At 35.0% G+C, this 72,089-nt stretch overlaps 2 pseudogenes; both read left to right on the forward strand.

The window, feature by feature from the left end:
* Nucleotides 1-16,139: 16,139 nt before the first annotated feature.
* LOC141580898 (cytochrome c oxidase subunit 3-like) lies at nt 16,140-16,889 on the forward strand (annotated as a pseudogene).
* A 23,289-nt stretch (nt 16,890-40,178) lies between these two features.
* On the forward strand, nt 40,179-44,057 carry LOC120361678 (dynein light chain roadblock-type 1-like; annotated as a pseudogene).
* Nucleotides 44,058-72,089: the final 28,032 nt, after the last annotated feature.

A 72,089-nucleotide genomic window follows, 5' to 3' on the forward strand; every position in this document is an offset into this window, starting at 1 on the left:
GGCTGAGCTGCTACTTGGCATTTACCAATAAAAAATTAGTTACTAATTAATTATTACACGCTATTTGCTATTGTAGTTGCTACGGATATTGTGACTTTTAAAAATCTTTTAGTATGAGTATATTGGTTATTTAATCACTAATAAATAGTACTTGGTAAATAGTGATAACTGCTATTTATAATTGCAAATTTATTTTTCTATAATGCCCATATAGTCATCCTAAAAACAATAAATATTCTAGCAGATATAAAATGTAAAATGGTGGTCTTCATAAGTTCCTAGCTACAGATTTAGTGAGGGGTAAGAATATGTAGAGAGACAGATAAATATTATTTTAGACAATATCATTTTAATGATAATTGGTTTCCCAGTCTTTTAAGAGTATCTTAGGACATCAAAGTTATTTTCAATCAATTCATTTAATTTGGAAACTAATTTCTCAGAGCTGGAGGACAAAAACAAGCAAACAAAAAAAAACCCTTCCTTAAATATGTACTAAACTTATTGAAAGGTAACATATGCTTTCTTAATTAATTCTTAATAATCCCAGAAGCATGTGATATTTTTCACTTTTTTGATGTTAAAAAAGTTTTACATATTTATTTTTAATTAGAAAAGATTTCAAGTGCAGTGAAAGTACAGAGAACAATAAGGCAATTAGGTACTTACCCAGATTTTAAAATCATCCTGCATGTTTGCTTCAGGATTTTATATCTACACAACACAATATATAATGTTTATAGAGAAAGTATTTTAATTACATAAAATACGTATTACAATTTTAAATTTTAAAAATTTTCTTTTTAAATTTTAGCCTTTAAATCATCTTTATGTTGTGAGTTTTAAGTTTCTAATCACATAAATAGCTGGGTAATGAGCAGTAATTTTTAAAGAACAATCCATCCTTTCCCTATTTTATTTTTTATAGTACCATCTCTATCATATACATATACATATATTTTTTCATAGATAATTTTTCTTTTATTCCTGCTGATGTGAAGTCAGCTGTCATTCTAGTTGTCATTAGTTTTAGATGTACCGTAATTTCTTTCTGTGTTGTTTTTAAGGTCCATCCCTTCCTCCACACCCTCCATCCTTCCCTCTCCTTAACTCTATCTCTTCCTCTGCCTCTGCTTCTCCTTTCCCTTTGCTCCCTCTAAAACCCACTTTAGTGCTTTTTATAATATTCACAGTGTTATGCAATCATCACTAGTATACAACAGAGGACATTTTTATTACCCCCAACACCAAAAAACCTTGTATACGCTAGCAATCACTCCTCATTCTCCCTACCCTAACTCCCAGTCCTTGGCAACCACTAGTCTTTCTGTCTTTATGGATTTGCCTATTCTGAATATTTTATATAAATGAGGTCATGCAATATGTAGCCTTTCATAACTAGCTTCATTTATTTAGTATAATGTTTTCCAAGTTCACCTATGTTATAGCAAATATCAATACTTCATTTTGTTTTACTGTCATATAATTTCTCATGTATGGATATACCACATTTTGATTTGTTTATACATTCTTGACTAATACGAATGCTGCTGCTATGAACATTCTTGTATGAGCTTTTATGTAGACATATGTTTTCCTCTCTGTTGGGCACATATATTTGAATTGGAATTGCTGGGTTATAAAGATAACTACATGGTTAACAGTTTGAGGAATTGTTAAACTGTTCTCCAAGGTTGTGGCACTGTTTTACAATCCCATCAGCAATGTGCTGATCCAGTTCCTCCACATCGTTGCCAATACTTATTATTGTCTTTTCATTTTAGGCATCCCAGCAGGAAGGAAATGCTATCTGTTAGTGGCATAAATTTGCATTTACCTAACGACTATTTGACTTGAGCATCTTTTCAGTACTTACTGTTGAATTGTATCTCTCCTTGGAGAAATAATCATTCAAATCTTTTGCTCATTTAAAAAATTCAGTTGTCTTTTTTATAATTGAGTGGTGATAGGTCTTTATGCATTATTTCAGTCCCTTATTAGATATGTCATTTGCACATATTTTCTGACATTCTGTGAGTTGTCCTTTGATTTTATTGCTGGTGTCCTTTGAAGCATAAAAGTTTTAAGTTTTAATAGTCTAAGCATTCTTATTGAAGTACAATATATATAGCCTAATTTAAGTGCATATCTAACAAAACTAACTTAAAGTCACAAACATTACTTCAAAGTTCTATTTCAAGAGTTTTAGTTCTTTCACAGGGATTTATTATGATTATTATTCATTTGCAGTTGATTTTAGCAACAGTGAGAGATAAGGGTCCAATCTGATTATTTTGCATAAATATTCAGTTGTCTTGGCATTGTTTGATGAAGAAAAAACTATTTTACTTCATTTAATAGTCTAAGCATTCTTACTAAAAATCAATTAATTATACATGTAAGAGTTTATTTCTGGGCTGTCAGTTTTATTTCATTTATCTACATGTCTCTTCTTATGCCAGTAGCAGGCTGCCTTGATTACTGTAGCTTTGCAGTGAAGTTTGAAAGCAAGAGGTTTAAGACTTCCAGTTTTGTTCTTCTTTATCAGTATTTTTGTTTGTTCTTCGGGATCCTTTGTTTTTCCATGTAAATTTTAGAATCTTAGCCAATTTCTGAAAAAAAATTCCAGTATAAATTTTTATAATTTCGATAACCAATTATATGTCTCTATATGCTATAGGTCTATTTAAATTTAATATCTGGGGGGAGATTAGTTTTGGTAGCTTACGCCCTTCTAGGTATTTGTTCATTTTGCCTATTTTATTACATTTGTTAGCATACAATGTTTGTGGTATTTCTTTCAATCTTTTTTGTTGTTGTTGTTGAATTTGAAACAGTCTCACTCACCCAGGCTGGAGTGCAGTGGCATGATTATAGCTCACTGCACCCTCCACCTCCCAGAGTCAAGTAATCCTACCACCTCGGCCTCCAAAGTAGCTGGAACTACAGGAATATGCCACCACACTCAGCTAATTTATTTTTTTTAATCTGTAAGTTCTATTGTGATATTCATTTTATTCCTGATTTTAGTAATTTGAGGATTTTTTTTCTTAGGCTACCTAAGATCTGTGAATGTTGCTGAGTTGTTGGTTTATTTACTTTCCCTATTGTATCTTAATCTTCATTTCACTTATTTCTCTGCTAGTCAATTTCACTTTTTTCTTTTAGCTTCAGTTTTAATTTGCTCTTATTCTTCTAGCTAATGGCGAAATATTTTGTTATTGATTTTAAGCCTTTCTTCTTTTTAATGTAGATGTTTACAGCTATAAATTTACCAATAAGCACTAATTTAGCTTCACATTCTTTATGTTTTTGGTGTTCCTTTAACTTCCAATAACCTTCACTTTTAAGTTTCTATGCTGAAAGATAGTCATTTTACTGATTTATTGAGCTATGTCAAATTTACTCCTCTCTTTTGGGTCACTCAAATCAGACATTTAATATGGTCATTACACTAGTCTTTTTAATTGTATTCTATTATCTTCTCATATTTGATGTTCTGCCTTCTATTACATTTAAAAACATAAACTGTCTTTTATAATTTGTAAGAACTTACATTATCTAAAGTTCTTAAGAGTTCAAATGGGTATCTCTAGTTTCTGCTCACTCATGCATGATAGATTATTTTCTAATTTTGAATAATGAGTCTATGTTTAGCAAAACTTTCTCTGTCACGATCTAAGAATACTGAGGGAATACTAAGGTGCTTTCTTTAGTGGATCTATATTTTATTTTATGGCATTTTTAGGTTATTAATATTCTTAAGATTCTGAATTACAGTTGATTTAAGATTTTATTATCTAGTACATTAAATGAAATGCAAATTCACATTTGTGCATCTTCTATACACTCTCATGGTGATTCATTTTGTCATATTCTTACGATTTTTTCATATTGACCTCATCTGTTGTACAATTTTTTTTCCAGATGAGAATCTCACATCCTGAATTTGAGTAGCATGCCTTACAGTACAGTTTTCTATTTGTTTCTGCCACCATATCTCATAGTTTTCAGAAGGGGTCACTTTTTACATTTATTCTTTCAGTTTGTTTTTCTATACCACAAATGGTATGATTTTAGTGTTCCTTTTACTTCCAATATGCTTCACTTTTATTTTAAGTTTCTATGCTGAAAGCTAGTCACTTTTTTGATTTATTGAACTATATCACTTTTGGTATACAAATGGTGTAGGAAATTCTTGTCACTCTCATTCTTGTCACTGCTGCAAGGAACATATATTTCACATACATTATACATTTCACATTTTTGACGTTTTCTATTTTAAAAGGCACCATTGTCCTCAATGTGAGCCTGTACCTCAGGCAAAATGCAAGCTCTCTTTCAGCTTCTCCAGGTTAGTTAGAAGATGTTTTTCTAGTTTTATTTTCACAGAGTAGGCACCACCTCAAGGTCTTAGCTACGTAACTTTATTTAGAGTTCCTGGATTCAATTCCTACACTTAATAGATCAAAGATCCCTATTAATAGATCAAAGACCCCAAATGGGTCAGAACCTTTGCTCCAAACTTTCAGGGTTTGCTTCTATTTCTGTTTCTTCTTTTCATTTTTTGAGATTATGGCATCATTAGCTCTAGCCTCCTGCTCTAGATCAAGGTCTTACACATTTCCAGCACTCAACGATTTTTCTTTTTTCTTTTCTTTTTACTCCGCTGTATATTTTAAGTAAGTGTTTTTACATTTTATTCAATGTTTTATTATTTGTAATGGGAGAGGATTCCCTTCAGCTCACTCCTAAGTATCTCGGGAGCCATCAACATTAATTCTTTAACCTTTAAATAAGCACATATAAAAATAATAAAAAACTAAATCATGGTTTTTAAAAAGTAATAACAGTAAAAGTCATATAATGAAGAGGGTTTTACTTTTTATTTTAGAATTATCTTTTTTCATTAGAAACAAGGAGACACGTTTCAGAGTGAAAAAAAATGCACATCTTTATACCTTCCTATGCCTAACTGAAAAAAATGGATAATGATTTAGATTTATTCTCATTCCAAATTAAACCATTCTACTTTAATTGACACAGCAAATTACTCATTGTATTTGAATATATGCCTATTATATAAATGTGATAGCCAAGGGCAAGAAGATGAGTGGAAAAGGAAGTTCCCTAAATATTAGGAGGCAGAAGTGTCACTGGGGTGCACCCTAACTTTACCTGTGGCTATCACCAGCCCAGACACTGTCAGGCATGTCTGCACCACAACTCTGTCTTCTCTATTTACAGAGCTCTCAAGAAGAGGGGAGAAAATAGCTTGAAATCTTGTTACCTTTCATGAGTTTCAAGTCCTGGGCATCTACCATGTGAAGGTAAGCTGGAGGACATAAAGAAGTGAAAATTATGGCTGGCCCCTAAATCTGCAGATTCTATATCCATGGTACAACCAACTGCAAATTGAAAATATTTGAAAAACAATAAAGAGCAATAACAAAGTATTAAAAATGCAAATAAAAATATAGTGTAACAACTATTTACATAGCATTTACATTTTAGTAGATGCCATAAATAATTTAGAGATTATTTAAAGTATGGGAGAAAATGTGCATAGGTCATGTGCAAAAAGTAGACCATTTTATGTAAGAGACTTGAGCATCCACAGATCTTGGTATCTGTGGGAAGCCCTAGAATCAATCCCTTGAGAATATGAGAGATGACTGTAGGTCTTCTACACAAGTAGCTTAGATTCAGCTGACAGTAAATTATATCAGCTATCAACAATGCTGCTGTACAGCAAAGTCATGGAAGTTCATTCCTAGTGTACACTTAATAGAAAAGGGCTTGAACAATATGTGGCACACATTAGGAACTGAATATACTATCTTTATTCTTCCTAATAATATTACAGTAATTATTATAATATGCTAATTACCTTTTTATTAGCCAGTGTAGAACAGGGAAGATGTCTTGTGGTGACAGGCTAAGTTTTGGCTGCTACAGGGATCAGATGGAGACATTGTCCTGATGCCGGTAGGCTTAGCCTAGTTTCTCATCACTGCTGTGAGGAACAGATATTTTACATGCTACAAGATTTCATTTAACTTTCAAAACAACTCTGCAAGAGTGGTACCATTTTCTTCACTGTAAAGATGAGGTTGAAAGAAGATGAGACTCACATGGGTAGAAAATGGGAGAGCTAGGATTAAAATCCCAGTATCATAGTTCCAATGCCCTTGTCCAGCAGTGGTGTCATGGGAAATAAATGGTTATATGCATAAAAATGTGTGGTCAGAGTTTCTGACTCATATGAAGTCAGAAACATTTATTCTGTCTATGAATCAAGCCAGTATGAATGCCTAAATTACTTAAAGCAGGAGCACCCTAAAAAGTTAACAAAACTGATGACTCTGTGAAGTCACTACTAACTAAAAAGCCTTGCCTCTATAGACTCTACAATTATTTTTATACAGGAAACTTTTTGATGTTTGCAGGAACCTAAAAATCTATAAAGTGAGTAAATGGGACTACTATAAGAATCGAACCACTTATCTATGGTAAATCGCTGATAGAAGTGGATATGGCCATAAATGGAGCAAATCACCCTATGGTAATATACTTGGATAAAGCAGTAGGATGAGAAGTAACAGAAGCCATTTTATCACTGTAATGTGGTGAGACTGATAGCTCTCAGATTGAATTTCAGGAAAGACCATGCGAGAACTCCTCACAAAACCACATTCACAAGACAACAAACAGATAACATTTACACAATTTCAGGAAATAGTGTGTATGAGTTAATAGCGCAGAGCATTAAAAGTGATCAGCTATTTCAAAAACATGCCCACTACTGGCTGCCTGCTGACATTGCCATCTGCTACTAAGAACCTGGATTTATGAAACAATATATATGACAGATTACATTACTTGAAATGCACACCTTATTTCTGGGTGCATGATTTATTGATAGCTTTATGTTAGTAGCAAAGTGGTTGTTAGCTCACCTCAACTGAAGTATGTAAGTGAAAACCTCACAAATTGAACGTTTGCTTTTTTTTTTGACTGACATTAATCTTCAGTTTCATCAAATGGCAATATCAGAACATGAGCAGAAATGAAATGGATGTTTTCCTTTGCTAGAGAGGTATGTGTCATTGATGAGTGTCTTGCTATGAGTCAGCCTTCTGGCCTTCATAATTTGATCTGATATAAAAATAGATAATTGTTATACTTGTTAATGCAATGAATTATTTTCTATTTTCCTGCTTTCAACAAAGAAATTTCTGAATTAATTGTGGCAAATCATCAATGACTTTCCTAAGAACCAGTTTTTTTCTAATAGACAATAGAAATACATCTATAGCTTATCTAAGAAAAGAGTTTTTCCTTCTCTTAGATGCCTGAGTTCTATTTGCTAAGGACTTGGTGTTTATGGGTTATTGAAGAATAAAGGAAGGACATAGTTGTATACGTCAGGGCTTGCTGTGTTCTTGTAAGAGAGTTAATAATCTTATACTGGAAAAAAATGTTTTTTCAGAAAATTTATAAAGATTAAATCTTAGAAAATATCAATGTCTTGTAACTAAAAATGGCAGTAACAGAAGATTTTGTTCATCTGGGCAGTTGTTTTATTTTCATTAACTTACTCTTCATTAGGCTCTGTGGTATATCTCCAATTACTTATTTAAGGTTTACTTGAACAAATTTAAACCTCATTTTCTTTCCTCCTGCTTATTCAAAAATCATGTATTTCTCTACAGGGACAGTGTATGGATAATAAGATGTGCTTATATTTAACATTCTAAAATGTCAAATAGGTTATGAAAATACTGAAATGCCACTCTACTAGAAAATAGTCAGAGCCCTACTCTCACAAGAGCCCTCACTGGACAGCTCAGTATCTCCCCCAGGAATCCCGGACACAATATGTGGTGTTAGAAATATTAGGAGATTGATATTGAGATTCCTGACAGCTGGGAAAGGTATGGAATTAGAGCTGACTGAAAAATTCAGAAGATAGAAGAAAATAAACTTCAAGAGTTAATCTAAAAATAACTTGGAACAACTTATGGTCTTTGTGGTCACTTTTGTAGATAACATTGAAAGCCGGTGGTTAACATGAAGCAGCCCAGTGGTTATCACAGAGTTTATCGAATTTTATATTAACAACAAGGTATCCACAAGTATCAGTCTGGGTTTTATCAGTGTACCAAAACCACACAGTGATTTAAACGAGGAGCATTAAATGTAAAGAATTATTAAACTATAATAAAATAGTAAAATCGTAATTATGAAATAAAGTAGAATTCTACATAGTATGCAAGGGCTGAGGGAGCATACCCAAGGAAGAAACATCTTGAAAAGAATCCCTCTTCCTATTGATAGAGATCAGACTTTCTCATGAAGGTACAGTTCCAATTCACTGGAAGGTATCAAGGGTCACTGCTTTGCCCAAGTCTGAGCTTGTCTGCAATAGCTGGTGAGGCAGACAGTAAGCTTCCAGGGTTTGTGTGAGCCTCAGCTCATGCCTGAGTACACACATGTGCAGAGAAGGTGAGGGTGCCAGGTACAGCATTTCTGTCAAAGGCCGCAGGAAGGTGCTCACCAGGCTGGATCAAGACTTCAAGGTCACTAAGGAATCACAACCTGGGGCACAGCCACACCAGATCCCTTCCCACCCACACTGCAGATCAAGTGTGCTGTTGTAGGTACCAGCAGGAGAAGCTTCTTCCTCCTACAAATTTCCTCCAGCACCTTCTCCTAAGAAAGCTTAATACCGTTCTCACTGTAAAGGAGAAACACTAAAGGTGTGTCTATCTTTTATTACAGAGTAAGTGTAGGAAGGTATTTCTGGAGCTGAAAGGCAACAAATTGATAACTGGCACACACACCTCAAAATATTTCTGTGCTAGATACATCTTCTTACAGACACTTTTTAAAGGTAATTTTTTTTGGTTACTATTTCTTTAAAAACTTGTGAGCCCTTCGGTATTAAAAAACAAAACAAAACAAAACCCTCTAATAACTTTGTGGGTAACTGTGGACAACAATTCTGCACTTTCAGCTTCTTCATCTTTGAAATGGGTTGTTGTGAAGATTAAACCAATGATATTTGTAAAGTATGTAGTGCAGAGTCTAAACCAAACAAGTATTGAGTGCCAAGTGTTAAACCAGATTGCCGTATAGCCTCATTACTTTACCGCACTTTTCATCTGAGCATGTGTGGAGTCGGGAATCAGATATGGTAAGACCTCTCTGCAGAAAAAAAAGGGGAGAAGTGAAAGAGGAGCAAATAACATATTTTTTTCCTTTTTACTGTCTCTGATCTATTCCTGACCCAAGGTGCACGCATCTGTCAAACACTGAATTGTTTTGTAATTATAAATAAAATGTTTTAGAGAAGTCTCTCATTTTATGACTTACGTTATTTCTCTCAGCATTACTTTGTTTACTCTCAGTTCATATACATACACGAGCACATGCTGTCCTATGTGAGTTCTATACAATCCTTGTTGCTTGCTTCTAGGTATTTTATATTTTTGTTAACTCATATATTTTAACACTAACAAGCTATGTGCTTAGACTAACAAGCTGTGAACTTCCTATTAGACTCTCTGAGTTCTATACCAAATTGTGCTCTATGAACACCACTACATCATTATATGAGGAACAGAAGGTTGTTTCAGCATCTAGGTATTTTGCTCTCAGGTTTCTGGAAAGTCCATTTCCCTGCAATATATACCTAATTCAAAATAAATAAAGTAAAAAGGGAGTCTTTGCCTTCCCTGTCATTAAAATGAATTTTAAAAGCAAAACAGATGATTACTGTGCTGAAAAAATGAAATTGAAATGTCTCATGGAAAGCCCTGCACCTTGATTTTCAAAACATTTTATTTCCTTTGAATTTCCTATAATACGAAAGCATGCTTAGCTTTAAATGTTCACATTCTGCTCGTGCTTTCCTATTATGTATTCGGCTTGTCTCTCAAATAGAAGAAAGCTCTTTTAGTTCTTCAGGCAAGTCTTCCTTAAGTAAATAAATAACAAACAAATTATATTATGTAAAGCATATATAGAAAATTTTCCGACTGGGTGCTGGGCTCCCCCCAACACTTGGGGACTCCGAGGGGAAAATTGCTTGAGGCCAGGAGTTAGAGACCAGTCTGAGCATCAAAATGAGACCCTGTCTCTACAAAAATAATGTTTTAAATAGCCAGGTTTGCTGGCACCATCGTGTAGTTTTAAGTACTCAGGAGGCTAAAGTGGGAAGGTCACCTGAGGATAGGAGTTCAAGGATGCAATGAGCTATGATCATACCATTGCAGTCTAGCCTGTGACTACAGACTCTAATAAAAAGAAAAAATTCTCTTTTACAAAAGCAAAAATATTTGAACATTTTATATTTAATCCAGCTAAGCAATACAGTTTATGTTGACAAGTTTAGTTAACTGTTAGGAGGCACATTACTTATGCAAAATAATTCAATAGATAGCAGATATCTTAACCCTTTATTAAGAGCAAAATTTCTGATTTATTTTTATGTGTTTTTTTTGAAAAAGATACTTCATTTATAAATTCAAGTTTGGTTGGCCCTTTCTTGTCTCTTTGTTCAATATTTGAAACACTTGCATTTTCTTCTATCTTTAGGAATCTTTGAGCTCTTCTCCTCCATTTTATCCATGCATTTCTAGCAGCATGCTTAGCTTTTACCTATTCACATTCTGCTTGTGCTTTGTGATTTGATGTTTCTTTCATTTTTTGTTTTTTGAATGGTAATGGAGTTTGCCCATTTTGCTACATTGCTCTTCTGGCTGAAGCTGGTCAATGGTAAGGTGTTCTTCAGACAAAGCTTAATGCAACATTGTTCTTCTGGCAAAGGCTGGCCAACTTTCCTAAGTTGCTTCCTGAGTCTTTCCTCTTCAGCTACTGTCTCAGATGTTCTGAGTATTATCAATCTGTAATTTGGGATTCCAGTGAGATGTAGGCCCTCTTTTTCCCTCCATAGTAATTTCTTGTACTTTTGCTAAATTTTCAGAGTTCTCTGAATGCCAAGCCTTGCAGGTGGACATCTATAAGGAGTCCGGGTGGGAACAACTGCTGGAGTCCTCCCAGACCCCATCCCTGAAAGACAGTGGCACTGAGGATGCTGGCAACACACTAAGAGACTTAGCCCTTCTCAGCTTTGGGGAATCAAGCAGACATTTTGTCCTGATCTATTGCTGTGAAAAATTACATGAATATATTTACTAATATTAAATTTCTATTTTTGTAAGCACAATACTTGTATATGTTATCCTTTTAATGCACTGATAGATTTATCATTTTTCTTTTATTTTTACAATTATATTGATGCATAAAACTGGTTCAAAATTTTCGTCTTAATGATTTTCGTATTAGTTTCCTGGCACACCATAACCAAGTACCACTAACTGAGTGTTTTAAAACAACAGAAGTTCATTGTCGCACAGTTCTGGAGGCTGGAAGTTTGACACTGAGGTGTTGCAGGACCACAGTCTCTCAAAGCTGTGGGGGAAATGCCTTTCTCTTAGCCTCCAGCATCACCAGCAATCTTTGGCTTTCCTTGTTTTGCAGCTGCATAACTCCAATCTCGCCAGCATCTTCACAAAACATTTCCCCTAATTATCTGTCTTCACATCATTTTCCTTTTATTCTTTATTTTATTTAATTACTTTTTTGAGCCAGAGTCTTCCTGTGTCACTCAAACTGGAGTAGAGTGGCACAATCATGGCTCACTGCAACCTCCACCTCCAGGGTTTCAGCAATCCTCCTGCTTCAGCCTCCCAAGTAGCTGCTATTACAGGCACCTGCCATCACGCCTGGCTAATTTTTTGTATTTTTACTAGAGACAGGGTCTCACCATGTTGGCCAAGCCAGTCTCGAACTCCTGACCTCAAGTGATCCACCCACCATGGCCTCCCAACATTTTTGTTCCAAAGACACCTGTCACATTGGACTAAGGCCCTAACCTACTGCAGGACGACCTTATCTTAAATTAACTAATTCTATCTGCAATTACTTGATTTCCAAATAATTGCATTCCGAGGTACTGGGGATTAGAACTTCAACATCTCTTTTTGGAGAAACAATTTAATACACAACAATGTCTTTTTCATCTTGGAGATTAGTGTTATGTAACTTTAATGGCAAAAAAAATGGCAAGTATTTCTCTTTTACAATCTAAAATGCCTACCATGTAGTATAGAGCAGATGAAGCCTTACAAGTCTGTGTAAAGCCACATATTAAACTTTCTAAGACCAGCTTTATACAGGCAGCCTGCTCAAATTTGAAACAGTTATTCTACTCAAATAATCTTTTATTTTCATTCTATTTTGGTAATTTAAGCTATCTTTAAAAGTTAGCACTTCTTTTACCAAGATATTCTCATTAGTATTCATTAATCATGAGAGATGCTCCATATTCTGGGAATATTCTTTGTTTAATGCTTGAATTTCTATTCCTTTTCTGTCTTAATTGTCCTCACCAAAGGCTTATGTATTGCAATGACATTTTCGAGAACAAGGATTTTCATTTACTTATTGCTCAGCATTTTTCTTAGTATTATTATTTCAATGTGATTTCATCAAATTTATTTTACTCTCTTTGAATTTTTTATTGAATATTAAGTTACTTTATATTTATTCCAACTTAATGACAGTATTTAAAGCTATGCATTACATACGTGATATTTAAATAGCTGAGTGTGCTGCTATTGATATAAGTCTGATCTTTAGGACTAACTTGAAGGATTTTATAAACGTTTTGTATATGTGACTTAAGATGTCATCAAATGTAATCAATGTCTTTTAGGACTTGAAAGAAAGCTTCCAGTAAAATGTGTATTAAATTGGCCATCTGAAATATGTTATGCAGCTCCTCTGCACATCTGTTTATTATTTGCCTGCTTGCACTACAAGGAAACACAAAGCAAAATCAGAAAACTAGTAGTGATTCCCAATTGTAGATAATCTTCCAATCATTGTAAAAAATAAATCTGATGCAATATGCAATGTTATATGGAACTAAAGTACTTGCCTATTTTACTTAAGGTAAAATGTTTACCAAGCAACATTCCTCAAATAAAATGCAACAGAAAGAAAACATAAAATGTATCTTAGTAATGTGGTAATGTAAGATGTTATTAGAAGAAGAAACTGGGTTTGGGGTATATGGGAACTCTTTGTACTATCCTTGCAACATGCACTGTGCTACATAATGTTGCACATGGCAAGGCCTAAGTACTTTAGTCTTTCATAAAATGGCACATTGCATCAAATACAATGAAAAAGACTGACATCTCTTTCTTTGCAACCAGTCTGTGTTTAGGTGTGCCTATGTGTGTGCGTGTCTCTGTTTTCTTTCTGGAAGTTCCAGTTTTACCCTCAAAATTAAAACTTTTCCTCTGAAATACATTAATAAAATCATTTTTAAATAATTATAATAAAGCTCATAAATAATAAGAGCTTCAGACTTCTCCCCCACTCTTTCCTACACCTACTTGCATCCTCAGTAGTAAAAGCTGGCTCTGGGATTGGCTGAACAGTTCATCCCCCTTTAGCAGGAAACCTTACACAAGCAGGAGCCTCTGCAGATCTAACCATCCTCTCGCTCCACTTGGCAGGAGTTTCTATGTTAGGGTCCATTAACTTTATTACCACAATTATAAACATAAGACCCCCAGCCATATCCCAACATCAAACATCCCTTTTCGACTGATCAGTCCTCATTACAGCAATCCTTTTACTCCTTTCTCTCCCAGTCCTAGCCGCCAGTATTACTTAGGATTTATCATATGGGTTCACCATATATTTACAGTGGGAATAGATGTAGACACACAAGCATACTTCACCTCTGCTACCATAATTATTGCTATCCCTACTGGCATCAAGGTCTTTAGCTGATTAGCTACACTGCACGGCAGTAACATCAAATGATCTCCCGCAATACTCTGAGCCCTAGGATTCATTTCTCTTTTCACAACAGGAGGTCTAACCAGCATCGTATGAGCTAATTCATCACGAGATATTGTCTTACATAACACATATTGTGTTGTAGCCCATTTCCACTAGGTCCTATCAATAGGAGCGGTATTTGCTATCATAGGAGGCTTTGCCCACTGCTTCCCCCTATTTTCAGGTTATACATTTAATCAGATCTATGCTAAAATCCACTTCACCATTATATTTATAGATGCTAGTTTAACCTTTTTCCCACAGCACTTCCTTAGCCTATCCGGTATGCCTTGATGTTACTTGGATCATCCTGATGCATGCATCACATGACATATTATCTCACTCATAGGCTCATTATCTTATTAACAGCAGTTATACCAATAATCTTTATAATCTGAGAAGACTTTGCTTTAAAACAAAAAGTTCTAACAACTGAACAATCATCTAGTAGTTTAGAGTGACTTCACAGCTGTCCATCACCTTACCACACATTCAAAGATCCAACCTACGTGAAAACCTAAATGAAAAAGGAAAAAAATCCAACCTCCAGAAGACTGGTTTCAAGCCAATCCCATAACATCTGTGACTTTCTCGATAAGATATTAGTAAAAGCATTATGTAACTTTGTCAAAGTTATAGGTTTGATCCTGTATGTATCAATGGCTTATCTAGTTCCATTAGGCCTTCGAGACACTCTATTCGCTATTATTGAAGAACTGCTCACTTTCCAAGATCACGCTCTCATAATTATTTTCCTAATTAGTTCCCTGGTCCTATATATTATCTCCCTAACACTCACCACAAAATTAACTCATACTGGCACCACAGATGCTCAAAAAATCGAGACTGACTGAACTACCTTTCTTGCCATTATCTTGATTTTAATTGCCCTCCTACCCCTATGTATTCTGTACATAACAGATGAGGTTAACAACGCTTCTCTTACCATCAAAGCAATTGGTCACCAATGATATTGAAGCTATGAATATACAGACTATGAAGAGTTAGGCTTTTATTCTTATATAATCCCAACAGCACACTTAAAGCCAGGAGAAGTTTGACTCCTTGAAGTTGATAACTGAACAATTCTACCAATAGAGAGTCCCATCTATGCATTAATCTCATCTGAAGATGAGACATCCTGTACTCATGAACTATCCCCTCATTGGGCCTCAAAACAAATGCAATCCCTGATGCTGAAACCAAACTATGTTGACCACTTTAGGACCTGGCCTTTACTACAGACAGTGCTCACAAATTTGTGGGTTTAAGTACATTTTTATAGCTATTGTGCTAGAATTAATCCCCTTAAAACACTTCTAAACCTGATCCACACCCACACTATAATATCACCATAAAGCTACCCAGCATTAACCTTTAATGTTAAAGACTGAGGGTATCTGCACCTCTCTGCAGTGAATGCCTCAACTAGATACTTTCACGTGATCCACTGTTAGCCTGTCAATAATTACAGCTTTATTCTCCATTATTCAGTTAAAATCATCAGATTTCACTTACACCAAAAATAATAAAAACATAAAAACATAAAACCCCTTGAGAACTAAAATGAATGAAAATCTATTTGCCTCTTTTACTACTCCGACAATTCTAGGTTTACCCGCAGCAGTATTAATCCTCTTATTTCCCAACCTTCAGTCATCTAATTACCAACCAATTGATTTCTTTTCAACAATGATTAGTTCAACTTGTACTAAAACAAATAATAATTACCCATAACATTAAAGGACGAACTTGATCCCTTATACAGACATCCCTAATTCTCTTCATTGCTTTGACTAATCTCCTCCAGTTCCTATACCATTTACTTATACCTACTACCCAATTATCAATAAATCTAGGTATAGCAATGCCCTTATGAGCAGGCACAGTAATTACAAGCTTCTCCTTAGCTCACTTCTTACATAAGGCACACCTATACCAGTTATCCCTATACTAGTGATCACTGAAACCATTACCATATTCATTCAACCAATGGCATTAGCTGTGCGATTAACAGCCAAGATTAGAGCTGGTCACCTACTAATGCATTTAATCAGAGGAGCCACACTAGTACTATCAACTATTAGTCTTCCCATAGCTTCAGTCACTCTCATTATTCTAATCTTACTAACCATTCTTGAATTCGCTGCAGCCCTTATTCAGGCTTATGTCTTCACACTACTAGTAAGCCTTTATCTATATGAAAACACGTAATGACCCATCGAGCACATGCCTACCATGTAGTCAAAAAGAAAGAAAACATAAAAGCCCTTGACCACTATCAGGAGCTCTCTTAGCTCTCAGAATACATTTGGCCTGGCCATGTGATTTCACTTTAACTCTATCACTCTTTTAACCCTAGGCCTGCTAACCAACACACTATGTACCAATGATGACCTGACATCCGAGAAAGTGCATTTCAAAGCCACCACATAATGATTGTCCAGAAAGGCCTCCAATGTGGAATGATTCTATGTATTATCTCAGAAGTATTCTTCTTCACTGGTTTCTTCTGGACATTCTACCACCCTAGTCCAGCCCCAACTCCAGAATTGGGACACCGACCCCTAACAGGCATTCTTCCCCTCAACACATTAGAAGTACCCCTCTTGAATACATCCGTATTACTTACATCAGCGGTTTCCATTACTTGGGCTCACCACAGCCAGATAGAAGGTAGTCAAAAGCAGATAATTCAAACACTATCCATCACAATTACCGGAGGTATTTACTTCACTCTCCTACAAATCTCAGAATATTGTGAGGCCCCTTTTGCTGTCTCTGATAGAATCTATGGCTCAACATTCGTTATAGCCACAGGCTTTCATGGACTTCACGTTATTATTGGACCATTTCACACTATCTGCCTCCTCCACCAATTAAAATTCCACTTTACCACCACTTTGAAGCCACGTGTGATACTGACACTTTGTAGAAGTAGTATGACAATTCTTACTGCCTAACCTTTTGGTATAGACCAGGCATCCCCAAACTTTTTACACAGGGGGCCAGTTCACTGTCCCTCAGACCGTTGGAGGGCCGCCACATACTGTGCTCCTCTCACTGACCACCAGTGAAAGAGGTGCCCCTTCCTGAAGTGTGGCAGAGGCCCAGATAAATGGCCTCAGGGGGCTGCATGTGGCCCGCGGGCCGTAGTTTGGGGACGCCTAGTATAGACAGTATCATTGACTTCCAATTAATTAGTTTCGATAATATCCTAAAGAGAGTAACTAACTTGACACTAGCCCTAGTAACTGACACCTTACAGGCTCTATTACTAGTAATAATTACATTTTGGTTCCCACAACTTAATATTTATATAGAAAAATCTATGCCCTATGAATGTGTATTTGACCCCATAACCTCCAGCTGCCCATAATATATTGATAAATCATTTTTTATTAATATATTTCACTTCCTAAACAAAATACATCATTTATATAGGACAAAAAAAATCACTGATCACAGTATTTCTGATTATAGAAATACATCTTAAAAGCAAAAACCTGAGAAATTAGATAAAATTACACACATAAAGTAGAATGATTTATAATCCTTTGGATATATACCCAGTAATGGGAATGCTGGGTCAAATGGGATTTCTACTTTTAGGTCATTGAGGAATTGCCACGATGATAGACTGGATAGGGAAAATGTGGTACATATATACCATGGAATATTACGCAGCCATCAAACGATGAGTTCACGTCCTTTGTAGGGATATGGATGAACCTGGAAACCATCATTCTCAGAAAACTGACACAAGAGCAGAAAATCAAACACCTCATGTTCTCACTCATAGGCAGGTGTTGAACAATGAGAACACATGGACACAGGGAGGGGAGCACTACACACTGGGGTCCGTTAGGGGGAAATGGGGGAGGGATGGGGGTGGGGAGGTGGGAAGAGATAGCATGGGGAGAAATGACGGATATAGGTGAGGGAGAGGAAGGCAGAAAACCACACTGCCATGTGTGTACCTATGCAACAATCTTGCATGTTCTTCACATGTACCCCAAAACCTAAAATGTAATAAAAAAAATAAAATAATAAAATAAAGAATTTGGAGCTAATAAATCTTAGCATTGTTAATTTGCCAATTAAAGTGCAAAGAATAACTGCCAAAGAATATTAAAGTATGAAAAGTTTAAAACTTCAGTCCCTAACACCTTTTCACCTGTTAAAGAAAAATGAAATAAAATTTATGTTTTATTGCCTCTTTTCATTGGCTAAAGTTTACAGTGCTATACAGTCAACTTTTTAAAATACTGTGACTGATGAAACTTAACATTCGTTATTATTTTAATATGTACCCACTCACTTGATTTAAACAAAGATGGTGTTTTTAAATCACTTTTCTTGCTATCTATCCACATGTATTCCATTCCTGAGCCCTGTCATTATATATTTTTGTATCTTATCTGAAAACTTATTTTTGTTATATGTCATGAAAAAATTCATGTAGACTTCCACAGATTGTTTTGAGCTTAGTTCAGCAGTCATAGTAAATGGTATGAATTCCAAGAATTCATTTACTAGTAGCTCACAAAAGTTTTTGTCTCATTAACACTTTAAAAGCTTAAATAATGTTAAAGATCCCAAAGCCCGTTGTCATCAGAAAAAAAAAAAAATTTAAGTATTAGGAAGTTGTCAAGTTAAAGGTGGCAGATAAAATTTATGAAAAATTTTAGTTTTTGCTCAAAACTTGAATTTTGTTATTTTCCTCGTTGCAGACACGCTGTGTTCATTAATAGTAAAATGTCTGCCAAATACCCAAAACTAAATAACCCTAAAATGTCAGTCGTTCTGTGAAGTAAAACAAATGTTGCATGGAAAAATCTTCTAGTTCTGTTCACATCTTAAATACCCGAACACCTGCTTTTTCTTAGGATAATCTTTATACTTTTGTATCTAGTAAAAATGCTTTATGTGTACTTCCCATTTCATTATATAGACTATTTTAAAATATGTAATTAGATATCAGAATTTAATGAAATATTTTTTCCTGCTTCCTCAAGAACATTCTTAAGCAAACAAGTCTTTGTTTTGTTTTGAGGAATGTGTGAGCACTTGTGTCCATGTGCTCCATGTGCGATTGGTTTGCTAGGGCACGGTGTGAAGTCTTCCAGTCTAGCAGCCCAGTTTGGTGTAACTGGCATGATTCATGCCAAGAAATCAGCAGTTTTATTCTAGCTTTGCTTTGTAATGTCAGCATAGATGTGAACATAATTTAAAAAGCAAAAATCTATTGGTATTATAAAAATGGATTTGACTTCTCATATCGCCTGAAAGGATCTGACAAACTTTCAGGGGTATTTGGAGCACACTTGGAAAACCTGTGTCATGAGTCATGATGTACTTTAATAACTGCAATGTATGGACTTATTGTACTTGATCGACTTGGTTTTGATATATCTATTACATTGCTCTGAGGTTTTTTCCTCTCAAATATTTAATAGTTGTACATTTTTCAAACTTTTATTACTAATGTATTTTTCTCTAATTTCTCACATGTACTTGAAATAATTAGCTATGATAAAATAGACCAACTGTAGTCAATTAAATGGTGTGACATGTGTGCGTGTCAAATCACTCCCTTTAGCAATTTAATATTTTTAATTTTTAATCTGTTTTCCAAAGTATACAAACAATAAGAAGCACAAGCGTGTAGTTTGGTTTAACAAATGTATACTTGTCTGTAACTGCCACCATAATCAATATCTAAAACATTTTCTTGGGCCTGGTGCAGAGGCTCATGCCTATAATTCTAGCACTTTGGAAGGCCAAGGTGAACTGAAAGCTTGAGAGCAGGAATTTGAGAACAGCCTGGGCAACATGGCAAGACCTCATCTCTAAAAAAAAAAAAAAAAAAAAAAAAATTGGCTAGGTGTGGTGACACACGTCTGTAGTCCAAGGTATTTGGGAGGCTGAGGAGGACGGATCATTTGGACCTGGGGGCAAGGGCTGCAGTGGCTCAAGATCATGCCACTATACTCCAGCTTATATGACAGAACAAGATCCTGTATCGAAGAAAAAAATACATACATATATATATAAATTTCTATTATAGAGACAGGGTCTTGCTATGTTACCCAGGCTGGTCTCAAACTCCTGGTCTCAAGCAATCCTCCTGCTGCAGCCTCCCAAATTATTCGGATTATGGGTGTGAGCCACTAGGGCCGGGCTAAAACATTTTCATCACCTAAGAAAAATCCTGTGAGATACCCCACCCTTAGCCCCAGCAGTCAATGGTCTGATACATCTCACTGTACATAAATGTCTTTGTGAGCCAAATAAACCTTTCCTTTATAAACTACCCAGCCTCAGTATTCCTTTATTAAAATGCAAAATAATATAACTCACTTAGGATAATGACTGCCAGCTGCATCCATGTTGCCTCAAAGGATATAATTTTATTCTTTTTTACAGGTGTGTAGGATCTCATGGTGTATATGTATCACATTTTCTTTATCTAATCTGCCATTGATGGGCATTTAGGTTGATTCCATGTCTTTGCTATTGTGAATAGTGCTGCAAGGAACATACACTTGTGTCTTTTTTCTAGAATGATTTACTTTTATTTGGTATTTTCCTAATTGAGGTTTGCTTAGCTTTTATATGTCTATATTAATAATTTTATTCAAACTAGTAAAAATTTGTCCATACATCGCCCTTCATTTTTATTTTGTAACATTTTCAACTCTTATCTTTTTGGAACCATGATTACACTAATGCTAGATCAAGTAATATTTTTCTACATTGTACTTTAAGTTCTGGGGTACATGTGCAGATCTTGCAGGATTGTTGCATAGGTACAAACACGCCATGGTGGTTCACTGCTTCCAACCCCCCGGTCACCTATATCAGGCATTTCTCCTAATATTATCCCTCCCCAACCTCCTCACCCCCAGTTGTCCCTCTGCTACCCCCCACCCCCACAACAGACCCCAGTGTGTGATGTTCCCCTCCCTGTGCCCATGTGTTCTCATTGCTCAACACCCGCCTATGAGTGAGAACATATGGTGTTTGGTTTTCTGTTCTTGTGTCAGTTTGCTGAGAATGATAGTTTCCACATTCGTCCATATACCTAAAAAGGACATCAACTCATCCTTTTTTATGGCTGCATAGTATTCCATGGTGTATATGTGCCACCTTTTCTTTATCCAGTTTATCATTGATGGGCATTTGGGTTGATTCCAGGTCTTTGCTATTGTAAACAGTGCTGCAGTGAACATAAGTGTGCACGTGTCTTTATAATAGAATGATTTATAATCCTTTGGGTATACACCCAACAATGGAATTGCTGCGTCAAATGGAATTTCTATTTCTAGGTCCTTGAGGAATCGCCACACTGTCTTCCACACTGGTTGAACTAATTTACACTCCCACCAACAGTGTAGAAGTGTTCCTATTTCTCCACATCCTCTCCACCATCTGTTGTCTCCAGATTTTTTAATGATCACCAGTCTAACTGGCGTAAGATGTTATCTCAATGTGGTTTTGATTTGCATTTTTCTAATGATCAGTGATGTTGAGCATTTTTCCATATGTTTGTTGGCCTCATGAATGTCTTTTTAAAAAAAAAACTGTTCATAATAAAATCTGTTTGCAACAAACCCACAGCCAACATCATACTGAAGGGGCAAAAACTGGAAGGATTCCCTTTGAAAACTGGCACTAGACAGGGATGCCCTCTCTCATCATTCCTATTCAATATAGTATTGGAAATTCTAGCCAGAGCAATCAGGCAAGAAAAAGAAATAAAGGGTATTCAATTAGAAAAAGAGGAAGTCAAGTTGTCTCTATTTGTAGATGACAATATTGTGTATTTAGAAGACCCCATTGCCTCAGCCCAAAATCTCCCTAAGCTGACAAGCAACTTCAGCAAACTCTTAGGATACAAAATCAATGTGCAGAAATCACAAGCATTCCTATACCTCAATAACAGACGTATAGTTTTCTATAAAGGTACTTGAGGGGCTCTTCACTTAACTTCCATCATTTTTTTCCATTCTTCAGATAGGACACTTCCTACTGATGTCTTTTCAAGTTTGCTGTTCTTTTCTTCTGCCATTTTGAATAATGTAATCAGCATGTGCAGTGAGTTTTAAATTTTTATTACATTTTTAGTCCAGATTTTTAATTTGAATGGTTTTTGTTTCTCTGATGAGGTTTACTTTATTCTCTCATTATAACCATATTTTTTTTCTTTAAATCTTTAAATCAACATACTTACATGGCCATCTTGGATTCAGTTTCCATGAATGGCTTTTCTCCTTGACTGCAGGTCAAGTATTTCTTTTTATTTGCATTTGTAACAAGTATTGATTACTTATGCATAATGATCATACTGAACATTATGTATGATATGGTATAAACAGGCTGAATTGTTAACTTTCTCTGATGGGTTTTAATTTTAGTTCCGATAGGCATTTATTTACTAGTTGATTACTTTAAATTTCTGTCTGCTTGTATTTAAGTCTCATTAGGACAAATATGTGGAAAGCCCAAAGTATTTTCCCAGCCAGTCTCACTTACTAAAACTCAACTTCAAAATTCTCTCTCCCTTTTTTCATAATTTGATTTTTTATTAGGAGTGACCATTCTATTGTCACAGTTTGATGTCTTCCAGAGTTAACAAAGTCATTTCACTCTGGCTGGTTCACTTTATCATCTCTCAGCACTACTTACCTTCTATGATCTCTCCTCCCGTCTACCCCTTTAGCAATCATTCTCTGGTGTGCCTCTCATAGTGTCTGAAAATGCACTGCCCACCTTACAGATAGAACTCATGATGGACAGGTTAATCCACACAAAGCCTTCTGCATCCTCTCCTGTGTGCAGATTTCTCTTCTCTGGAATCCCATCTTGTAGATTCCAGCTTTTTCAGAAATCCTGTAATCTATTTTCATAAGGTCAAAGAGAGTATTCTGTTTGAGCTCTAGCTTCTTGTACTAGAGTCAAGAAGTTGCCCACACAGTGAGCTATACATTGACACTGGGATTCACTTGGTGAGTTTCTCTTTAATAATGTATAGCAGTCATACTTTATGCCTATTGTCCAAAGCCTGTAAACTAGTACCTCATACATTTTGTCTGTTTATTTTTAATTATGAAAATAGGGCTAATCCAGTACCACTAATTTCACCATTATAAAAATAAGTTTGCTTGGATCCTTGTGATTTTATAAACATTTCATAGTAAGTTGGAAATGGAAAAACAAATTCCATCTTAAATGGGGACTCAACTTGTAGATTCTTAATTTAAAATAAAAGCACAAGAAGGAACAAAATACTGAAACTCACTAAGACAAAAATTAGATATCAGATAAGCCTTAGACTCTCTGGTTTCATAAGACACCTTTAGGAAAATTAGTTAACCTTTTTATTTAAAACTTACTATAATTTATATATGATATCACTGTAAACACAAGCAAAATAATTTCATTTGTTACTAAAATGATCTCATTTAGCTGGGCATGGTGCTCATGCCTGTAATCCCAGCACTTTGAGAGGTGGGTGAATCACCTGAGGTCAGGAGTTCAAGACCAGCTTGGCCAACATAGTGAAACCTCATCTCTACTAAAAATACAAAAAATTAGCTGAGCTTGGTGGTGCACCCCTGTAATCCCAGCTGCTTGGAAGGCTGAGGAGGGAGAGTTGCTTGAACCCAGGAGACAGAGGTTGCAGTGAGCTGAGATTGTGCCACTGCACTCCAGCCTGGGCAGCAGGGCGAGACTCCATCTCACAACAACAAGATGAAAATCTCATTAGATCTCATTTACTGTATGAAAAAAACTCTCCAATACTTGTACCATACATGTTTTGCACATAAAGTAACTTAGTTTCACTAACCATAAATAATTTTCACAAGAACACAGACCCAGTTGACTCTCAGCAATTAACTGAACACAGTTCTGATGTCCCCTCAAGAATAATCACTAGTAGTTTCACCAGGAATTTATTTAAAAGGATAATATGGTTTGGCTGTGTCCCCAAATCTCATCTTGAATTGTAGCCCCCATAATTCCCAAGTGTCATGGGAGGCACCCAGTGGGTGATAATTGAATCATGGGGGCAGGTCTTTCCAGTGCTGTTCTTGTGACAGCGAATAAGTCTTACAGGATCTCATGGCTTTACAAAGGGGAGTTCTGCACATGCTCTCTTTCTCTCTTTGCCTGCCACCATGGAAGACAACTTCCACCTTCTGCCATGATTGTGGCAGACATGAGAAACTGTGGGTCAGTTAAACCTCTGTATAAATTATGCAGTCTCGATATGTCTTTATTAGTAGTGTGAGAACAGACAAACACAAAAGCCATCAGCATAAAATTTCAAGGAATAAAAAAGAAGGTAGTGTACCTTAATAATCAAGAATGTGAGATTTTAATTCAAACAAAACCACCCAGAGATTTTCCACATTTACTTCTTCTGAAACACTAATCAGCAAGAAACCAAAACAATAAAACTAAAAATAAAGCGTTTCCATACAAATAAGAACAGTTTCCTAGTTGCCAATGTGTACAATTAAAACTCAGATGTCACAGATGATGCATAAGCCTTCTCTATTTTACCATCTCACATATATTTTAGCTTGTAATGATGACAATAAATTTCCACTTAATGATATCTTCTTAACAACTCAAGTTTCATCTTCAAGCTGATATTCTTTACATATTACTGCAAGTGATTCTGGCACTTCAAATTGATATATTGCTGCAACAGTCATTTGTATTTATTTTTTAAAGTTTGTACTTTTCACCCAAACAAAAGTACCAGTCATCTGAAAGCACAGATCATAAAACCCTCACGTTCATCATAGCTCAAAGGTAAACTCATCCATAAAGTATGATTTCTTGAAGCAAAATGTATTTACTAAAAGCTTTTTCATTATGTATTAGGTTGATTCTGTGGTCAAAAACTATATAAATATTTCCAGAATGACAACAGTAAGTTGTACACAAAATTTTAAAGTTTGCTTGTTGCATATTAAAGTTAAATTTATGACTGTTTCTAAATTTTCTTTCAAAAGTATCTCTGCATTTATACACTGTAGTCATCGGAAAGCTGTAGAATACACATCTGGGGGTATATTTGTTTGGTTGTTTTTTGAGATAGAGTTCTGCTCTGTCTCCCAGGTCCAACGTCTGCCTCCGGGGTTCAGCTGATTCTCTAGCCTCAGACTCCTGAGTAGTTGGGATTACAGGCACCTGCCACCATGCCTGGCTAAGTTTTGTATTTTTAGTAGAGATGGGGTTTCACCATGTTGGCCAGGCTGGTCTGGAACTCCTGACCTCAGTTGATCCACCTGCCTCAGCCTCCCATACTGCTGGGATTACAGGCGTGCCTGGCCACATCTAGGCTCTTCTAAGTATGACCCCTACTCAAAATACTCTATGAAACTTCACATTTATTGCCTATTGTCCAGTTCGTGTTCTAAATACTTTCCAGATCCTTAGTTATTATAGCTTAATTGTTATGTTTGTGTGTTTGAATGTGATTCTCCCGATGTTCAGCTAATAATAGTAGTCAAATTTGTTTGTAAATTATTACTAAATACCTATCATATTTACAGAAATATTCTAGGTACATTTTTAAAAACACTTATTTAAAATCTTTAATATCCATGGGTTGAGTATGAGGATTGGAAAGAGGGCATCCCCCTGGAGTGGATATGGACCCCTGAGACTTAGGGGGAAAAGCTCATGTCCTGGACTGCTAAAGACAAGACACAGGGTCACCTTTGGCTGACAGACTGTCTTGGTGGGTTCTGGCTAAGCTTATCTGCAAGGAGTTGTTGGTTTGAATCATAGGCCAAACTCCAGGTGATCTGGTCTCAGTTTTGGAGAGGCATATTACAATTTCAAAATGGGACATGTAGCAATGAACAAAACATGTCAAACTTCACATGTAACTTTCATTCTAGTTGACGAAAATAGACAATAAATACGTAGTAGAAACTACGTCAGCTGATTACAGCTCTGAAGTTTTGGTGGGATAAGGAGGACAGTGATGGAAGGAGAGCAGTGCTATTTTAATAGTGTGGTCAAGGAGACTGATGAATTAGAGAAGATACCAAAAAGAAGTGATAAAGTAAATTATATGGAATGAGTTGGGTAAGAGAGTTCTAGAAGAGGAAAATCCCTGAGGTTTGGATTTATGTGATGTGTTTAAAGAACAGCAAGAAGTTCAAAGTAAGTGGAGTTGAAGGATCCAGAGAATGAGTAGGAAGAGTTGAATTCAGTGAGGTAAGAGGAGCTGGATTGCAGAGAATCTTATAGACTATTTCAAGGATTTTGTCTTTCACCTTGAGAGAGATGGATAGAGCCATTAGAGACACTGAAGTGGAGAAATGAGATGTGCTGGTGTGTGTTTTAAAAGGACTCAATTTAGTGCTATGTTACAAAAATTCTATAGGTTGGCAAAGGTAGAAATAAAAGCACCAGTGATGATTCTCTCCATGATGAATAGTAATCCAGATGTCATGAGAGATGGTGGCACTCAGACTTGGATGATGGCAAAGGTGTTGAGAAGAGGTTGGATGACGGAAATATTTTTAGGGCAGAGCCAACAGGATTTCCTCCTGGATTTTAGCTGTAAGAGAAACTGTGAGATTTCAAAGAATGTGAGAGAAGAGAGATAATGTAAGAGAGAGTGACAGGCCAAATGTGATTCCATTTATTTTTTTAGCTGAAGCAACAGATTAGTTGGAGTTTACATGTATTAAGGTGGGAAAGATCACATGAAGACGAGATGTGGAATGTGTGGGTGTGAGGGTAGGGTGGGGGTGAGACTTGTTAGCCTGGGGTTAGTGAGAAGTTGAGGTGAAAGACACAATGAAGTATATATTAAATATTATATGAGTGAGATCACTTAAGAGTGATTATAGCCAGAGAAAGAAAGAAAAACTGAGGACTGATCCTAATAGAATTACAAAATTTAAAGGTCAGGGAAAGGAGGGTTCAGTAACAGTGCAGGAGAAGGAGCAGTTAGTGAAGGAGGAGGGAACTCGAAGACAACGATGTACTAGAGGTCAAACGAAGAAAGTGGCTCAAGAAGAAAGAAAACATCTAGGTATAAACTATGGCTAAGAGAGAAATAGGACTGAAAAATGACCATGAGGGAGAATGACAGTCATTGGTGACCTTTACAAGAATAGCCGTAGTGATAAAAGCCTGATTGAGAAAAATTCCAGAGCATATAGGAAAATAAGAATAAGGACAATGAGACAGATGACAATTCGAAGATGTTTTGTAGTAAAGAGTGACAAAGAAGTGGAATGGTAGCTGTGAGGTGATGTGCAATCAATAAACTGCCTGTTGAAATCCAGATGGAAAAAATTGATCGTGGTGAGAAAGAGAAGACAACTACAAAGTAGACCCAAGAGGAGGTTGGTCTTGGATAGCAGCACACAGTTTATCCACTGAAATACGAGGCAGGGCCGAGCCTATGGGTACAGATGCAGGTAAGGAGGGTGGATTTGGAGGATGAAGCTGGTGGAAGGCCTTTTCCAATTTGCTTACATTTTCTAGTGAGTTAAGAAGGTTACCTGCAGAGTATGAGGAAAAGAAAAAGGAACTAGTGAAGGTTTGATGAGAGAGGGAGGCAGCATAGAAAAGTAGGAGAGTGAGTTGGGGAAATCATAAAATTGCAGAGACTATTTGAGGGAGGAATTGTAATTTAAAGTGAGACTGATCATAATTGATGGAAATATGTATTGTCTAATATAGGAATTTGAGTATTTCTCATTACAGTTAACTCTCACTATCCTCTGTAGCCAATTCCATCACAAAGAAATAATTGTTGCTTTATGTATTAATAACATAATACTATGACAATATTTTTAGAAATGACATCATGAATGCCAACTCTTTGCAACATTTTTATCTTAAAATTTAAAATAAGCATTTTTATGTTAATAATATGCATCTACTTCATACTTTAAATTACCAAAAGTATTTCCTTAAATTACTCTGTGACACTTTATTTCAGCATTCAGATATTCTAATCTTTTTCAAATTTTTGTTAGTGCAATACTGTTTTGAACAGCCTTGTATATAACACTCTGCCTGATCCAACTATGTGCTTTGTTGGAATATATCCTTAAAACATAACTACAATCAGTGCACCCGTTTAAAGCTCTTAATACATACTGCTAAATTGCTTTTGAAAAACACTTGTGCTTTTTATCTACAACTTTGACCAACAGCTGATAACAATGATTTTTCTATGTACTGGCCATAACTGAGTGATATCATTCTCTAATATTTATTCCAATAATTCTGTTTTGGTGACTACTGAACACAAATCAAATTAGTATTCTGAATCAATAGAGAGGATTTTATGAAATTATATAATAAACAAGTATGAAAAGTATCAGCTACATGAAACTTTCTAATAGTTATTTTTTCTTTTACTTTAAAAATTAAATTATATATAAATATGTATATGCATATATTAATCATATAGTTTATATATATTAACTATATACATACATAATTTAGTCATATATATGAGACTTGAAGTTATATAAAAAGATATTTCATTTGAAATATATTACGCATGGATATTAGCACCTACTGAAAATTTATGATCTTTGGCACTGCTCTATCAGCCACTGATTGTTTTGATTTTCTGTTAAAAAACAAGCAACTAACTCTCTCAAAACTGTACAGCTACATGGAAACTGAACAACCTGCTTCTGATTGACTACTGGATAAACAATGAAATAAAGGAAGAAATAAAGATGTTCTTCGAAACAAATGAGAATGAAGACACAATGTACCAGAATCTCTGAGACACATTTAAAGCAGTGTCTAGAGGGAAATATATTTATTTATTTATTTATTTATTTAAATTGCATTTTAGGTTTTGGGGTACATGTGAAGAACACGCAAGATTGTTGCATAGGTACACACGAGGCAGTGTGGTTTTCTGCCTTCCGTCCCCTCACCTGTATCTGTCATTTCTCCCCATGCTATCTCTTTCCACCTCCCCACCTCCCCGTCCCTCCCCCATTTCCCCCCAACGGACCCCAGTGTGTAGTGCTCCCCTCCCTGTGTCCATGTGTTCTCTTTGTTCAACACCTGCCTATGAGTGAGAATATGCAGTGTTTGATTTTCTGCTCTTGTGTCAGTTTGCTCTTTGTAGGGACATGGATGAACCTAGAGGGAAATTTATAACACTAAAAACAAGTACCCACATTTCAAAAGGGCAAGGAATGTATACATAAAGGATATCCTCATGAGCTGAAATTTGTAATGACCTACATCAGAAATGGAAATATGTCCTGAATTTTCTGGGACAATCTTCATACAAAAATTTTATATAGCATTTATTCTATAACCATATATTCTATAAATATAATTGATATGTCAAATATTTCCGCATCCAAATTATGCTTACCAGCACATCTCTCACACTGAGATTATACCACAAAAATTTACTATCTGCTTATGTGTTCTAATTTTTAACTTAAAAATACAATACTCTACCACAAGGAAAAGATAAAACAAAGGACACATCTCTGATAACCTGGGTTGTCAACACATTTTACTGCACTAGGTCATCTCCTGTGAATTTTACAAATGGAGATTTTAAAGCCAGTTTATTATAAATTCTTTTGCCTTCAGAATTTATTTTTTTTCTTTGTGAAAATGAATATTTTTAATGAATTTGGATTAGCTAATACAGAAGCACACTTCAAGGCCCTCAGAAACTGAAAAGGAGATGAGAAGGAGAAAGTTTAGTATTTTACTCCCCGAGACGCCTAACTCTTACTTGCATATAAATAAACTGTAGAAAATAGTTACATGTTGGGATCAAGCCTGGCACAGTAGCATTTAAAGAGAAAAACAGCAAACTTTTCAGAAATGACTCGATTCCATACACATTTTAAAAAGTATTCTAACAAGGAAATGTCTCTTCTCACAGTGTGCCTGAGGGGAAGTAAATGCTTATTGTTATTATGAATTTCTTCACCTCCTAATATTGTATTAAGTATTGTACTACTTAGAAAAACAGCAGTTTAACAAGCACTCTCTATATAAGACATAGTTTGTTTCATTGTCAACAACATAGTTTGAAAATTATAATAAAACATTTAAAAGATTAGAGAAGTAAACATAATTGTATTTTTTAATTTCTTTGTGTGTCCTTACAAATTTCATTTGACTCCATTTTCAAAATCAAACTAAATTATGTCACTTTCACAGATTTTGTTGTAGAGGCCTCCCAGGTGATCATAGGGATAGAATTTCTAATAAGAAAGAAAATCATCTAGCATTGATGATCAGCCGCTGGGTTTCATGCTCAGATTATTGCTTCACAGCAGGCTAGGACTGTTCTCATGATACAGGATAATTAGACTGAGTTTTCCATGTAGATGACTACTGTCAGAATTTCCAAGATAGTGGCAAATAGTATTAGCTATCATTTTTAGAAGCCTGGGAACATACTAGACATTGTATTTTATCTTATTTAAAACAACAACCTTATGATGAATCTATGTATTATTATTCCAGTTTTGTCATGAGATATCTGAAACTCAGAGAGGCCAGGTGGCATAGAGTTCCCAAAGGCGTAGAGTTGGTAAATTGAGAAGGCAGAATTTATGCCCATCTGTTCAACTGCAAAACTTGTACTCTTATTACTGGGCTGGTGTCTGGTAACAGTGGTGATGTGTATTCTGTACTCAGAAGTCCAGGAAAAGCAGAGTGCAGGAAGCTCTTATGACTTTTGGAGGCTACCTCAGAGGAATGCAGACAAGCAATGAACTTCAAAACTACCTTGGACTTAGTCAAGTCCTTCCCTTAAAAAGCATGAATTGTATTATTCTAAAGAGTTCTGAAACAAAAATATATGTATTTTTACATATACATATACAGCCAATCCAGTGTCTGATAGGCAAATGAAAATGATCTAATATGAAACCTTTTCCATAATTTTAAAGCTGATAATACATCCTGACTGTGGTTCACCTGCAACAGCTTAACAGGTGCACAAGCTGCTCATGTCATGCTGCGTAGGTGTTCCCCATAGAAGAAAGTTGTAGTTGTACTAATGAGAAAATGATCTGTATTTCCAAAACTTTTTATTGCCCTTGAAAATGAAAACTTAGCTTTTTCCCTTCCTTTTAAATTTTAAAGAGAGATCTTACAGTAAATTAGAAGCCAAAGATTAAATTTTCACTGAGTGCTTAACTTGTGATGAAAATGATCATTGAATCACTGTTGTTTTATTCATTTTATTAAATCTTTATTAAACTATTAAATAAAAATAATGATGTTAGATCTTAAATCAAGTTAGTTACATCCAATTAATGATCGCAAGGTGCCAATACAATGATCTAATATTTAACAGATATACAATTAAATCTCAACAATTTATCAGGAGTAGTCCTTTCAAAAAATTGCTTCCCATGAGAACCTGTTTAATCACATCTAGTTTTTTTCCTTGCTGAGCTTCCTTTCCTGCTCAGTAAGAAATAAAAAGGCAGAAGATAAGTCTGGTTCCTTTAGAAGTTCAAGCCCCTTTAAAATCGCCTACTTTGAATCAAAGGCAGAGTAAAATTCAGCAACCACCAGTAATAGAAGACATCAAAAATTGACTTCTCATATCCAGGAAGGACTTAGTGGCATCTTCTAGGAATGGTGATTGCAAAAAGAAAGAGAGAGAGAGAGAGATTGGTTCCCCATAATGACTGCTAATACAAATGAATTTATTAGTGAGCAAAGCAGACAATCACCTTTGTGATGCTAGTTCAAATGATATCCAGTTAAGAATCTTTTAATTCTTGCAAGGTTTAATTAGCGACTTTCCTCATAGCAACTACTTAAACTTAATATGGTTGCTGTTCCTGACACAGGCTCCAGTTAAACTCCTGGATTGAAAACCTGAGCCAGCAGGCAAGATAATTGTTATTTAATCAAGTGAAGGTAGGGAATGATTCCAGAAGAAAACTAAAGCCAGATGTCTGTTGAAGGTAGAGTAGAAAATCAGGAATGAAACCCGAGATGGGGGTCAAGTAGTCGGCAGAAGCAGACATGTCCACCAGACACATGGACTTCAAAACTGGAGTCAGGCTCATCTTAGCAAGGAAGCCTCTTAGGCTTGCTCTTGTAAAGCAGGCACCAATCAGGCCTGAGGTTCAGGCTTCTGTTAAAAAGATCCAGAAGCACAAGATGAAAGAACTAAAAAGCACCTCTCTGATTAATTATTTTAACAAATGAAATCTCTCACGTTCAGAGAAATGAAGAAAGTTTCTGAAGATCGCACAGTTAATAGCAGATCTGATATCAGTTTGGATCTATTTTTTTTCAAAATCAAAATTCCCACACATCATAGCACATAAGTAGAAAATACTGACTCTAAGAATATTGCAAGTTTTGATGAGCATGAAGAATGGATGTTTATTTGGGTGAAAGATAATCATCTGATGAAAGGCAATCCTTCTAGGTAGACAGAGCAAGAAAAATAGGAAAAATAATTCAAGAAGATGCTAACATGTCAAAGAGGCCCAGAGACAGGATGTGGAAGAGAACTACAGATTATTTCCCACTCCTTCTCTGTTTTGCTGAAATTGGATCAACAGCTATTGTCTAAACTCCACAACAAAAACAATGAGAAATTCTTGTCATTCTTCCAGTTGGTATAACTTTTCTATAGGAACAAAAAGGATGATATAGCAGTCAAGGAAAATATTAGACGGTATTTCTTGCCCGTCTGTCCATCCACATACCTCTGCAGGACCCAGGCACTATCTGTGTGTCTACTGAGTACAGAGAGCCAAAAGGAAATGGTCTTTTCTTTACCCCAAAGGTAATTTTATTCCCCTTCACCTCACCTCTGCTCCAAAGAAAAGAACTTTCCTAACCAACTGAGGGCAACTTTGTAATTTTCCTATAATGGCCCTCTGTGAAATAAAATATTCATTTTTTTGGAGATGCTTTATATCATTATGTGGTGTGAGGCCTAAATTTAAGGCCCCTTAATAGGTGCTATCTTGATATGAGCTGAAATTGGGTCTCGAATGGCCTAATCACAAGTTCTCCTCCTGACTCTGCTCCCAAAAATAAGGTCTCTAACCACCCTGCTTATCAAGGGAGGCAGGGCAGTTCCTGCTTTATCGTAGAGTGGCAGGTTTCAGTTCTCTGCCAGCCCATGGAATTATTTAAACAAGTCAGTTACATCCTCCTGGGAAACCAGGGATGGTCCCACTCTTTGGATACTTCAACGTCTGCTTCCCAGAGCCCCTGACTGTGCTGTCTGTACCCCGATGTAACCCCAGTGTGGCCTTATGTAGCTTGCTGTGTCCTCCTCCAGGCTGGGAACATCTGTAACTAATAAACTGCTGTTGGCCTCATCTGACTGATGTCTGATGTCACATATTGGATATATCCCCAGAACCCTATGACAGGAATCCATTCTTGAACAGTGGCTTAAATAAGAGGCAGTTGAAACATATCATATGCTGAACAACTCTCCAATGATTCCGAATTACTTAGGAAGATAGTAAAGTCAGGGAATTCTATAACGAATATGATAACTTCATCATTTACAGCACTCTTGTGAGCAGTGATGTAGAAGTACCTGCCACTTCTCAATCTTTCCTACTCTACTTACCCACCCCTGTAGTCCACTCTTTAACAATATATAAATTGGCCACTTTTTCCTCCTGACATGAAGTCTTCATATTTAAAGCATATGACGTTTGACCTTCAAACACAACAAATATACTTAACTCCTTTTAAGTCTAATGGTCTCTATTTTCTATCCCTTTACTTTTTTCAATTGTTCTTCACTATTTCTAATTATTTCCTATAGTTACTATGCTATGATGACTCAAAAAAGTAACACTATTATGTTAACAGAATAACTCTTTTAGAGAAAAATTGGAAATCAACATCTGAGTCATGTTCGTAAATAATTAAGCCAGCACTCAACAAACTTATTAAAATTTACTATAAGGTACATTGTTTATTACTATTCACTTGGTGATTTACTTGATCAGATAAATTCTCTATGTATGCAGTGTCTAATACCTACTTTATAAATTGTTTATATCTATACATTGTGTTATTTGTTCATCAGTGCATTTACCTCAATCTATTAAAAATTAAAGGTTATCTCAACACTAATTTGGGCTACTTTGAATGATTAAATTACTTCTCCCTTTATTAGAAGATCAATTTAAAAAACAGATGAGATTCAATTGATGTTGTGTTATACACTCTAAGTTGTCCTACATTTATTCCAAAGTCTCTTTTAAATTAAAGATCAAAAGCTAAAAACAAGCCATTACATTTATTTTAAAGAAATTTGACATCAAAGGTTTTTCAGGATGTGAAAGTCTGTTTATTTTTCCAAAGTTCTTGAAAAAACCCTCAGTCAATTAAATCATAAGCAACACTTCATGAACTATTGAAATGCTCAGTATTACACAGATACTGCAGAATTGCCCTTTTAAAAAATGCAACAAATTTCTCTCAGCTCATTTCTGTTATTGCAGTTAGTGTTATTTTACTGGAGCCTACAATGTCTTAGATATTTTCTTTTTTTTTTTTAATTGCATTTTAGGTTTTGGGGTACATGTGATGAACATGCAAGATTGTTGCATAGGTACACACATGGCAGTGTGATTTGCTGCCTTCCTCCCCCTCACCTATATCTGTCATTTCTCCCCATGCTATCTCTCCCCAACTCCTCACCCCCTGCTGTCCCTCCCCTATTTCCCCCCAACAGATCCCAGTGTGTAGTGCTCCCCTTCCTGTGTCCATGTGTTCTCATTGTTCAACACCCACCTATGAGTGAGAACATGTGGTGTTTGATTTTCTGCTCTTGTGTCAGTTTGCTGAGAATGATAGCTGTAACCAAAGTTTCAACTCAATTGTTTAGCTTTTGCCCATAAGTTGATGAAAGAGTTAATAAGTCACTTTGTGAGTTCAAATCTGCACCTTGCTATTTGTTAGTTAGCTTATATAAAGGACAGCATTGTTATTATTAAATTGGGAGAATAATGTATCTATGTCACAGGGTGATTGTGGGTATTAAGGGCAGAGTATATGCAAAGCATCTAACACAGTGTTTGTCGTAAGGTAAGAGCTCAATATATGTAAACCATAATTATATAATAAAATGTTACTACAGTAACTCAACTCTATGTTTTCAGATAATTAATTACAAGCCATTGACATGCAATATTTAGGCTCCCAGGAAACAGAGGATTAAAGCCTTACATTTTTAATTTCCTACATGCCTTTATAAAACAACATACATCTACCAATCTATATTTGCTTCTCACAGCAGATACTCACATCTGCTATGAACATCAGTTTTGGAAGTGTTTGGATATTATCTCACCCACTGGTCCCTGGGTTAGACTTTGTTGAGAACAGAAGAGTTGTGCCAATCCATTTAAAATATTTGTTTGGGACTCTTAATTAAGCAGTGATGACAAATACTACATCATAACAGGTCGAAAACAGATGAAAATCCTTTCCACTTTGAGTGCAGTTTTACTACCTTCTCATCTTTTATTTTGCTGATTTACATTTTTTCCAGAATAAATGCATGCCAATTGATGTTTTGTCTTATTTCCATATATGGCAAGTGAACAACTTTGTCATGAGAAAAAAGAATCATAACTTACTCTACTAGTGTCACTTGTTCAGGTGCCAGTTCATAGTATTTCATATGCAATGTGTCTTTTGGAAATGATCTTCATATGGGTCATAGTACATTTTTTTCATCCCTGAGATTTAACACCAAATGCCCTATATGTCCTATTTTAGGGAGATACTAATGTATACAATCCAGGCCTCACCGAAAAACTTCACCAAAAATAATTAGGAAATCAAAGCAGTGGATTCCTATACTGAGAAAGTATCAGAATCCCTAAAGAGGTGTTTTTTTGTTTGTTTGTTTTTTGTTTTCAATATCTGTGCTCAGACTCACACTTAATAGACCAGAATAAGGGGTATTATCTTCATATCTGTGCCTATGAAAAGAACCACAGGTGAATCAATTAACAAATCAGGTTTGGGAATCTCAAGTCCAAGGTACACCATATTCACCTAATCATCTAGGTCCATGATTTTCAAAGTGTATTGGTTTGTTTGTTTAGCAATGGAGTTCTTTTTTTGTTCCTAGATGAGTTTACACCAAAACAACATGTAAGTCAGGTTAAACACTTGTGGTTAAAAAATGATTTATGATCCACAGCACCAAAAGCTTTCCCTTCTTTCTTACTCTTTAGCAGACTGAGACCATCCAGAATTCTCAGGGTCCATGGAGCAAAACTGCAAATCCATAGTCCATAATTTTAGGAATAGTATTTCAGCTTCAAATTAACTGAGATAATCATAAGTCTGTATGTATAGAGCACCTGAGTATTTTCCTTACACGATCACCACACTAAAAGGGGCACCCATGTTACAGCCTCAAACTATATCAGACTTCACTGTGAAAACACACCATTTGGATTTCACTTTTGCATCTGTGATAAAACTGTTGTTGAAACTGTCTGATGTAATCGCCCAATGGACCTTTTATAAGATCTCAACCAAGACAATCCCCCTTATATTTAATAAATAGAAAATCTATATGCCTAGGAAATGTAGCTTATTTCTTTCAAGTCAATAAATCTTAGTTTGGGAGTGGGGAAAATGTGGGATTTTATGAGAAACTACTTCATGCAAGCAGTGTCTCTAACTTCAAGGAACTCAATTTAGTGGGACACAGATGCTAAGAAAGTTCATTTTAAAACAATGCAATAAATTCGGTGCTAGAGATATACATTGGTTGCTATGGAAGCAAGAAGATAAGTTCTGTAAGTAATTACATTTCCATTTCTGCCTTAGCTACAGGAAGATAAGAGCTAAGTTCTGTGCTCAATTACAGCAATGAATTCACTTACCACAGCATGTTTGCTGCTTCTTTCTCCTCTGTTTTACTTTATCCATTTTATGCTTTTTAACTCGTTGCACTATATCTTGTTTCTGCTAAGTAAAAAAAACAAAGTGAAAGAATTTAGATAGAAATGCATAATTAAAAAAATTCTTACCAGATATTACTTGCTTTTTAAAACATATTTTACATTACCAGATAACAAGCAAAATCACGAGTATTTAGTGGTGATATTATATTCCATAAATACATGTGTTAAAAGATGAAAAACTAAGAATTGAAAAGTAAATGTGAGGTATAATTTATATAATCTGTTTGGCAGTAGAGTGATAAGTGAAGTGACCCACAACTTCATTTCTCTAAGAGAAACAAATCTATTGATATAAGGAAGCAGACAGCTCAATGCTTTTTATTATAGATCTCACTTAATTTTAAAGAGCCACCTGGAAGCTAGCTAGTAAACTGATCCTCATATTCGGGTACAAGCACAGGAACTCGTCCCAGATTCTAATTTGCATAAAGTCCACTGTCTAGGACTATTGCACAGACCTACAAGTCACCTAACGTCATAAGATGCGCTGCTTTAGAGATAAGACAAATGCTGTTTTCTTACAGAGATGTCTGCAGTCTGAGCGACATTTTATTTAATCATGATAACTCAATTCACACTGGTATCTACTACCTGTAGATGATCTCCTTCCTGGGCAGTTTGGAAAATAAAACAAATCTAACTGGTCCAACCAAATGTAGATCTCCTAATTGAGATATTAGTTTAGGGGATGTTGCTTTAACTAGATGAGCTTTCTGGTGGCCTATGCTTTACTTTTCCTCCCTCAGATTTTGTTCTACAAAAAAAAGAAATAAAGAAAAGAAAGTATACATTTTTCATCTCCTATTTTATTCGCCATTCATTAAAAGCTAAATATCCTTAGGAAGGTAGCTTTATGAAGTTATAGATGTAATATATATAAATGCAGCTCTATCATTTGCTAGCTGAGAAATCTCTCTTGCAAGGTACTCAATCACTCTGTGCCTCAGTTTTCCTGTCTATAAATGAGAAATCTAATAATATGTATTTAAGAAATTTAATACATTTTTAAAAAATAAAGTGCTTAGTACAATACATTCACATACTAGGTTTTCTAAAAGAACTGTTGATTTCACTATTGGCATTGTTATGCTATTATCATACTTATTAAGGAAAACACAAAAATGTATCCATGATCTGCTGAAGAGTTTGTCCTGGGTTAGGTGCCAGCTGAATGACAAAACCTTCCAGTTGTTAATTACAAAATGTTCCTGCACTGTGCATGCTATCTTGTCAATTTAACATTCAGCCACAATTTTCAGTGACTCAGAATATTTTCAATACGATTTGCAGCATCTGATGAACTTGTAGGTGTTTTCTTCTCAGATAATCAGAATTGTTTAAATAATAGTGTCTCTATTTCTTCAAAACTAAATGTGAAGCTCACTGAAGCCATCATATAACTTTAGAACAGCATATTTGTGTTTCTTTTCTAAAACTTTATTTTCTAGCCATACCCTGATACTGTTTCTATTAATACTTATAAATTAATGTGTGTGTCCTTAGGTATGCTGTCACAAATACTCTGTGAAAAGTTATTAATACCATAAAAAATAACTTTCTTTTGTACTTTACTAAAAGATCCTGTGTTACCTATGGGAAGAAATAAATCCATAAGTGATCATTCTTGCAGATCTCTCTGTGAGCTCTTTTGAATTATACCTTCACTCTGATTTGGCAGTACCCATGGTATATCTTTTAACCAAAGGTTCAATGAATGGAAAAGAAGGAGATAATAAGAATAGAGATAACAAAAGTGATTTCTGAATAATTCACTTGCTGTAAAACCACTTCCTGATTGTATGACTTCATTGTTATTCAATGTTTATATGAACAGAGTAAGTAGTCATCAAAGAAATTTCAAAATAAATATTTTCTGTGATAATAAAAAACAAATGCTATAGCATATTTAAGTTTTAGTTATAAAAGTAGAACTGTAAGTATTTCCTCTTTCACCATTTCCAAGTAATCATGACTGCAAAAAGTTGTTATAATCTCACACCTCTCTGGGAACTCTTCCCTTCCTTAGCTATCAGGCACTAGCAACTATTTCCTCAGTAGTAAAACTGGGTACAGGGCTGCCGCATGCTCAGGCTGACTATGCTCACTGATGTAACAAGGGTCAAATTTTTCAAATACATTTCTAGCCATGACACCATGAAGTATGTAACATGTAACAGAAGTTCTCCAAAACAAATGATGCTTTATGTACTTCTTTCCACAATAGCACTAAGTTTCCTGCTACAACATATAAAAATAATAATAATGAAGGCTGAAATATTTAAAATGAAGTTTCATACTTCTAAAGTCTGCTTCTATTTTTAGAGCTTATACTTACAACAATGCTGGTTTTGTTACCCCCACCCCAACATCCCTGCAAAATTATACAGATGTAAATAGCCCTGAAGCCGTCAAAGTTCCTAACAGTTTTATTTCAAAGTTTTATTTCACACTCACATATACATAAGCCTGATGGAAACTATCCTCTAATGCTCAGCCCCTAAAATTATTTCCCGGTTACCAAGCATGTATGAAAGTTTCTATGAAAATGGAAAGAACATTGAATCACCATTCTTTGATTTGTTCATTATTTGCCAGATACAGGCCAATATCTGTTTGCCTATGTTAGGGATACATGAAAGAACAAAGCAGAAGACTCTTCCACCGTGGACATTCCTTCCTCACTCAGGGATGGATGAATGGATGGAAGGATGGAAGGATGGATGGAGGGGTGGATGAGTGGATAGATGAATGAATGGATGAAAAGGATAGCTAGTTATCTAGTTAGGTAGACAGATACATAGATAGAATGAAGTATATCAAACAATGGTAGGTACATTGGAGAGAAATATGGTACAAAAAAAGGTTGCTAGTTAGAAAAAGTCTAACTGATAATGTCATATTCGAATAGAAATTTGAAAAAGGTGAAGAATCCTGACATGCAAATATTTAGATGAGGAACACTGAAGAAGAAGAAGCAACAGTGAGTGAAAGGCCCTGCTCCAACCTAGCTTCCCTATGAATTCTAGAGAGTAAGCCAAAGGAAGACTAGTGAACACTGAAGTCATAAAAGTAATGCGTGACCCTGATTAGCTACCATGATAAATTTGGCAATTGATCTAAAGGCAAAGGGTAGCCACTGGAGTGTTCGAGCAGAAGAGAAACAAGATCTATTTTACATTTTAAAGGGATACCTTGGTTGTTTTGTAAGAACAGAGCATGGGAAGAAACAGAAAGGTCAGATAGGAGAATACTGCAACAATGCAGGCAAGAGGTGACAGCATCAGGGTGCAGAATGGTAACGGTAGAAGTGGTGACATCCTAGTTGTGTATGAAAGGTAAACCTTAAGGATTTTTGATATACTGGATATGACATGCGACAGCAAGAGATGCATAATATCAGTTTCCTAAGTGGGGGATCTAAATGGCAGAATTGCTTGAGCTTGGAAAGAATGGGGAGAAGTAAGTCTTGGGGTTTGGAAAGATTATAAGTTGGGTTATGGATATGCTAATTTTCAGACCTATAAATATATTAACCTTGAGGTTAAAATGACATATTATCTTTACAAATGATATTAACACCTTAATAAGTCATAAGGTGTTAATATCATTTACAATATTGCTTTTTTTTTTTTGAGATGGAGTCTCACTCTGTTGTCTAGGCTGAATGCAATGGCACAATCTCTGTCACTGCAAACTCTGCCTCCCGGGTTCAAGTGATTCTCCCACCTCACTTAGCTGGAATTACAGGCATCACCACCACGCCCAGCTAATTTTTGTATTTTTAGTAGAAATGGGATTTCACCATGTTGGCCAGGCTTGTCTCGAACTCCTGACCTCAAGTGATCCACTTGCCTCAGTGCTAGGATTCCAGGCATGAGACAGTACCTGGCCCAAAATCCTATTTTTGAATTTGCTTTTTATTGATTCTTTTCCTATTCTCAGTAGCTCATTAGAAACCCCTGACAAAAGTTAGAAAAGCTTATATGCAAATTATGTTTCCATAATATCCAATATAATCTATCCAAAGCATGATTTTTACATGTATTTAGAGCAATAATATTCTTTCTTACAATACTGCTCCTACTTTGATCTCTAATTTCTTCTTATCTGTGTTTGTTTGCCCTTCTTTGCCTGTGATCAAGATTGCCATTGCGCTCCCCTCAGGTTGACAGCTTTAGACAGGTTTTATCCTGACTCTAGGTCCCTGACCTATCTTTTTCTTAGAGCATTTACTTTAGAAAACTTTCAATTGTTAATTTTTTCTCTAACACTTGAAAAGGTAAAGCTTCTCTCACTCTCTTAGCACTTTAAACACCCAAAAAATGTCTTTCTCAAACAATACTTAAGAGCCATCTCTTTCAAATGTAATGCAATCAAGAAAGAAAGAGCCTCTACCTTCCAGTCTCTGTGGAAGGGTAGGAGCCTAGAAAATACAGGTTACTGCCCCAGTGATCAACCTCCCCCTTACACACTTCACCAGCTTTCTGTTAGCTCACCCAAGCATTTAAAAATCCTCCTGCCTCTGAACTCAGCAGAGTTGAGTTCAATCTCTCTTGTTTATTTCTACAGTCTTGAACAAAGTCTTCCTTGCTTCTATCTAGTGGAATTTTCCTTGACACCTTAAGAAGTTTCTTGATGAAGAAGATAAAATATTAATAAAATACAGATTAAAGCCTTCTGTTCTCTCCTGTTACCCATTCAAGAATCTATGAAATATCAGCAAATCCGTTGGTCTTATGCAGATTGCATCTTGGCCTATCCTTCTAATACACATTTATCCTTAACAGTTTTAAATTCAAGGCTCGGTAGATGCACTAAATAGATTCTTTAAAAAGACTGTATAATATGATCAGCAACAGAATGGAGGGTTTCAGGTCCATCCAGTTTTCTAGTTTCTGAATTTCCCTTTACACTAGATAAAAGAAGAGTAGCCAACTCTCTCTCAATTAAGTATTCATTGGCTGTCCATACTGCCCGACTTACCATAGATTTTTATTTTTAATTTTCTAAATATCATATAGCTTTTCTAAAAATTGGAGAGAGCATTATAAAAATGATACTGTGGTTGCTGCTGTAACTTATAGTGATAATAAGAGCTACCATATATAAAATATCTTTCTATGCAAGCCATATACTAAGCACTGTACATATATTTAATTCTCACAAAGTCATATGAAGTAAACACTGTCATCTCCTGCAACCATTTTAAAGATGATGAAACTTAAGTATTAGAAGGTAAACAATTTGCTTAGGATTACAAAGTGAGAAAGTAGTCTTTTCAAAAATACCAAATTCTTTCTATATCCAATGGTCTTGCACAGAATAATTGCATTTTAAACCTTGACTCATTATTTTATTATTAAATTTTTAAATTTAATAATTAAATTATTTAAATTATTAATAAAATTATTTAAATTATTAAATTTTCCTTTAAAAGTATTTAAACCTGCTGAAGTTTCAGGGAATTCATATTTAAATGTGTGTAAGAAATGCTACCCAGGACTTTGTTAGACTTAAAGGAGCTCATCCATATTCAGTCTTTCGCACAGTTCTCAACCAAAATAAACATCAATAGCAGCATTTAACTTTTTGGTACTTTGGCTTACTTGCTACATTAATCCAAATTGCTATTATCTCATAAGACTTTAGAAGTCCAAGACACTGGTACATTATTATCTATCTTTGACTCTCATTAACCATTATCTCATAAGACTTTAGAAGTCCAAGACACTGGTACATTATTATCTATCTTTGACTCTCATTAACCAGGGATGGGCATTACCACACATAGAAACATCTGTGATTCTATTTGGGTTGAGAAGCACGTAGAAACCTGGACAAGAGAACAAGAGAATTCTGTAAATTAGTTTCTTATTCTGATAAGGTAGTCAAGAGACAGCTAAGGCAGGTCAGAAAAAAACAGAGAAATTACAGTAAGGAGATTGAGAATGAAAGTCAGAAGAGATCTAGTAGGTCACAAAACGCTGTTCCCAGCCACATTTGTGATTTCTGTTTTTCTGAATGCAAATGGAAAATGTGCTCAAATGAATCAATGAAGGGATTTCCTACCAACATCACTGAATTCCTCGTTGCTGGGTTTGAAGTTAGTTCAAATTTGAAGTTTCAGATACTTTAACAAGAAGGAAAAAGTTTGTTATCTTAGCAAATGTCAAACTTTGTGAGGATATGTAAATTCCAGTTTTGCAAAGCTGGAAAAACTTTCCTTTTCTTTTCTCAGTATAGTCATTTTATGGCAAGAGCTACTACTGGCTTTCAATGGTACTAAAATGCCATTACAAATGAATGAGGACAGCATCATTTCAAATAATATGAATATTTCATCAGGATGATGTTGCATGAGATGAGGTTTCCTCAAAGCTTTCTTTTCATCTGCTGAAAAACTAAATAAACGTTTCCATTTTTTGGCAACATCTGCAAACTACTTCAATAATTAGATACCCTTTCTTTGATTCTCTAATGTAGGAGATACTTGAAGTTCAGCTGCTGTTAAATAGCACTTTATCTGTCTTGTGTCTGATCGATCTTGAAAGCACCAAGTTGTCACTGATCCAATAGATGTCTGCTATTCAAAAACTATTGTAGCAGAAAGGCATGGGACTGGGCTGAGTGTTGGTGACATGGAGCTACCAGATCAGTCAAAAATGGCGGAGATGAAGGAGGCATCTGAAATGACTTCAGAGCCAGAAAGGAGTGCAGAGAATAATCGTGGTGAACACAGAAGTGACTGATTCCTACTGAGCCATCACCCCCATGGGAGACAGATTATAACAAATGCATAGCTAATGCTACCATATTCGGGAAGATACAGATATAGAGCTAGGCCTTGTGGGGCCCTGGTGTGCACACAGTTCCCATCTAGAATCCAGTAGCAGCCCTGGTGATCCAGTTATTTTATTCCTTAAAGGCATTCCCATCAAAAGTATCATGGGCAATCCCACCACTGTACAGTATGCCAACCTCACGCACGACTTCATAAGGAAGGCGAGGGGTACCATAAATAAAACTGATACCTAGAATGACCTTACTTTCCTTCAAATGTGCTCCATGAAGAATGAAACTATGCGTGCACCAGATAAAAGCTATTTCCTGATTATGATTCAGAGTCCAAGGGAATAAGTCACTCTTGGCTCTTGCATTATTCATTAACTTAATGCTCTCCAAGAATAATAGCTAATTTTGTCAATGGAGTGGTACATGGAAATTGCCTTTAAGTCCATTCAGAACAATACAGTCACACAGGTGGGCTGGCAGCTCTGCCCACCCCACCAAAGGACTCCCTCTGCTGTGTCAATCTGTCTAGGGTTCCTGGGAGGGCACTCTTTCCTCGTTTCTGGTTTTTGGAGCAAAAGCTTGTAAGAAGACCACATCCAGTTTCCTTCTGACCTTCAGTTCACTTTGTTGCCCTTGGAAAACATTGTTTTTCTTTTACTAAAAAATCACTAAAATACTAACAAAAAAGTGTCCATAAAATAGTCTTGAAAAATATATTTAAATAGCTTCCAAACATACATACAACTCTTAAAATAAACCTGCTATAGACACACACATATATAAACTTGTATAAAGAGAGCAAGTACGGACAATACCCACTTTATTATCCTTGTATCTTATTCTATTGCCCATGTATATATTTTATATCACTTGTGCTGAGAACTTTTAAGACATTAATTTACTGTTTTACATGCACACATACATAATACATATATACTCACATACATAGACATACATATATACACTCACACACAGTTTGTTTTTGCATGTATGTTTATATATTATTTATACATATTTGTATACTGATATGGTTTGGATTTGTCTCCACTCAAATTTCATGTCAAATTATAATCTCCAGTTTTAGAGCAAGGGCCTGGTGGGAGGTAACTAAATCATGGATGAATTTCCCTTTTGCTGTTTTCATGATACTGACTTCTAATGATATCTGGTTGTTTAAAAGCATAAGTACCTTCCGCTTTGCTCTCTTCCTCCTACTCCAGCCATGTACAACGTGCCTGCTTCCCCTTCATCTTCGACCATGATTGTAAGTTTCCTGAGGTCTCCCCAGCCATGCTTCCTGTACAGCCTAAGAAACTGTGAGCCAATTAAACTTCTTCTCTTTATAAATTACCCAGTCTCAGGAAGTTATCTATAGCAATGCACAAATAGACTAATTACATATGCGATTTTTCAAATATATGCCTACAAGTATTTTTCCTTTTATTTAAAAAAGTAACACATCATCAAGTGTGCAGTTCAGAAAACATAATGTAATTTGTTCAATAACAAAATACTCTTTGGAATATGACTAACCGAAGAGTCCCTGCTGTGAACTTCACTAGCTACATGTGCCTTATAAAAAATCACTTAATCTCTTTTAGCCTTATGTTTCTCACTGGAATATAAATAATTACAGAATCTATCAAATATGGTTATTGAAAGGGTTAAATAAGAGGTGATTATCAGATTACCAGGTAAAATAATAATATTCAATGAATGTTAGCTGTCTAAAAAAATGACTCAATCCCACATTCATTGATAGTTACCATTTTTATTTTGGGATTGATATAACTAAAGCTTTGGATATTAATATAGATATAGTGATATCTATATTTTTGTTCTGATTTCTCAGATTTTTATATTTGTCTATGTGGCTTCCACTTATCAGAGAGCCAATGATAGTAGCTATATTTTCTTATTTTCTGTATTCTTGATGCCCTGGTATTCGTAGCCCCTCAGCCTAGGGAGAAGGTGTCCTACCCAGGGCTATTGAGTTCTTAGCGACAGTAAAGGGCAGAGCTGAAGCATGTCTCATCTCTGTAAACCAATCCATCCCAAATCTATAGCCCTAACCACTGATTTACTGAACTCTCACACAACAAGTCAATGTCTCCCCTGCTGTTATCCCAGGACCAGGTACTAGGCAACTAGAGACTACTCCTACATCCCAAAGCTCACCAGAATTATTCAAAGTAGCCAGACTTAAACTGTGCAGTCTGACCAGCCTTGCCTTTCCCATAAAAACTCCAGCTAAGCCTGTGGTCTAGACTTTCCTCTTCCTGCTCTCTCTCTCTCCTGACCACACTGCAGCTTTCCTCTTTTGTTCTGTGTGGCATTTGGTGATTTCCTCTCTCTGGGGCCTCTCAGTGTAATAAACTTCTTACTTCAAAGTCTCATTCTTGTCTTCCCCTGTGGCTACACCAACTTTACCATACCAAGTCCAACATGTACATTCTTAGAACATGGATCTATTCTTTATAAGACAGATCTTATATAATATGTACTGTTGTACCTGTTGCTTTATTGTTTAAATATAATTGTATCTAATGAACATTTTCTCTGCTGGTAAATAGAAATATAAATCATTTTTAAATACCTGTCATCTATTTTATTTTAGGAGACTTATGATTATTTAAATACACTTATTTAAGGAGTTACAATGACATATATCGTTCTTTTGTGACTGTAATAGCTCCACTGCCTGATGTGTGGTAAGTCAATATGCCAACACAAAGGTTACAGCGGAGAAAGAGCTTTGACTGTAAGGCCACTGAACCAGGAAGTGGGAGGAAACCTCCAATTCATCTCCCTAAGGAGTCTGGAGCTAGAGATGTCTATGGGCCTGGAGTATGCTGAGGTGTGGGGATCCTGGATTGGTCTAAGAGTTCAGGGGAAGTCATGGAATGGAAAATGAAAAAACTGCATTTTCACGCTTATTCAGTTCCTCTGCAGGGGTCTTCAAACTGGTTGGTATCAGCCCTTCTACTGGAATTCAAAATCTGAAAAACATCTTAAGCAATTCTTAAACAAAAGCATTCTAACTCTAACATCAGAGATCTTACCTACAGGAACAGTGGAGATGTAAATAGTCAGCATTTAGTGCTATGTGAGTTTAGGTTACAAGAAAGTGGGTCAAAATGTGGCCTTATTTATGCTTAATTATAACCATATTTCTGTCTAGAACCTGGCATGTAATTCATGTTAACATTGTAAGGACAGTCTCTCTTTAATAAAATGTGTAACAAAAGGCGCTAATGTTTATTCTGTTATGCCAGGCACTCTGTTAGATGCTGGTGATTCCATGGAAGCCAAGACAGTAAAGACTTCTGTCCTTGTGGCTAGCTTTATAATATAGAGCCTCAGAAGTAAATCTCAGTGCACTTGTCAGATATTTTTTGCATATATTCCTAAAAGTGGAATACAGACACACACATACACACACACACACACACAAACTCACATTTGTACATATTTGAATTATCTTTTAGAAAGATAAATAAATCATAGATAACACAAACAAAAATACATTCCATGCTCATGGATGTGTAGAATTAATATTGTGAAAATGACCATACTGCCAAAAGCAGTCTACAAATTCAATGCAATTCTCATCAAAATACCACCATCATTCTTCACAGAACTAGAATAAAAATCTTAAAATTCACATGGAACCAAAAAAGAGTCCACGTAGCCAAAGCAAGACTTAGCAAAAAGAATAAATCTGGAGGAATCACATTACTTGACTTAAAACTACACTATAAGGCTACAGTAAAAAAAAACTGCATGGCACTGGTATAAAAAGAGGCTTATAAAAATTGGCTTATAAACTAATAGAAGAGAAAGAGAATGGAGAAATAAAGCTAAATACTTACAGTCAACTGATCTTCAACAAAGCAAACAAAATCAAAGTGGGGAAGGGACACCCTATTCAACAAATGGTGCTGGGGTAATTGGTAAGACACATGTAAAAGTACAAAACTGGATCCTCAACTCTCATCTTATACAAAAATCAACTCCAGATGGATCAAAGACTTAAATCTAATACCTGAAACCATAAAAATTCTAGAAGATAACATCAGAAAAACCCTTCTAGACATTGACTTAGGCAAAGACTTAATGACCAAGGACCCAAAAGCAAATGCAACAAAAACAAAGATAAATAAATGGGACTTAATTAAGCTAAAAACCTTCTGCACAGCAAAAAATTATAATAATAATTAGAAAATCTTCAGAATTTATACTTCTGACAGAGGACTAATATCCAGAATCTATAAGGAACTCAAACAAATTAGCAAGGAAAAAAACAAACATCCCATCAAAAAAGTGGGCTAAGTACATGGATAAACAATTCTCAAAAGACAATATACAAATGACCAACAAACGTGAAAAAAAGTTCAACATCACTAATTATTAGGGAAATGAAAATCAAAACCACAATGTGCTACCACCTTACTCCTTCAAGAACGCCCATAATAAAAAATTAAAAAATAATAAATGTTGGTGTAGATGTGATAAGAAAACAGTTACATAGTTGGTGAAAATGTAAACTAGTACAACTACTGTGGAAAACAGTGCGGAGATTCCTTAGAGAACTAAAAGTAGATTTATCATTTGATTCAGCAATCCCAATCTAAGTAGCTACCCAGAGAAAAAGAGTCATTACACAAAAAAAGATACTTGCACACATGTTTAGTAGCACAATTCTCAACTGCAAAAATATGAAACCAGCCTAAATTCCCATCAATGAGTAGATTAAAATATGAGATATATAGATATATATATGTGTGTGTGTGTGTATATATGTGTATATATATACATATACACACACACACACATATATATACACACACATACATACATACACACACACACACACCTCCCATGGAATACTACTCAGCCATAAAAAGGATGAAATAATAGAATTCACAGCAACCTGGATTGAATTGGAAACCATTATTGTAAGTGAAGTAACTCAGGAATGGAAGATCAAACATTGAATGTTTTTACTCATCAGTAGAAGCTAAACTATGAGAACACAAAGGCATAAGAATAATACAATGGACTCTGGAGACTCGAAGAAAAGAGTAGGGGAGTGTTGAGGGATAAAGGCTACACATTAAGCACCGTGTACACTGCTCAGGTGATGGGTGCACCACAATCTCAGAAGTCAACACTAACGAAGTTATTCAGGTAACCAGACACTACCTGTTCTCCCAAAACCAAATGAAATTAAAAATAAAAATAACAAAAGCAAGATTGTGCTTTTTTCTTCTAAGTCTCTCTCCCTTGAACCTGAATTAGAAAGTGTAGAGACAAGGCAGCTAGCATGTGGAGAGGGGACTGAGGAAGAAAAAAGAAAAGCAGCTCCCACCAGCACTTGACAACTATGTTTCATCAAGTTTGGTGAGAACCAGAGTGCATAAAGAAAGATGCTAACAGCAATAATATCTAACAGTAATTGAACATTTATTTATATTTTTGGCTTTATTGCAGAAGTTTGATATTTACTAATGCAGAGACACCTGCTTTACAGAAGAAGACATTGAGGCACAGAGATATTAAGCAATAGGGTGAGTTTGCACAGTAAAAGTGGCAAAGCTAGGACTTCAAACCTAGAATCTGAGTTTAAGAGTCTTTAATATCAGCTTCTACATCCTACTCTATCTCTAAAAAGCAAAGCTGTCGAATTCAGTTGTTAGTGGATGGAACAGAATATAACCATTAAATACGTGGGCTTTCACTTGTTGCTACAAACACAGACACTGTTAAACTTTCTATATATAAGTAGTTAGAAAGCCATGAGACATGACAGAGGTTTTGTTCAAGGCCACGGATCACATAAGAAGGGATGCTGGGAGGAAGAATGCAGTTGTTTGTTTATATCCTATCCAGTCCGGCTTATTCCATAACAGGAAAATGAGCATCATCTTCTCTGAGGGAAAATAACACATGGGCTGAATCGAATTGTACATGTTCTGTAAAGATTTTTAAGAAGAGCAGATTCACATACTGTAGAACAAATTTGTTAACAACAAAATTCCTGAGGCTTATTTAGTTGAGAGTTCGATTAAAAACCTTCACTTAACTTTTCCTAAAGAGCCAAAATGCAAATCCTCAAACTCAGGGGAAAAAGTCAAATTTTAAAAACTGTATTACACTTTTTCCACTAAGCTATTTCAGAATTATGAAGAAACCATGTACTGTACAGAAACAACCAAATACTCATATGCATTCACATCTGTTTCAAATAACAGTATGTAAGTAGTCTTTAAAGGCTCACCTATAGCTGTTTCAGTAATGCCACTTCTAAATCAAGTGACTTACTCTGAAACATACAGCTTATGAAATGCATAAGCAAGACTGAAGTTTAAGTCGTTTAATCCCTGATGTGGAATTACTGTGTAAAACGCATTCTCACTGAGAAGTAATCACTTACTTTAAGTAAGTCTCATAGACTTCTTAAAGATCTGTTTGCTTTTTCTTTCTCATCGAAACTTGGGAGGTGGGAAGAGGAGAGCAAATGGTAAGCTCGCTTATAAGAGAAAAATTTGTCTTGCCAGCCGGAATCTGTGGACCACAAGCTGAGTTAGTGCAACAAAATGTTGCCAACAGAAAACACAGTAGTGAAGAAAGGGTCTTGGGGCTGAAATTCAAGTATCAGAATTTGTATTCTGGCTTATACATTCTGTAAATGTTGACTATTATCACTACTGCTACTATTATTAACAAGAAAGTTGTTAGTTGTTATCCTCATGAGAAACAAACCCTTCTGTTGCTTTTCTTTGGTTTCCCTTTCTTCCAAAGGGTAAGATATACCAGGGAAGGCCCAGGACACAGGAGTGGACAGACGGTAACAGGAGAAGGTGATCAGGATGAGCACTGGGGAGAGGCTGCAATAGCCTGAACCTCCTGCTTATTCTATTTTCCCAAGAACCTACAGGAGTTTCAACTACTGCTTTTGTGGTTCATTGACATTTCATTGAAGATAATGTTTTGGTTTTTTCTGGTTTTTGTTGTTGGTTTTGTTTCACTGGTGGTGTTCACCAAGTGTGGGGAGCAAGAGGTTTTGCTTCCATATCATCGGTGTTTTCTGAAACTTTCATAAGCCAGTCTATTTTGTTCTTCTGGTCTCTTAGTCTCTTAAATCCAGAATACTTTTTCTCTACTTTTTTCTGAATGAGATGTTGTTTGCTGTTGTCTGATATTTTTTAGTTCTTAAGAGCAGCATCTTTGCTTTCTTTACTAATGACTCAGGGTTAAAGCTTCAACCATATCCCAATGTATTACTCAGTCCTTATTCAGATCCTTGCAGCATTTTGAAACATATGTGTGATATTTTGTCTCCATATTGTAATATTCAAAATTCAAACTGAAATACAAATACTTCCAGCTGAAGAGGCAGGTGGTATTTAGCCAGAAAAGTGACAGAACAGAAGTGGTATTTAAAGAGATTAATCTGCAAACATATGCAGGAGGGATTAGGTTACAGAACAAGCTGAATTTGCCAAAGACGGTTCCACACCATAGATTCAAGCCATTTTGGTCTCTGTCTCTGCCTGGTTTAGAAAACCAAGATGCCCTGTGATTTATCCATTGTCAATTAAAATATTTTAGCGATTATGAGAGAAGCATTTGTCAAGGCTTTTCTTAGCTGTACAATCTGGATATTCTGTATAAATAAGAGGAAACGTTGAGAAGTGTATATCTTTCTTAGAACCTAAATAAGATGAGTGGAAGACCAACTTTGAGAAGGATAACAAACCACAACTTTTGAATCCTTTTTTTTTTTAGATGGGGTCTTGCTCTGTTGCCCAGGCTTACTGCAACCTCCACCTCCAAAGACTCAAGTGATTCTTAGGTCTCACCCTCCCAAATACCTGGGACCACAGATGTGTGTCACCATGCCCAGCTGATTTTTTGTATTTTTGGTAAAGCCAGGGTTTTGCCATGTTGTCCCGGCTGGTCTCAAACTCCTAAGCTCAAGTGATCTGCCCGCCTCGGCCTCCCGAAGTGCTAGGATTACAGGCATGAGCCTGAGAGCCCAGACAAGCAACTTTTGAATCTTAATAAAAAAGTACCAACTTTTACAAGTGATCAGTTTGGAAAGGGGGTAAATAGGAATCAATGTGATGTCACTTTACTGTGTCATACTAATGAAATTCCAACCTTTTTTTCCCTCTTACAGGCAAACCAATTGGAATCATTAATATTCATCTGCATGTTAAAGTTTTAAAATAATTACTGGCTTAGGAAAAGGAAACGTCATTTTTAATTATAGAATAATATTAAGTCATTAGAAAAAGATATTTTATTATTTAATGCATTATTTTGTATATGTAAGGACTAAATTCAACAGAAAGTGATAGAAATGCACATATAAAATATATAATATTCTGAGTCTATTAATTTAGGACTAAAACAAATAATTAACATCTTTGTTGTTCATCAGCTTTCTCTGCTTTTATATAGAGTGGTCTCTTCTCAGTCTGAACGATTATGAAATAAAATGTAAGAAAATCTCTTTATCTATCTGATAATAGGTATATTTTAAATAACGCACATATTTCACTATGATGTATGACTATAAGAAGTGGCTTCTTACTAATGTAATAATAATTATAATTAGGTCTCAAGATAAAAGCTCAAGAGATCAAGGCTAAGTAGGGCCCTTACTAACTTAAAAATTCACTGTTACTCCTGAATTAAACATAAATGATCAATTGTTACATGAGTAAGTTCTCACCACTCTGCCAAAAAGCATGAAAAATCACCTCATTTGTGATTGACAGTCCAGTGAAATCTATTTACTTTATGAAATAAGGACATGCTTCTGCAATTTAAACAAATAGCCCTTTGTGGCTTTAGAGAATACCTGAGTCACATTCATTTCAGAATTTGGGACCATGTTTCATCAAACCCTTTCATTGTCCCTTCGACATACCCCCAGCCTCCCCACATGTCATGTGGGTAAAGTACAAATATTTCTTGACTTTTAATGGGGTTATGTTCTGTACCAATAAACCCACTGCAAGTTGAAACTATCAGTCAGTTGAAATTGCACTTAATACACCTAACCTATAAAAATGTGCTCAGAACACTTTCATTAGTCTACATTTGGGCAGAATCATCTGGCAACATGGTACACGGCAGAGTATTTGTTATATTCTCTTGATCATGCAGCTGATTGGAAGCTGTAGCTCCTTGCAGCTGCCCAGCATGGTGACAGAGTATTCTACTACACACTGCTGGCCCTGGAAAAGCTAGCCTATACTTCAAAACTGTTTTCTACTGAATGCTTATTGCTTTTGCACCAGTGTAAATTCAAAAAATTTAAAGTTGAAACACTGTTAAGTCAGGAACTGTCTGTATTAAAGAGAATAAAATATATTTTCCTTAGTTTTTCCTTTAAAAAACGATTGTACCAGATTGCATTTAAATAATGCTACATTATGAAATACATCAGACACATAAAATCTAAAAAGAATATTGTTAACAGTTGTTTACCTACCATAAACCTTGAAAGATGAAGCTGTACAAATACAATAAAGGTATTGGAGTTAATCTTTGGTAGCATTTACAACACTCACAACCAGAGACTTGATTTTGGTAATGCAACTTTACATATTTATTATATGTAAATGCAATAATAAGAAGTATTGTTTTATGTCATTTAAAGTTGTATACAAAAATATCTTATGCATATCCTCGTATAGTTTACTTTTTATTTAATATTGTGTTTGTGTGATTTAGTAACTTCAGTTTGTTCAATTCACTGAATATAACACTTCACTCTATTACCACTCCCTAATTTATTTATCCATGTTCCTGCTGACTGACACTTTGGTCACTTCCAGATATTCCCTAGTAGATACAGTATCACTGTGAACATTCTGATATACATTTTTGTCTACTTATGTGAAAATTTCTTCAGTGTATTCCACCCACTCTAAAACACAATTAAAAAAATATTTCAACACTTCTAAAACTGAAGTCTCCTAATTTCTGGGCTCTAATAATAATAATTGAGGTGTATTTTCAGTAGAATGGATGAGCCAAAAAGGTATTAAGATCTTCAGTTCTTCCAGATATCAAAAAAATTGCTTATTATGCATTTGTATCAATCTGCCCTGCCATTAAAGTATATGAGAGTTCTGCTTGCCCTGCATATTCCTCAACACGTGGTATGGTCAGACATATCCATTGGCTTGTGGATATGAAATTTCAACTCACTGTCATTTTTACACATATTTACTATTCTTAACCTTTTCTTTGAGTTTCATCTTAAATCTTCTTTCTTCTTCCTTTTTAAAAAGATATCTCCTGTTTCTTATTGATATCCTCTGTGGCAACATATATTAACAGAAACAAAGTTTTATGGCCTGTAATTTTGCTTTAAAACAGCTGTTAAGCCAATTTATACTGTTTTTGTTTTCATTTGCTTTGGTTTGATTTGTGGGTCTTCATTCTGTTTGGGGCACTGTTTTCTTTCTGGTTGCTTTGAATTTATTTATTGGCATGTTTAACATAACTTGTCTAGGTTTGACTTATTAATTCTGAAAATCTTGGACTTTTTATAATTTTGAATAAAACACCTGTCTTCTAACAACTCTAGAAAAATTGTAATTGCTTTCTCTTCAATTATTACTTCTTCCTCATTCTTTCCATCCCATTCCCTGGGAACTGTAATTGGGTATTTTCATTCTATACTTCATTTCTCTTTGACTTCTTTTTTCATTTTTCATCTTTCACTCTCTATTTCCCTTTGTGTCAGTACTTATAGAATAGATGCCCTTATGTACTATATTCTGAGTGACTTCATTAGATAAAATTTTTAGTTCACTCATTTTTCTTTCAATTCTTTAAACAATATGTTGTTTAACCCATCCATTGTACTTTTAATTTCAAGGGTTTTTTTATTTCCAAAAAATTATGCTTCTTTTCAAATTGCCTATTACATTTTCTCCTTATCATTTTTTCTAATGTTTTTATTTTTTGTTACTTCCTATTATCCTAAATATCAATTGTTTTATAAACAGTTATCTAATTATCTGGAGTTCTTGAGAGACCTAATTCTGTAGTTAATGGCTTCTGCTTTTCCTTACTAATTTGATTGTTTTCCCATGTCTTATGTGATTTTAGAATAGGAGCTTATATTCATCCCAGTCTTATCACTCAGCAGTTTGGTCTATCTGAACTGGCCATGGTAGAATGAAGGTCATAGTTAATACCACTTAACTATGTGGGGCTCCTATACTCAGACACCCAAGGGCACCTAACCCACTGAACCCGTGACAAATTTAAATTTATTGGTAAAATCTCAAGATCATGCAACATGAAGCCTAACCGGAAATCTCAAATTCATGGACTAGAATAAGATTTAATTTTATCTTTGAAGAAGCAAGGATTCCTAGTCTGGTTGACAGAACTATAGAAAAAGATATTCACCACAGTAAGGGAAGATCCTGAGTAATACTCCTCAAGCTGATGTAGATTTTTCTTTACAGAATTGGAATTCTGTTGGTTTTGTGGAATAATAACTAAATAATTATAAAACCCTGAGTGAATTTGTTTTGACAAATAAAATTAGGCCAATTTATTTGACCAAATAACCAATTATTTCCATTTAAAATTTAGATTTAATATAAAGACTTTAAAAAGATTGATGACTTTTGAAGCTTAGAGTAATTTTTATGTGTGCTAACAAAATATTAACACGTTGAAATTCTTTTTTAACAGCTTCATGTTATCTACATGTGAAAAATCTAAAAACCAACTAATCAAGATATGTAGATCTAAAAAGGGAAGGAAATAAGCTACTAATATAAGAATTATAATGAGAAAATACCCTTCCAGACACCATTTACAGAGGAGTTCAAGGTACTTTTAAAAAGTAGTAACTTTTTAGTATAACACTTCAGGGGGAATGAGAAAGACCCACTGATTGTATGCATTATTTTGAATTTAAAAAAATTTACATCCAGAGGGTACATGTGCAGATTTGTTACATGGGTATATTACATGTCACTAAGACTTGGTGTACAAATGATGCCATCACCAAGAGAGTGAGCATAGTACTTCAGAGGTATCCGACCCATGCTCCCCTCCTCATATTCCCCCTTCAAGCAGTCCCCAGTATACGTGTTGTTCCCTTCTTTGTGTCCACATGCATTCAATGTTTAGCTCACACATGTAAGTGAAAACAAGTGATATCTGGTTTTCTCTTCCAGTGTCAATTCATGTTGATGCAATGAACATGCTTTCCTTCTTTTTTATGGCTGTGTACTATTCCATGGTATAAATACACCACATTTTCTTCATCCAGTTCACCATTAATGAACATATTGGTTGACTCCATGGCTTCACTGTCATAAACAGTGCTGCAATTAACATACTAGTTGTATTAACATGTTCTCACACTGCTACAAAGACATAGCCAAGACAGGATAATATATAAAGGAAAGAGGTTTATTTGACTCATGGTTCTGCATGGCTAGGGAGGCCTCAGGAAACATACAATTACAGCAGAAGGTGAGACTGAAGCAAAGCACATTTTACATGCCAGCAGGTGAGGGAGAGCGAATGAGCAAAGGTAGAAGAGCCTCCTAGAAAACCATCAGATCTCCTAAGAACTCACTCCCTATCATGAGAACAGCATGGGGTAAACCATCCCCATAATCCAGTCACCTCCCACCAGGTCCTCCCCTTCACACATAGGGATTATGGGGATTATATTCAAGATGAGAACAGGGTAGGGGCCACTGGCATAGGTGCTCTGGTGTGGATGCTCAAGGTACCATTGGTGGGAGGCTTTCTGGCTGGGGTGGCTGAACTGTTGTGGCACTCCAGAAAAGGTGGCAGTACATCTCAGGTGACAGTCATTCTCCTGGAGGGCTGCAATTCTTTATACAAAAGCCTGACCCAAATATAACTGCAAAAACGACTGTATTTTGGTTACAAGGAAAGAAGTGATTTTAAAATTGAGAAATCCATGTTTGAATCATACTGTTGAAGCAATAATTCATATTTCTAAAGCAAAGGTAATATTTTTAAAACTGCAGAGAATATAACTGCTTACAGTAGATTTCAATATATATATCAGAGGTCCTAAAGAAAATAAAGAAAAATAGAAACAATATTTACATTCTGAACTTTAAAGAGGATCTATATTTTTAGTTCTTATAATTCATACATCTGTCAGAAAAAAACATAGTTGATTTTAAGCATATCAATCTAAATTTTATTTGAAAATGACCATACTATGTTTTATTTATTAAATGTCAGCTTACAGATATTTTTTACAGGTCTACACAGATATCAGAAATTTGAATAATATAGACTATGCTGTGATTCCCTTTGGGAGTAGAATAAAATAGGAGTAAGCATTTGAGATCACTATTTTTATTATGTTTGTGGTTTGCCTTATTGATGCCCTTCATTTTATCTTCATAAAAATTTAGATCTGTATCAAACTTCCCTTCCATATAGAAACAAATTTACAAATGTATGTATCTATGTTGCCAAGGAATGTTTCTGTAAAACCATAATTCCATTCATTAGTTTTACCCAATATAATAAAATAGAAAGATTGAGTATGAAGGGTCTGAGAAAAGTACAACATGACTTTAAATTCTAGCTCTATTACTTAAGCTGTGCAGTCCTCAACAAGCCATTTAATCAAGCTGGATTTCACTTAGTTAGTTTGTAATTTGGGGATAATATATGGATCTCACTGAAGGGATTACTATAACAACAACTGGCATACAGCACTAATTTAATGTAGGCTATTTTTATTCAAAAAAAGTAAAACTTGGTAGAATTGAACTAATAGAATGAATGGTTAGATAATTTTCTGAGGAATGGCCATCACATTTCTGAATAACCATCTTTTTTAACAACTAGATAATTTACCAAAATCTTGTCCTCTTTCAGTAATAGGAGAAAGCTTATAGTCAAAAGTGTTACTGAGAAGGGGGGAGAGGCGGGGGAGAGTAAGGATGTGAGCATTCACAAAAGAGATAAAAAGAAATATACCTCTGACATTACTTTTCATAGATGACCAGCCCAGGGTAGCTTCAGAGGCCACTGTGTTCTGCTGTTCAGATGAAATTGCACAAAATAACAGGCAGCCCAATCACTCTCTGCTTTTGTGCGTAATTTTACTTAGTCTCCTTGCAAATAACTAGTTTATTTTTACTCTAAGAAGATTGGATTTGGAGAGAGAGATGCAAGTTAAGTGGTTGTATACTTTTTTCCTATTTTCTCCTTAAGTGGTAACAGCATAGTTTTAAGATCCTAAAAGTTGTGTTTCTTTCACTCTAGAGAAAAGTTACTCCAACTTTAATTATTAATTACTGGAATATATATATATATATATATATATATATATATATATATATATATTTTTTACCACATATATGTTAAGACTTTGAAAAGATGAAGAACAACTTATTGTTGACTTGTCACAGACATAGAAGAGATAACTCAATAGTCAGTGGTAAGTTGTTTTTGGAAATATTGTTCCATCTTAAATTATCATCAGTGAATACATATACTTTTACTTTTTTTTTTTTTTTTTTTTTTTTTTTTGAGACACAGTCTCACTTTCTTGACAGGCTGCAGTGCAGTGGCACTATCTCAGCTGAATGTAACCTCCGCCTCCTGGGTTTAAGTGACTCTTGTGCCCCAGCCTCCCAAGTTGCCAGAATTACATATGTGCACCACTATGCCCAGCTAATTTTTGTATTTTTAGTAAAGACAGAGTTATAACATGTTGGCCAGGCTGGTCTCCACCTGCCTAGGTCTCCCAAAGTGTTGGGATTACAGGCATGAGCCACATCACCCAGCCCACATATGCTTTAAAAGATCTCAAAGGAATAGTAAAGATTAAAGTTTTAGCATTTCCATTTCATGAACTATTGCAATTTTTTACAATTACGCAATTATTTGCATTTGCAATTATGCCGCAGCTTTTTAAATGAGTTAATGCTATTTATCAATGTGGAGAAAACACTAATACGCTTTTCAATAAAAAAGCAAGTTACTGAATAACACCTATAATAAAATATCATCTTGGTCAAGCATACACAGCATACACATACAAAATATTTCTATGTGTATATACAAATGTTAACTCAGGATGGATTAAAAAGTTAAACTAAAGCCTGAAGCAATAGAAATTTCAGAAGTAAAGATAGGAAACATGTTTTTGAACACTGGCCTAGGCAACAATTTATGATTAAGACCCCAAAACCAGATGTAACGAAAGCAAAAATAAATAAATTAGGCTTAAATAAACTAAGAGGCTTCTACATAGCAAAAGAAAGAATTAACAAAGTAAACGGACAACCTATAGATTTAGAGAAAACATTTACAAGCAATACTTCCAACAAAGGATTAATACCCAGAATCTAGTAATTTGGTGCAAAAGTTTTTCTGACTTTTGTCATTAAAGGTAATGGCAAGAGATAAGGCTGGATGTGTCCCCACCTGGAACAGGCAGCCAGCTCGGAGGGTTGAGGACTTCACTGCTCCTATTTGGATCCTGTGCTTACCTCATCCCTCCTGCAACCCATGGTCCATGAGAGCCCCACCAGACTGAGAGGCACCTGGGTTGTCAATGCAAATCTGAGGGATGGTTCCTGCCTGGTGCCACATGTTGTCAACATGGACCTGGGCAGAAGTTTGGACTAGCTCCAGTGGGACGGAACTACCCGTCCCACAGAAAGAGGCAGACTTGAAAGAAGGGAAATAGGCCATAAGCCTAGCAGGTCCCAACCCCACAAAACTCAAATTGAAGCCTGTGCCCTAGAGAGCTTGGCAGAGAATACACCAGTATGACTCCAACCAAGAAGACTGAGCTCGGGAAAGGAGAGATGCCATTGGGAAGGCAGGGCTAATCTCACCTGCAAACAAATTCCAGGGGAAGACCACCCACCCAGCAATCTGACTGAATCTGAGGCAGCCCAGGAACCCCTCTACAGGTCAAAAAAGATAGCTCCAACCGCAACAGAAAGGACGACCATTCAGAGATTTCTCCTGAAATCACCAACTTCAAGATCAAAGGGAAATAAATCCATGAAGATGAGAAGAAACCAGCACAAAAAGGATGAAACCATCAAAGACCAAAACACTTTTTCACCTCCTGCAGATCATAACTCCTCACCATCAAGGGAACAAAACAAGACAGAGAATGAGTTTGATGAACTGACAGAAGCAGGCTTCAGAAGGTAGGTAATAACAAACTTCTCTGAGTTAAAAGAACATGTTCTAACCCAATGCCAAGAAACTAAGAACCTTGAAAAAAGGTTAGATCAAATGCTAACTAGAATAATCAGCTTAGAGAAGAACATAAATGACCCGATGGAGCTGAAAAACACAGCACGAGAACTTCCTGAGGCATACACAACTTTCAACATCCAAAGTGATCAAGCAGAAGAAAGGAGATCAGAGATTGAAGATCAAATCAATGAAATAAAATGAGAAAGCAAGATTAGAGAAAAAAGAGTGAAAAGAAATGAATAAACCCTCCAAGAACTATGAGATTATGTGAAAAGATGTAATCTACACTTGATTGGCATACCTGAATGTAATGGGGAGAATGAATCCAAGTTGGAAAACACTCTTTAGGATATTATCCAAGAGAACTTCCTTAACCTAACAAGGCAGACCAACATTCAAACCCAAGAAATACACAGAACACCACAAAGATACTCAAGAAGAGCAATCCCAAGGCACGTAATTGTCAGATTCACCAGGGTTGAAATGAAGGAAAAAATCCTAATGGCAGCCAGAGAGAAAGGTCAAGTCACCCACAAAGAAAGACTTCTATAATATGTAAAAACAAAAATGTTGCTAAATTAATGATTCCTGAATTCCTAGGTGCTTCCTGAAGTGGCTGAATTATGAATCACATTTTCTATTCCCTGTGGTGAGACTCAGAGAATGCTTTCATTTACTCTACTAGGCTTGGAAACTATTTCTAAGCCATTCCAGAAAAGAAGCTGATACAGTTTGGAATATTTGTCCCCTACAAATCTTATTTAGAAATGCAAACCCCAGGGCTGGAGGTGAGGCCTGGTGGGAAGTGTTGGGGTCATGGGACCAGATTCTTCATGAATGAAGCGGTGCTCTTCCCATGGTAATGAGTTCAGAGGAGATCTTGTTGTTAGACAGACTGGAACCTCCTTCCTCTCTCTCTCTTGTTCCCTTTCCTTTTGCCCTGCCACATGCCTGCTCTCTTTTTGCTTTCAGGCATCAGTAAAAGCTTCCTGGGCCTCATCAGAAGCCAAGCAGATACTGGTACTGTGTGTACAGTCAGCAGAACTATAAGCCAAAAAACCACCTTTATTTATAAATTACCCAGTCTCAGATATTCCTTTGTAGTAAAACAAAATAGATTAATACTAAAGTCTTTCTCAGTTTTTGGTGACATATCTTTTGTAAAATAAACTAAAATTGTTTCTCCTCTCCACTCCACTAATCATGTCCAGTCTTAAGACAAATCAGAATGGCACTCTCCCTTCCTTTCCTTGTGTCCTACTTTTCTTCTTCCAGAACTACCACACTCCAGCTTGGACTCAGGAAATGTAATTTAACATAGAAGGTAATTTGCACTTTGCCCTTGAGGTTTACCAGGCTCCCAGGCTATTATTACTTTATGATTAAATTTGTCTTTGAAAGGAGTCTGAATGTTAGTGCAATTCTTTTCCAAATAATGTCTTCATAGGGCTTCAAGGGATAGTTTAAATGCAAAATAAATTTAAGGCTTTGTGATTTCTCAATTTATCCTTACAAAAAGTTATCAAATATACATATTTTATGGCATTTCATTAGTATAAAATATATTTATCTCATCTCTGAAATAAATTAGTATGAGAAAAATTTTTTCCTGATAATTTTATTTGGCCCCAAATAAATTTACATGTGCCTTCTTCACCTAAACAAAGTTACAAATGTGAAAATGAGAAGGGAATTTCTATGCCTGCTGTATCAAAAGTCATAAACATGTGCTGTCATCAGAAGAAATGGACAAGTTCCCCTTTCCAGATCGCCTGCAGGTTAACATAGGTACCAGGAAATGAAGGGTTGTGGCCTTAAAATCAAGTAAGTTAACAACCCACTACATTTGTTAGTTCAAAATGAATTTGAAGACACTTAAATGTACATTTGTACATTTAGAAAAATATTTTGAATTAAAATCTGTAAACTTTCCTTCCAGCTTAAAAAAAAACAACAACAAAAAACAGGTGACAGCCTTTTCTCTAAGATTTGGAACAATACAAGGATGCCCACTCCCACCACTCCTATTCAACATGGTAATGGAAGTTCTAGCCACAGCAATCAGGCCAAAGAAAGAAATAAAAGGCATCCAAATAGAAAAAAGAGGAAGTCAAATAATCCCTATTTGCAAATGACATAAACTTACATTTTGAAAACTTTAAGACTTCATCAAAAAAATTTTGGACCTGAGAAACATATTCAAATTTGCAGGATAAAAAAATCAACTTTCTAAAGTCAGTAATGTTTCTATGGACTAACAAACTAGCTGAAAAAAGAATTAAGAAGGCAATCCCATTTATAATCAGTATGAACAAACATACCTAGGAATAAGTTTAACTAATGTGAAAGTCTTATGGCAAGAAAGCTACAAAACACTAATGAAAGAAACTGGACACAAACAAATAGATATTCTGTGCTCCTGGGTCAGAAGAATTAATATTGTTAAAATAACCATACTATCTAAAGCAACATACAGATAGAATGCCATCCTTATTAAAATACCAATGCCATTTTTCAAAGAGATAGAAAAAACATTCTAAAATTTGTATCAAACCAGAAAAGCACTTGAATAGCCAAAACAATCCTGAGCAAAAAGAAAAAAGTTGAAGGCATAATCCTATTTGACTTCAAATGTATTCCAAAGCTATAATAATCAAAGCAGCATAATACTGGTACAAAAACAGGTACGTAGACCCATGGAACATAATATAAATCCCAGAAGTAAATCCATGTATTTACAGCCAGCTGATCTTCTACACAGGCACCAAAAAGATACACTGGAGAAATAACACCCTTTTCAATTAAAGGTGCTGGGAAAACTTGATATCCATATGCAGAAGAATGAAACTAGCCCTCTTCTCTCTCACCATTTACACAAATAAACTAAAAATGGATTAAAGATGTCAAAGTAAGACCTGAAGATTTAAAAACTACTAGAAGAAACAAGAAAACTTTTCAGGATATTGGTCCAAGCAAATGTTTTATTGCTAAGACTGCAAAGCATAGGCAATAAAATTAAAAATAAACAAATAATACTATATTAAACAAAAAAGCTTCTACACAGAAAAGGAAATAATCAACAGAGTGAAGGGATAACCTACTGATGGGAAAGAATATGTGAAAACAATTCATCAAACAAGGGACTAGTGTCTGGAATCTACAAGGAACTCAAACAACTCAACAGCAAATAACCTCATTAAAAATGGGTAAAAGATATGATGCATAGATATTTTTCTAAAGAAGACAAATAGTAAAAAAGATATATTTAAAATGCTCAATAGCATTAATCATCAGGTAAATCAAAACTATACTGAGATATCAACTTAGCCAAATTAGAATGGCTATTACTAAAAAGGCAAAAAACTTACAGATACTGGCAAGGATAAAGGGAAAAGTAAACTTTTATACACTATTATGGGAATTCAAATTAGTACAGCTTATATGGAAAACAATATGGAGAATTCTCAAAAAAAAAAACAACTAAAAATAGAATTACCATAAGGTCCAGCAATCCCACTGCTGGATATATATCCAAAGGAAAGGAAATTGGTATATTCAAGGGATACCTGCACTTCCACATTTATCGCATTGCTATTCACAACAGCAAAGATAAGGGCTCAACCTAAGTGTCCATCAATGGATGAATGAATAAGGAAAATGTGAATTAACAAATAAAATGAAAAAAGAAATGAGTAAAGAAAATGAATATATACATAATGAAATATTCTCGGCCTCAAAAACAAGAAATTATATCATTTGCAGAAACATTGATGGAGATGAGGGTTATGTTAAATGAAGTAAGCCAGGCCTAGGAAGACAAATACTGCATGTTCTCACCCTTATGTGGGAGCTAGAGAACGTGATTTCATGCAGGTAGAGTAGAATAATAAACATCACAGCCTAGGAAGAATGTGTGGGTATGTGGGAAGGGAGGGAAGAGAAGTTGGTTAATAGGTACAAACAGAATTATAGAGAAGGAATAAGTTTTAATGATCAATAGCAAAGCAGGGTGACTGTAGTTAACAATAATGTATTATATATCTCAAAGCAGCCATAAAAGAAGATTGGAATGTTTCTAACACATTTGTAACTCAAAGCAATTCAATCATTACACATTGTATGCATGTAGCAAAATATCACATACAGCCCATCTATATATACAAATATTATGTATCAATAACATTTTAAATTTTAAAAAGTCATTTTTTACTTAATATTTAAATTTTTAACATTGAGTTTTATAATTATTTTTAACTTTAACTTTTATTTTTTATCACTACGATTCCTATTATAATTATTTCTTTACTTTTTTTCTTTTAAATTCTGGACTAAGTTCTTTCTTGATGTTGCCTGGGATCTCTTGAATTTGTGAACTACAGAATGTCCAAACTCAGACAGATCTTAATGAGGGAATCTAATGAAAAGAGGGGATGTCTTACAGTGTCATCTTCTGACTGGCTCCTGCGTGCCCTGATTTCCCAATCTTAACATATTTCAGTTTCTCCGTCTTTAGATCAGTAGAATTGCTTTCAACATCTCATTGTCATCACGGAAATGTAAATATCCCAGTGCAGCAGAACTTATTAAATATGGCCTCAGTATTAAAATCCAAACTGAGTCATTACACAGTCATGTTAGAATCCCTTTTATATGTAATATTCATGGTTTATATCTTTGTATTTTTACTTCTTTGATACTTACCTCAGGAAAGAAGATGGGAATGCTCTCTGATTTCATGAAAACTGTGAAATTCAGAGCAGTGGTGTGCCTTGACGCAAGGTTTGCAGCTAATGAGTTGAGGACCAAGGCTTAGAATCTAGATATTCTGCCTGTAGTCCAATGTACTCTGTACTATGCTGATAACTGGATTTTGGAAAAATCAGAACTAGCCCTAGGGATTCCTGGCTCCACACTTAGGATCCTCTTTATTATACAAAACACCTTATCTTAAATCTCTCTTATGTTATACGTCATTCACACACACAAAAAATAATCTGTTGTTCAGCCATAAAAATAAATTCTTTACTAAAAAGGATAGTTTCTTTAAATAAAATATTGTTCAATTTTTCTCTCAGTCAAGTTCCCAGATGGATTTGTATCTACATATTTGGCAGCAAAGTTTATCCAACTCAGTTTGAGTTTTGGATTCAACAGATAACATACGTTTCATATAGTATAGGAGTGATTATATGTCTTACATGTAGCATTAGAAATGTTTCATGAGAAGATGTGGTAGGTGTATGAAAAGGAAGTAGCCATTTTTTCTTCCCTGATCCCTGTGAGTCAAGAACAAGTCTGTGTTTATTCTTGTTATTTTCTTTAGATAATTTTGTCATCAATAAATATTTAACACCAATAAATATTTATTGAAAAAATACAGTGACAGGAAAAAAGATATATTACTGAAAATCCAGAGAAGTAAAAAAAGTATAATCTAAAGTGATGCTAAGAAATAAATTTTTTCCACTAGACTCACTGATTCATAGTCATATGTCATAATATACATTTGTATTTTCAATGCAAGCGTTATAATAATATGACAACATATTTGTATTTCCTTTTATACTTTTGTGAACAAGTTCGCACAACTGGTGATGGTTATTCCTAACTGGGGGAGTGGTACAGAAGACACCCATAATTTATCTAGTATTATATTCATATTAAAACAGAAAGAAAATCACATTTTACTTATTTTTTATTTTTGTTGTGTGAAAATTGTAGAAGAACTTTACCTATGTCCCTGCTTTTTAAAATATTTTATTTTCCTTTTTCATAAAACTATTTGCCTCTTATTGTCTAGTAAATGTTGTTTATAGAAACTGTCAGCTTGGATAAAATAGACCAAGTAGTTGTAAAACCAAAAAACTGATTTTTGTGATACAACGAGTAGTGTACAGAATGGAAAATGAGTTATTTATTCTGAGATTTCCAACTTTCATTTATAACTGTGTATAAAATTTAATTATAATAATGTTTAATCACATAAATTTATACTTTACATGAATATAAATTGCTTTCTTTTTCCTTAACTGTCAATGAATTATGTATTTGACAACAGCAATTGCTCTCTGGTTATGAGACTACAAGTCAGCTTAGAACTGCAGGTTTCCAACATGCATAATTAAGGAAAGAAATGTCAAAACAATATACTGAAACATGTTTCACAAACAATGGTTTGAATGGATTTAACTGTATTTCTAAAATATCCTTTACTTAGAACTTTTTTCTGGAGGATATTAAATGTTTTCCCTTTATAATAATATTTCTTATTCATCTGTGTGTATGACCTCCTTTAAGGTTGAGTTTTTTTCTATGTGGAGAGAAAAATGCCCTTATGCATGTTACAAAGAAATTAGTCATAAATTTCAGAAGGCATAGAGGTGACAGAGTAAAAAAATAATAATAATTATGAACTCTGGGTCAACATCCAATCTAAAACTTTTAAAAATATTTGTTTTGATACTTTTCTTGAAATTTATTTGCTTGTATAGTGAGTTCCAAAGCATGTTCGTTTTTACCTTATTAAAAATGATTTTTCTCCTTAATATGTTTTATTTTCAAGTAAGGAATATTTAACAGATTATTTTTAAGGCAACAGTACTTCCAATGAGCAGATTCTTGAGTTCATCAATCTTGTTTCTTCTTTCAGTTAAGAAACCATCATCCTACAAAAATTTTTAAATACTTTTCTTAGCATTCATTGTGGTTATAGAATTGTCAAGAAACCACAACACAAATCATGGAAAAGTAATTTATAATGACAAGAATATAGTGATTTTGCCTCTCCTAATGCTGAGGCAATCACATCAATTCTACCTGCTCCCAATGGCAAAGCTATGAACATAGATCTTCCTTGGCTTCACTGCTAACAAAATACACTATTATTTGACTATAGCTGCTGTCTATCACAGGGTTTTCAAATTTATCTGATGATAGGAACAAGCTGGGACATTTACTAAATATGCAGATTATCAGTCATGAAATATCAATTTTTTCATAGAAACTCTGATTTAATATATTTATTTGGGCCCTCAAAATCTGTAGATTTAATAAGCATTCATAATGAATCTTTGGAAGGCAGTTTAGAAACACTTTATCTGAATGCCTAAGATGACTTAATTTGGCACTATACAGTTACGTGAAGAAAATTTTTGCTTTGATTTCATTTGACATCCCATAAATTTTACTTTTTATAATTTGTCTACTAATTCTTCATTAATTATTGCATACTAATATGAATGATGGAAAATAACATTGAACTGAGAGTTAGAAGCTCATGGTTTAGTCTTTTTGTGGCCGCTAGTAATTTTTTTTTCCCAGTAATTCTTTTGCATGTAATTACTAACTATCTCTGACTCAGTTTTCTCATCTGTAAAATGAGAATGTTTGGCTGCATGGCTGCTAAATCCTTTCTAGTTCTAATATTAACCTATAAATAATTCTATTAATTTTTATTATGGTTGAATCTAGAACTTACGTTAGCAAAAATTTAATAAGAACACAGAGACGGAACACAAAAGGTTTTACTATTAAATGCTAATGGAAAAATACATAACATTTAATTGTGGTCTTGTCACACTGACCCTTAAAAGCAAATGTACAATCAGAGATCTGCTAGATTAAGCAGAAGTGTCTAATGCAGATGACCTGAGGAACCCCAAGCTGCCCTTAGTAGCTGCTAATAGCTACCAGTTTGGTCAGAGTGATTTTGTCATTTATTTCTAAAGATGAAATAATATAAAGAAAACCTATTAAATAGACATTTCAGGTCAGTTTACCTTGTTTTTACATAGAATGAATTTTAAGGACATAGGATAATTATATATCTGTGTGCATATGTGTGTGTATAAAATTATTTATGTTTGTGATATGTAGTAGCTTTAGAGCCATAAATTATTATAATTCATATGCAAGAATCTGTATGTGCAAACATCAATGTAGGTGCTTGTGTACTAAGATATTGTCATTGGTAGATAGATGGTTGGAACATGTAACTCTATTTTCATGGTTCTCCATAATTTCAATTGTCACACTTTGAGTAAATCAAATAGAACTATGATTTATATATAAACATTTTAAAGCTGACTTTATAAACTTTTTTATTTAAGATGGAATCTAGCTCCACTGCTTTGCTCACAGCAGCCTTGACCTCCTAAGGTCCAGTGATTCTCCCACCTCAGCCTCATGAGTACCTGGGACTACAGGCACATGTCAAAATGCTCAGCTAATTTTTTTGGTATTTTTTGTAGAGATGGAGTTTTATCATGTTCCACAGACTGCTTCAGCCTCCCAAACTGCTGGAATTAGAGACATGAGCCACAATGCCCAGCTTGAATTAATATATTTTTGAAGTTTTTTCTTCACATTTTAAACTCTTCTAAAAACTCCTCTGGTGAGTTGGGATGGAGGCAGTGGATTAACCTCTTCTAGGGTGTTCTATTTCAAGAGGTCTGAAGAAATACTCAGACATTCCTAGTTAATCTACCATTATCCACTGGAGTTAAATTAACTAAAAATGAAAGATATATTACTAACAAATATTTCCTTTCCACTTCTTTGCATTTTCCTTCATGTTGTGTTCATTTTTTGGATCCATTGTTGTTTATTAAGACCCTCTTCATCTTGAATGGTTTAATGGTATTATCTCTAAGTTGCGCTTCTTACTCTAAAGTGTTTGAATGCAGGAGTCTCAAGTTCCAGTCTATCTGTCTCAGGAGTCAGTAGGGTTTTCCTACCATTTCCCAGTGTTAAAGATTAGAAATATGGTGGCAATCCTAATCAATTTATTTTGTAAATAACTTATTCCTTTTTCATCTTCCTGTTTTCTTTGTATTCCAAGATTTCACCATAAAATTTTTCATATAATGTGCTAAAACTCAATGAGTCCTTTTCATCTGCTAATTCAACACTGCAGTTCAGGCAAGTATTTTTTTAGTAACAACGTTAGTTTCATTATTCCTCCTCTTTTTTGTTCCTCTCTCTGTGATTTCTAGTTTTCACCGGTGTTTTAGTTATCTATTGTTGTGTAACAGTTCCATAAAATTAGCACACACTAATAAATGTGTGGTAATAAATGTATAATTCTTTAAGCTGCTAATTTTATCTGGGAAATAAACCAAAGCAAAGCTTAACTAGATCCTGTGCTCCAGGATCTCATAAGCCTGCAATTAAAACACTGACCAGGACTGCAGTTTTATCAGAGACTTAACTGGGGAAGGACTTACTTTCAAAATCAGTAGGATTTTTTCCTACCATCTTCCAATATTAAAGATTAGAAACATGGTGGCAATCTTCATCATTTTATTTTGTAAATAACCTATTTCTTTTCACGGAGATTTTTCATGTCCTTGTTTTGTATTTCAAGATTTCACCACAAAATTTGTCACAGAATGTACTAAAACTCAAGGAGTCCTTCTCATCTGCTAACTCAACAATACAGTTAAGGAAAATATGTTTTTTAGTAACAATGTTATTTTCATTATTCCTACTCTTTGATCTTCCCCTGTCTATGATTTCTATTTTTCACAGGTGTTTTGGTTATCTATTGTTGTTATAAAACCAATTAAGTGGTTTTGGGCAATGTTCTGAATGGATTTTCAGACTGAAATCTTCCACAGCTATTTGCTATATGGATTCAGCCATATGGCTTCTCACAATATGATAGCTTATTTTTGGAAGCCAGCGATGGATAAGAGTCTTTTAGTAAGACAGGCTATAGTCTTAACATTATAACATATATGTAATCAGATACATCCTGTCACCTTTGCTGCATTCTATTGCTTGGAAGCAAGTCACATGTCCCACTCACATTCAAGGTGATAGACTTACAAAAAGACATGAATGGTGGTAGTGACCATAGAGCCTGTCTACCACAGTAAGTTAGGTCTCCTGAATCTACTCTTCAAGGCTCTGATCTTTTCCAGCATAAGTTTTAGATCTTTGAATTTTTGTTTTATACTAGAAATATCTCTACTATTTGGAGTCCATGCAGGCCAAGACAAACATTTCACCAATGTATATGTAATTATCTCATTTAATCCTCACATAATCATTTGTATTAGGTACAATTATTATCTTCATTTTACAGATAAAGAAATTAAGATGCAGATGTGCATAATTTAGATAAGTAGAAATTTTCATCTAAAATCAAGAAAAAAACAACGAATTCTATTGCCATTAATATTTAGCATTTTACTCACATTTGACAAGGTAAAAAGCAAATGAAATTATATATCTGGTACAAATATTAAGAATGTGATATAAATTATCATTTTTATGCATAAGTTATTATCTATATAGAAAATTCAGGAAAATCAACTGAATCATTTTTAAGATACTTTATGAATGGGAAATTGTACAATTAAGCCTCAATAGTACTTGTTTATATACTAGCAAAAAGTACAAAATGTAGATACACAATACAAGCAAAAAGTACATAAAATTCTAGAATTTAATTTAAATAGAAATGCTCAGGACCCATATAAAGCATATTACCTTTTCCTGCAGGCATAAAAACATCCACCTAAGTGGAAAACAAAACAATTTTTTCTTATGAGAAAACTTGGCCCAACAAAAATTTTCTGCAAAGTTGCTTAAAAATTTTGATTCAAACTAATATGCTCAATAGTATTGCTCTTGGAACTTGACAAAGCTATTTTAAAGAATATTCTTCATTGGGAAGAATCAACTTCATCACAAACTTTGATGGGTAAGGACAGAAAATTATACTAGGCCGTAAGTCTACTGAAGCCAAAAAATACTTTTCTGGCACAAAATCATTCAACAACCCTAGACAGAAAAGAAATATAGTAGCATATTGGCTCATAATGTAGCATGCATTTTTGTGCAAAGGCTGCAACCTCTGGGATAAATAGTATTCCAGCCACAGACACAGTAAGATGATTATTTTGAAAGCACAAGGAGCAGGACAAGGGTGAAGCAAAGTAACTTTTAAAAAGGAATCCTCTCAGTGTAGTCCAAGAGCCAATTATGTATGTGCATGACCCTGAAAGTGACTGTCCTTAAATTTAGTACCCAAAATGCCTCTTACCTAAACCTAGTCTACGGTTGAAGCCCATTCTCTTTAAAGCAATTTTTTTAGACTACTACACATAGTCTAACAGATCTCATCAATTGACACCTATACTCAAAACTCCTGGCCATTAGATCTTTGCCATACCTTTATCCTCAATAAATTCTATATATTTTTGCTCCTGACTTAGTCATTTCCCTGGAACACTTTTTCACTGTGCCTTGACATATACATCTCCATTATTGGCAAACTCCCCAAGCATCCTCAGCCTTTCTGAGATTATTCCCTATATTTGTCTTGAATCTAAAATCAGTTTCAACCTAAAATTTGGTCAAGCCATAAACTTGTACCTCAAGATCAATAAATAAGATTTGTATTATTTATTTTCTTTATTTTGCCAGATACATCACTACAACTCATAAAACAGGTAATTCTCTAAAACTGCCTTACACGAAATCCTGCTCAGTTTATCACTACCCACTCTGTTGTTGTCATCCTCCATCCTCATGTTTGCACCCCCTGATCCTTTTAAGAAGTGAGTGGTGAATCAAAATTTTTCTCTGTGTCCCAAGTTCTTTCATTACCTTAAGTTCTGCCATTGCCTTATGTATACCCACACAATAGCCTACTTCTTAAGACTTTTTCTCATCTCTAATGATATTCTCTGTTCTTTCTCTTTACCCTTTAATGACAAAATAGCCTGACAAAATTGTTTTACAAAATTCCTCCACATCCAATATCACTAATCCAAACACCCCAGACTCTGAGCACACTTATTCTAGCTGCTTCTTCAGCTACATATTCTGACTACTCTTTAACAGCAAGGCCCTATTCCACTGATTCCCTTACTTTCACTGTTTATTAACCCTTTGCTTTATCCTATCTGTGAAGCCCTGTGACTTATCATATATTGAAACAATATCCCTTGCAACCTTCTTCAATTATTTTTATATGTCAAAACTCCATTCATTGATGACAGATATCCCACATATGCAAATGAGAAATGGAGCAACATTTAAAGTAGTTATACATGAAGGCTTTCATAAATATAATATGTAAAAAAAAAT

This window comes from Saimiri boliviensis, chromosome 13 (genome assembly GCF_048565385.1).
Source record: "Saimiri boliviensis isolate mSaiBol1 chromosome 13, mSaiBol1.pri, whole genome shotgun sequence".
NCBI classification, from domain to species: Eukaryota; Metazoa; Chordata; class Mammalia; order Primates; family Cebidae; genus Saimiri; species Saimiri boliviensis.